Raw genomic sequence first — 72,089 nt, forward strand, 5'->3', positions numbered from 1 at the left:
TCTTTCATCGACCACTGGCGACCCAATGGAAGCAAGTGCATCCGCAATTTTCTTCACCTTCATGTGGTAGTCATTGATGCTCATATTTTCTCTCTGCACATTGTGTAGCTCCTGCTTGAGCTGCATTTTCCTGGCCTGCGTATTTGTGCTGTACATTTTAGCCAAAGTATCCCATGCCACCTTTGGTGTACTTGCATCCTGAATATGCACAATCATGGAGACCGAAATACTGATAGACAGCCAGTACATAACTTTCCTGGCTCTCTCATGCCATCCTTTGAATGCCTGCATTTTCTGTTGACTGGGAACATTAGGAAGAACAGGTTCTTCTTCATTTCCTGTAATGAACTCCCAATAGCCTTTTCCCATCAAGAAAACAAAGGCCATCACTATTATTTGCAAGGCACGACATAACCAACATCCCACCCATGTAGCTGATCATCCGATTGCACTAAGAAAAAGAAGTGTCAGAAGATGACAAGGCCTATCTCACTTCCAACTTCCCATATCTAACCACTCTTTCTGCCAACATCATAACCTCACTTACCCTTGCTGCTACCACCCTCTTAACCTTCCCCAAGCTCCATCCTAACATCTATTCCTTCCATCGTCTCTTTGCTCATGCCTCTCACCATTTTTAACTAACCCAGCAGTCACAAACTTACAAGCCCCTCACACCTAGCTTTTTCCCCTCCCTTGCTAATCCTACCCTTGAGGATTACCAAGCTGCTCAAACCATTTGCCCAGTTCTTCTCCCCCTCCCCTCTGCTCCCCCTTCTGCAACTAACACTCTGCCATATTTCTCTCCCATGTCCCTAGATTCTTTTCCTGCCCCGTCATCACCTCTGACACTACTTGTGCTTCCATCAGTAGAAAATGACACAATATTTGATTTCGAATATTAGGATCCGGATAATCCAATTCGTACTCCCATGCCAAGTTCCAATGATGGGTATGATTTTGATGAGATACCACTTCCTAGTAACCCCATCAAGGAATTTTGGAGCAAATATCCTGATATGAAAACTCGAGGTGGATGGACCCTGAACAACTTTCCTACCAACCTTCGTCAGTGTCAAATTAGTGAAGGTCGGATTAGCAAGTTGCATCCACAACCTGATTGGCGCTGCCCCAAGCTATTTGATGTAATCTTCTTGAAGGAGTACCTACGTGCACTTCCATGTCTCAGAACCCATCCCAAGTTCTATGCAGTTCCATGGTGTAAAAAATAGGAAGCCAACATACACACTTTGGGTGAAGATCGAACCATTAATTGGCCAATGATCGAACCATACTTTGGCATAAAATGGAATATCCAAGGCACAATTATCCAAGCACTTCAGTAGCATGAGCAAGTAATTCGTGGCAACATTAATCGCTTCCTTCACCTAAGTGCTATATTCTGTAAAACATTGGAATTCATTCTGGAGGTCCCATGTTACCTCGATTCCCATTTGCCTCCACTCAGTTTCAATCCCAATGATCGGGTCGATGCTCAGATTCTATCAAAGAGTGATCTTCTTAGAAGCATGCCACATATCTCTGTTCAAGCAAATGGTGGATATAGGCTACCTGGAACCTGAGCAAGAATTGTATGGTACCAAGGCTTTACAGCAAGACCCCGACTGGCATGACACAAGTTCCATAGCCACTGGACTAAAGGAATGGCAACCTAGGTACATGCTCGCAATAAGCCATAACCTGAGGACGGGTAATAAAATGGATCCGAGAATATGTTGACTTTGTGCCAACATGGACTTATGTAGAAAGAGAATGTGTTACAACTTCTACATACGACTGTTACAACTTTGTGTTACAACTTCTACATACGACTTCTACATGTAGAAAGAGAATGTGTTACAACTTTGTGTTATAACTTCTACATATGACTTCTACATGTAGAAGGAGAATGTGTTACAACTTCTTCATACAACTTTTACATGTAGAAAGAGAATGTGTTACAACTTCTACATACGACTTCTACATGTAGAGAGAGAATGTTACAATTCCTACATGCAAAGAGAGAAGCTCTCCAACTTGTATAAATACCCCATAATGGAATGAAGCCCACACTCTTTGGGGAATTGTGTTGAGTCTACTTTGGTATTCCAAGCATTTGTCTCAAGTGTCCATGCTTCCTTGCACTCCATGTCCAAAAGCATGTCCTAACCTTGCAACTCCTCCTCCCCTCTCCTCCAACCTTGCAACCCATCCTCTCCCTCTCCTCCTCCCTCCTCCTCCTCCCTCCTCCTCCTCCTCCTCCTCCTCCTCCTCCTTCCTCCTCCACCTCCTCTCTCCTCCTCCTCCCTCCTCCTCCTCCCTCCTCTCTCTTCTTTCCCCCATACTCTTACACCTTCTTTCTCTCCCACTCCTATGCTCCCCCTAAACCATTTGTTCCTCATCCCTTAAACTCCATTATCTACGAGGGAGACAAGTTCTCCACCATGTACTCTACCCTGAACCTTGGATCCTCCTTCTAACCTTGGAACCTCTTCTAAACTCTGGAACCTCTCTCTAAACTCTAAAACCTCCTTCTAAACTCTGGAACCTCTCTCTATACCTTGGAACCTCCTTCTAAACCTTGGAACCTCTTCTAAACTCTGGAACCTCTCTCTAAACCTTGGAACTCCTTCTAAACCCTAGAACCTCCTTCTAACCTTGGAACTCCTTCTAACCCTAGAACCTCCTTCTAAACCCTGCAACCTGTTAGAATCCAAGAGCATGTGCCTAGCGTGCCCCCCGACAAGACCGCTAGCACCTCACGGAAGTGCACAACCTTCATGGCCACTACGGAGGCTCTGGCATGTGTGTATGGCAGGTCCCCACCCCTGCCATAAGGCACCCTTGCCTAGCCAGCCCTCCAACCTCCACAAAAGGCAAGCTTGGGGGAATTGAAGATAGGAGGGGCAACTTGGACTATTTATGTCCCTTCATCTTCCACACACCTTTGTATGTGGGATAATTCAACCCTTTCTCCTTCTTCTTATCCCCTTTGTCCATGAGAGATTTGCACCTCCAACACCCCCCTCCAATCGATCATGGAGAGAGGTGGCCGGGATCAGACCCGGGCTCTGATACCATGTTAGAATCCAAGAGCATGTGCCTAGCGTGCCCCCCGACAAGACCGCTAGCACCTCACGGAAGTGCACAACCTTCATGGCCACTACGGAGGCTCTGGCATGTGTGTATGGCAGGTCCCCACCCCTGCCATAAGGCACCCTTGCCTAGCCAGCCCTCCAACCTCCACAAAAGGCAAGCTTGGGGGAATTGAAGATAGGAGGGGCAACTTGGACTATTTATGTCCCTTCATCTTCCACACACCTTTGTATGTGGGATAATTCAACCCTTTCTCCTTCTTCTTATCCCCTTTGTCCATGAGAGATTTGCACCTCCAACACAACCCCCAATGAAGGTGAAAGCTTCATTACCTCAATCATGATGATACATGCTCCTTTTACACATGCATGCACTTTGTTTGCTTACCACACTTAAGCCTACGTCTCTCATCGGAACACAACTCGAGGTCCTAGGCTACACATATACTACAACCGACAACCCCACTATATCTGTAGGTGACAAAAAGCCTCGAAACCCTGCATACTGAGAATACCTAGCTCTTCCTATGAAAGCAGTAGGAACGAGCCAACAGCTTGGTAGGGATCACCTAAAAAGTAGTCGTTTTTTATGTGATAAGGAGAGGTAGTACTAGAGTATTTTAAATCAGCATCTATCATGGTCTTCTCACTCATGACATTAATCGATGCACCTCCATCAATGTACACATTAGAAATCACTTGACCATCAATGATCACATCAACCATAGGTACATCATCACCAACATCTATATCTACCTTTTTAACAACAGGAATGGCACTTTTCTTCTTTGACACTCTTGTGCTTGCTAGCTTTCCCCATTCCTTCCGTCATTTTGGAGACAAAGCAAGTAATTGACCAAAGGTGATATGAACTTCTTTTCTTTAAGGCCGAACAACAAGTCATAGCTTCCAATGCCTTGTCCAAAAGGAAAGTCTGACTGGCTAATTCTCCTTCTAGATGCCCTCTTTTTCTTAATACGGCATTCCTCTTCTTGATGTTCCTCATCTTCTTCTTCCTTGCTCTCTTCTTCTTCTTTTGCTTTACCACGCCCCCGTTTAGCCATCATTACCTCTCTTTCCTCATCCCTTGAAGAAGCTTCTAACAAGGATACTCATTTTCCTTCTTTCTTTCTCAATCTAGGACACTCGGGGCGATAGTGACCTTTTTCATTACATTCATAGCAAGTGACCCGACTCTTATCTCAAGGCCTATCCTCACTCTTTGGTGCTCTAGGTTGTCGTGCATTAACCAAATGCAATTTCAAATCAGCAAACTGTGCCATCAATTGGGAGATATTATGATCTAACTCAGAGGACTTTGGTACCTGAAGAGTGCCCATTACCTCCACCTTAGGAGTTGAAGCTGTTAAAGACACAAAAGAGGATTCGATCTTTAGAGAAGCTTCTTTCTTAGTCGCAATGTGAAGTGCCTCCATGTATGTTGTTGGATCTTTACTCATTACTTTTGAGCAAAGACGAGGCTCCAAAGCCATAACAAATTTGCTCATCTTTAAGCGCTCCATCCCTGAGAGACTTTGAGGGGCCGATGATGCAGATGTCATAGCTCACAAAGCTGCCCTTTCATACTTTGTCCATAAAGTTTCATATTGGATTGCCAATGCAGAGACCATCTCACCCTCTCCTTGATAGAACCAGTCCAACTGCAACATCAAAGCATTTGGTGACTCCATTTCCGAAATCTCTGCTTCATTGCAGCCACCACTTGGTCCCAGTCCTCCTTGGTAGAGTCCGGCAAGGCCTCATGCCAACTCAAGGCTATACCTTCAAGAAAATCAGGCAAAATCTCTGCCTGATTCCTCATGGACCATCCAGACAGCCGGCATCCTTGAACAAAATCCCAAAGATAAGACTCTAGGTCTTCCCTTGGGTCCCTCAAAACACTAGAATATTCACCATGATGAAACACAAAAAGGAAACACCAAGATCCAAATAATATCCCAAACAAGATCCCACGGAGCCTTAGTATACCAAGACCAACTTATTATGCATAACCACTTGTTGAAAACCCTCCACAATGTGATCCTCAATAAAATCTTCAAAAATAAGTGACCAACCAGCACCATGAAAACATTGTGTATACATGCATTCAAGAATCACCCTTCTCACAATTGGAAGTGCACTTAACAGCTTCAAGATATTGTACTCTTCATCATTTGCATAGCAAAAGAAGTTGAAAGCATTGAGAATCACCACTCCATTGTTATAGTCAAAAACTACCCAAAGACTCAACTCTTCTTCACACCAAGCTGCCAGTGCATGAAACAATCCCCAATCTATTATTGTGCCTGCTGACGACATTGTCAATTCACCATCATATTCAATAGTGCAAACATAAAGGATATGATCGTGATGACCGTGCGAATAGCTTGAGCATCACCTTCACAATCTTCTTGTTCTCTTAAACGGGCTGCAATCTCTTCTAATGAACTTCTTCCAGGCATCTTCTTTATCACATAAAAAAACACATGCCTATACTAGGCATAACATGCAATCAAGTACACCCGAGACCGTTTAGTAAGGTGGGATGAATCCAATACCAAACGTACCCGGCTTCTCCACCAAAATATGTGATATGAAGTTGGGGGTAATAAGCTTCATGCACCTCAATAGGGAGCGAAAGCTCCAAGACTACTCATAGAGACAAAATGAACTAGAGAGAGATGGACTCAAGAGTCTACATAAGAGAATATCTACAAGAGGGAGAGAAGGCTCATGGAAGAGGCTTCAGGAGAGTAGAGCTATAGCAACATGAGGCCCAATAGTGGAAGAGATGATGAACAAGGGAGAGGAGGGCTCCTTTTATAGAGATTTTGTCGCCCTCCTTCACCCATTTACAATTGTTGCCTGTATATTCTTTTCCCCATCAATCACATAAGCCCGTATGTCACCATCCATGTCCTTTTTGGCTACTCTTCCCATGTGTCCCATCAAAAGATGCTCAAGACTTTTAAAATTATTGAGAAAGTCAAGAGTCTCCCCACATGGAGCCCATAGGGACCCTCTCTTTTCCATATGTCCACATCCTCCTTATTCCACATAGGAATTCTAGAAGGATTCCTCTTGACTCCACACTCCTCCACATGCCTTCCACATGCTTGGCATGTGGCCTCTCTTATATTATTGGAACACATGGACATGATCCCACCTCTTTATATGACTCACTCTTCCTATTTTCTAAAACCCCATAATATCCCATACACAAATAACTCTCACCCCATACCAAGGTATTTATAATTCATACCTATGGTATTTACAATAATCCATTCCACTCATTCTCTCAATCCCATACAATATCTTGGAAAATAGAAATAAGTGAGAGCCACTAGGCTATCACTTGGTACTCAAACTCTTATCAAAACATAGAAGAAAACAATACCAATGCCAAATAAAAATATCAATTTTTAGCGTCACACCACCCTTGATGAAATAGAAATAGTTGGCTACCTTAACGAGAGCAAATTAAAAAGATACTATGGACCACTCACATTGCCAATCCTTTAAGCCATCCATAGAGAAAAAGAACTCAAGGCCAAGGTAGCCAGGATGAAATGCTAGGCCATCGAAGAAGCTAGAGCACATAGCGCTAAGCTCAGACAAGTAAGCAAATTACACTACTTAAGGCAACACTTGAACAGTCGAGAGTAGCGTCGAGAGTAGTGGACGAGCTAACAATAGAACTAGCTAGGTTGCATGTTCAACTGCAAGGCCCACACATGCAAATCAAAGCACTCATGGATCCAGGAGCGAGCCACAACTTCATCTCCCGTGAGGTATGGGAAAAGCTACAGGTACCCCTAAACCTCACCATCGATTTAGTAAGGGCTATCAATGGCCAAGTCATAAACACCTTGGGTTTTGTGAATTTAAGTCTAACAATTGTCCGCCAAGCAGTAGAAATATGCTTTTATGTTCTCCCCAAATAAGCAACTGACAAACCGATCATATTGGGAAGGACCTAGTGCTACACCATGAACTGTCAAATTGACTGGTGCACCCGGACTGCTTCGCTCACAAAAGGTGGTAGAATTGCGGTAGTCCCATTGTGTGGACCAAGTCCTGCTCCTTCAGTTTCACCCTTGCCAGCCCATGACAAAGAAGTTCTATGGGAGGGCGGACTGGAAGCCCCATCCACCTCCAACCCCTTGAAAAGAGTCCAACCCCAAAGGGAGCAAAAGGCCAATCGCAGTGGCAACCCGGTGCCATTGCCCATTTCACTGCCATTGCCATCCTCCACTTAGGAAAGTCTTGAACATCAAGTATAAGAGGCCATCCTCTGTGCTCAAAGCTACTTCAACTGACTGAGATGACCATAGGGAGTCGCAGCACAGGAGTTCCTAATCGCTCAGAGACGTCTCTACCGAAGGCATCCGTGCCAAAAAGAAGGATACACCACCATCTAGTGCTTCAAACTCTAGGCTTCAATCCACCTCCTCAACCACAGCATTCCCCCAGAGGCAAGCAGGTCATCTGGGTGTCGAAGTTTAAGTTACAAACCGCGAAGGTTCCAAAGGTGGCAACACAAGAACCTATGTCGACCCGAGAGGCAGAACCACAAGAACCTACTAATGAACCGAACGTAGCAAACTAGCCACAGAATCTCGAACGTGCTCTATTACCATGAATCATCTAGCTCAACACGAAAATTGCCCAAGGCAGCGAAGGAGCAACACAAGAACCGACCCCTACAATGCGGGGTGTTCCACAAGAACCTCCCCCCAAATTCAAAGGCGGACCCTCGAGGGTAGTTGTGATCATACCATCTCCAATGGTGCCATTTGACTCACGAGAGCAAATGTCTGTGCCAAAGGCGGTCACACAAGAACCTGCTTCTCCCATGATAAAGGACCATTTCAATGCCAATGTACCTCTAGCATCCAAGGTAAAATACAAGCTGGGCACATGCTCTACATGGCTTTTAACACGCTATGTGGCAACACAGCCTCTGTCTACACCACATTCCTCATGATTGTCAAGTCCAGGTCTAGGTGAGTCAGTATGGTAGGCATATCACCCAACACACCCGCAGCCCACAAGTCACTACCTTACACCTACACACACACATCCACAGTCAGCACTAAGTGATTAGGGTCAGTATGTCCCTTTTACATTTTTTTGCAATCTTGCACACTGACCTCACAATCCATCCCACTCCTCACCAGTACACCCCACCCATTCCTTCCTCCCTCCCACCTTCCCACTCCTTCCCACTTTTCCCCTCTTTCCCTTTCCCTACTCTTCTTAGACAATATCATGTCGGTCGTTGCTATAGTGCTATCCCGCTGACCATCGCCATCCTTATATCCCATCGACTATCGCTATTCAAAGATCCCATTGAACGTCGCCACCCCCATATCACGTCGATCGTGGCCATAACTATATCCTGCCGACCATCACCATCTGAAGATCCCGCCGACCATCACCGTCCACAAATCCCATCCAACATCGCCCTCGGAAGATCCCACCAACTGTCATTCCGTTGACCCATTAGGAAAAAAGGGAGCTCATTTTGGGGCCCTGTAAGAAATTCACTATTTTCTCTTTTCTCTCTCTATAAAAGCAAGAAAATATGGATACTTGCGTGAGAAATGTCAGTGTGAAAAGGAATAAATATATTCTTTCACATGCTTTACATTCAATGTTCATATAAGAGCAACACTTTTCTGTGCAGAATTTGGTGATTCTGACACCGTAGACGCGTCCGGAACGACCCAAAACCCCAGAAACGGCACTAGAAATGCTGGAATCGGACATCCGGAGGCCCGGAAACGGCCAAGAAAGGTCGAAAAGTGGGATTTGCAGCAAAACGCGATCTGGCACCTTTTGAAATTTCCAAAGGTGCCAGATCGCGTTTTGCTGCAAATCCCACTTTTCGACCTTTCTTGGCCGTTTCCGGGCCTCCGGATGTCCGATTCCAGCGTTTCCAGTGCCGTTTCTGGGGTTTTGGGCCGTTCCGGACGCGACTGAGGTGTCAGAATCACCAAATTCTGCACAGAAAATAAATTTTTAAAAGATTCAAATTAGATCACCTCATTAATGTGACATGCTTCTACGAACATATAGTACTATTACTTTTTCTTATTTTCATCTTCTTTTGTTGAATTTTCAACGTTACGTTGGCCCACTCCTGATTGGTTGAGAGCCTATTTTCTCTTTCTTCTAAAAGGCCCCAAAATGAGCTCCCTTTTTTCCTAATGATCGCCATCCCCATATCCCACCGACTATCACCATCCGCATATCTCTCCTATCATCGCCCTCGAAAGATCTCATCAACCATCATCTCGCCAACCGTTGCCATCCCCATATCTCACCGACTATCACCATCTGAAGATCCCGCCAAGTGTCTGGATACAAAATTCTAGATAAAGGAGCCCTATCCCTCCAGGTCATCGCCATAGCAGTTTCCCCCAAACTCTGCCAAACTTTTATCAAAATTCTCATGGCCCCCTGCCCTCTTTCACACAGCCATCCAGCACAATCAGTTTATGTCCTCCAACTCGTCCGCTTCCCCCGATTCCCTCGTCACTCGGTTACCCTTATTCTTCCCACCATGGATCCGAAAAATGAATTCTTCGAATTTGAGACGGAGCTGGGACTCCACCCCCGATCTCCTATTCCACAGGCCACTGGTCCCTCATTAGACTCTCAAAGCATGCCCTCGGCCACAATCCGCATGCCCTTTGAATTCTCAATTGAGGATTTGCAAGGGGAGGAGGAAGTGTCTACGCGACAAGGTCCGACAACAACAGGCATGCCTCCCCTCAAGGACATCAAGAAAGTGCACCTCGGCTCCCATGTAAGGAGAATACAAGGGTCGTACGCTCACAAATGCATTCGCCACTCGGGGAGGCCTAGCTCCAAGAATTACATGCATGCACCATTCACTCTTGCTTCTCCTATGAGGGTCATGAATTACACCCTCCACTACCACACAGCAGCAGCTTATGCAGCACTAAGGGAGCCAGCGATGCAAGAGGCACTAACAGTTGCAGGCCTGAGTAGAGTGGTAGACCGTCTTCCCCACTACTACCACCTCAATCAAGATGTGGTACGAGCCGCCCTAAGTCTGCCGGTCGGCAGTGACAAGTATGCAATGAAGAAGAAGAAGATGGTCGCCACCCTAGGTCTACCGGTCGTCAACGATGACAAGAGATGGAGGCCCTCAGCAAAGTTTTCCACTATGACCGCAAGAGAAGCAAAGGGTGCATCCACTTCACCGAAATTATCAAGCCAAAGGTGGAAAGACTGGCAAGGGCCGTGGAATGGTTGACGCAAGTAAGGTACACCGACCACCACCAGTCCATAGTGCCAAATGAAGGTGCTATATGCTCAGGTTGGAGACTTTGGAGCACTGTACCATTGTAGATGTAGAACATACCGAGAGTAATTTCTTCAAGGTGGCTTCTTATTCAAGCAAAAGCATAAACCAAGAGGGTCAACGTGGGAGCAAACCATTATGGATCATTGCAGCTCATCAAAGCAACTAATTTTGGCCTAGAATGACCTTCCAAATTGGCAAGTTTGTGGACTTTATCATGGGATTACTAAGATCCATGAAGTGGAACAACGAGATCAGGTTATTGTGAGTAGATCTGGCAAGATGAACTAATTTATTATTTGCAAGAAGACTATTAATGTTCGAGAGGCTACTAAACTCTTTTTCAACAAAATATGGGAGGTCATGACTTGCCATCAAGTATCACCTCAGATAGGCATCCTAGCAACAAGGACACCCCATATTGGGGGGGCTGATTTTAGAACTTGGATTCAAATGGGTGTCTCTATCATATATTTTGGCTGCTGCCAAGTCAGCGAGGGCATCTCTCCTAAATAGCACTTTGTTTCTATGTGGAGAGTATCGTGAGAAAACTCCTCTTGTGGAGTTCACTCAACTCAAAAGGTTGATAATGAATTTCTTATAGATTGGGCTTGATGGTTTGGTAGATATCAGAAAGAGACTGGTTTGGTAGACTTAGATTTTCCGAACACAAGGAGGCCTCAATATTGTTCATCGAGATTTGCAACAGTGGAAGGCCTTGCTTTGCATTGGCTAGACCATTGATGAAATAATCATTCAACACCTCCACTGCCGGTCGTTGAGTCACTAGAACCCTTTTCAAAAGTTGGTAGTAATGAGCCGCATAGTCTTCCACGTCCTGATCACCTTGTCTCAATATCCTCAGCCCCTCTAATGTCTGTGAAATTGTTTTCTCCTTACAAAACCACCGCAAAAAAGTGACCTTGATTTCATCGTAATTCTAGAAATGGTCATAGGCATACTTTGCCAACCAACATGACGCTTTAGCCGCCAATGTGGACTCAAAGACTACCCCTTCTACACTGGATCCACCACACCAGGTATGTTGAGAGTGTAAATTTTATCAAACTGGTGAATGTCGGCATCCAAATCATCACGAGTTTTCCCTTGGAATTTTGTACACTTCACATTAGCCACCACCATTATGACTAGATTGGCAGAAATGATCTGGACAATCGATGCATGTAGCACTGGTCCTCTAGCTGATGTCGTCGCTTGCAGAGTGAAGAATAAACCACAAACCACCGACAAAATGATGCTCATCTGTTGTCAGTGAAAATGGCTCACTTAAAACACATCGTCCTCGTGGAAAGGGCTACACTGCATTGTCCGCACTGAGATTGCGGTTGGCGACGAACAGGGCTCCTGTGCATTCTTCTACGGGCTGCTCGGACTCAAACTGGGAACCACCATGTCCCAGTACACCACCACCAGCATCTTGCGGAGTTCACTGAACGTCTCGATCCCCATGGAAGTCTCCGTCTGCAAGAAAAACCATCTAGGCCAACGGGGCAACCTCGTTGTCACAGTACTAGCGGCGTACTAGCGGATCTGGAGGTCCAAACTTGACGAACCGATTTGCTCACAAAATGGTGATCCCCACAACGAGCGTGCTTGAGCCGTGTATTCACCACAAACAACAAGATCCTCTAGCACAGTGCTGAGTTGTTGTCATCTCCAGATGACGAGCGCTTGCAAGTCAGCCAATGAACCCTCCAATCATGGGCGCATCACATGCCATCCCTCCTTGCAATACTGACACGAATGGTGCACTATAAGGATTGATGTACCTCCCACATGTATGAAATATTCTGAGTTAATCGTGATCACCAATGTGTAACGCCCGAAGTTGCAGGCACTATGGAAAGTAGATAATGCGTATACTCACACACACACGACACAAAGTATGCGGGAAAAGAATGAAGACACTGTGTATCCAAATTTGTGACATACATAATGATCAAGAGACACTTGGTCCCAAGGATATACAACATATGCGGTTGCAACCGCTGTGATTGAAGAGTTGTGGCTACTTGCGCCCCTTGGGATCTATGCTAACCCCACATGCTGTTAATGCCTTAACAAGGAAGATCAATGAGTAAATCAATGATAGGATATCTGATGAGAAGACACAAGGCCCTGATTATACACACCAGACTCGTAGTAATACCCTAAATACCTAAGGGGTCCAAGGCCATTCCCTTTTATTAGAGAAGAACACTAAAGAGGAGTTGATGATCTTTGAAGGGGATCAACGTTTCATTTTAACCTGTAGTCTGGCCCAAAGAAGCTGTGCTGGATGTAGACGAGCCTGCTGGCCTCATCTCATCCCCACTAACAATATCCCACAAGCCCTTCCCAACCAAGATGTTCTTAAGCATGAATGACCACAAGGCATAGTTTGGTCCATCTAGCTTGTCACCCTCGCACAAATTGCCAAAACTATCTCAAAGAGTCGACATGATACAAAATGGGATACCCACAAGCTGCAAATGTATCTGCAAAAATAACTGCAAGTCCCAAAAGTACAACTGGCTGCAAATGCACCTGCAATTCCTAAACAAATGCTTGCTGCAAATGCAAAGTACGACTGGCTGCTCTAAAATGCCACTGACTGCACAATGCAATCACTGCAAAAATGGCATAAACCAATCACTGCACTCTGCTGCAATCTGAAGTGCAATCCCAAACTGAAATACACAACCCAAATCTGAAATAGCGCACCCACAAGTGTGCAACAAGAAAAGATGAGTGTGGCTGGGTAGAAATTAAAGAAGCAAGCCGGGTCCTTGATGTCTAAAAGGATGAGCTAGAGGAAGAGGCCAAACTACTCTTCTAGCACACTATGCCTTGCACACGGCAACATACTCTTTTGGTTACCCATTTCAATTGAGGAAGATAAAAGTGTAGCAAAGGGATTTGGTGTCCCATAGCCTTGAAGGCACCCATGTCATTAAAACAATCATGGTGCCAAGGAATAAAGCTATGAATTCAAAAAAGCAATACACATCAAGGATAGCACTAGACAATGCTCATGGATATAATCATAAAGCTAGAAATTCCACAAACTAGAAGGGCATGGAGCACACATTACAAAGTGGAAAAAGATCCATTATTTCAAGATGTATTGGGTCATGGAGGTGGGAGGCAAATTAGCTAATATGCCTAGGTGGAATGAAATTACCAAATGTAGAATCCTCTCTTAAATAAAGGAGATAGAAGCTATGTGGACATGGCTTCAACAAGGATTCGGGGTAATGTTGATCCCTTGATTGAGATGAACTCCATGGAACAATGTGCAAATCAAAGACTGAGGGAAAGATGTAGATGTGGCTAGTACTTTGAATGAAATGGACTGAGTCCCAATAGTTCTTGAGACCAAAGGAGCCAATGAAATAACAAGCCAAGTGCAACTGTAGAGGTGGGTGATAAAAGATAAGCAGTTATCTCAACCAATGGTTTCACCAAGAATTTCATCAGAGATCTTTGATGGCATTTCTTGGCAATAGTTTGGGGCATCATCTACAAAAAGCTCGTTAAGGAGAGACTCCTAGCAAGGAAACAGGTTGTAGCCAGATGGATGGAGAGTATTTAGGCTAGGAAGTGGTTTTTGAAAAACGTGAGAAGTGGTTATAGGAGAGTATATCTAATGAAAAACGTGGGAAGTGGTAAGTGGTAATAGGAGAGTAGTTTCTAATGAATGTGGGAAGGTTGCTGCAGTGTATGTCATTATGAAATCATTGTTGGCACAAAGGGTGATTAAAGACAGAAGTAGGTACTGTTGTTGACAAGTGTGTAGGAGTGTGTGTAGGAGCATGTGTAGATAGATTTCAAGTAAAAGGATAGCATAGGTGTGCATGGGAGGGAGATGAAATAAAGGTGTGTCAAGTGCAACGGTACCTATTAGTGCATTATGTAGAGGGTAAAGCAATGAATGAAGCTCTCTTTCTTTCTAAATTTAGTATATTTTAATTCTAAACCTGAATTGCATACATTGCTAATTCTAATTAATAGTGTATGCAATGTGTATCCCAATAAATGAATATATACTCCTCCTTGTTCTATCTTCTATGAGAAATTGCAATCTTTAAAGGTGTTGTAGGTATAGTTCCATATTTTGATGAGCACCCACTTTCATTAGTCCATTTGATAATGGGTATATTTGCTTCACAAAGCCTAGCATTAGTCCATTTGGTAATGGGTATATTTACTTCATTAGTAAATATATCCACTTTCATTAGTCCATTTGGTAATGGGTATATTTAATTCCCAAAGCCTAGCATATGGGTAGCTTGCATACATGTTGAGTGGTAAAAGAGATGCAATAGGTACTATCTAAGTGAAGTGAAGCCTACAACCCTTTGGCTACAGTGGTGGTGGTGCTTCAATCGCTATTTGCTTCAGATATAGTAGCTTGTATGCTTGTTGAGTGGAAAAAGAGAGAATTAGGTACTATCTAAGAAAAATGGATCCAATATTCATTTTTCTATAGTGGTGGTGGTGCTTCAAGTGCTATATGGATTTTTCATCTACATTGATAATAAAGCCTTGCTATAACTAGTTAATCAACTGCACACCTAGCTAAATGGCATTTTGTTATTACATGAGTTTGGGATACATGTGTCATAGTATTACAAGGCTTTCAATGTAACTTTGTGGTCTAGAAAGGATCAAAATATTATAATTCCAAATCATATATGATGACTGAATAATGGCGAGTAAGGACTTGTGAAGAAGCTATTGGAGTGGATATTTTTTTCATGGAGCTTAGAGCATGGGTAGATTTCATGCATTTTTAGAAATACAGAGATGCACTAGGAACTATCTAAGAAAAGTGAAGCCTACACCATTTTGCCATAGTGGTGGTGGTGCTTTGTGCACTACATGGCACTATCTACTGCCCAGAAAAAAAATATGGCACTACTTGCTAGCAATGAATTTGTCTTCTACATTGATAATCAACCCTTTCCATGCTAGTTGAATGGCTTCTACTATTACAAGAGTTTGAGTTAAATGGGTTCTATAATGACAAGAGTTTCAATTGAAATAGAGAAATGGAACATTATATTACAAATCATATGTCCTGAGTGAAGGCTAGTGAAGGAGCTACTAGAGTGGATGATCAAATAGTCTAACGCTCCACTATTCCAAATAACATGACTACAAATGAGTGTAAAAATCATTGGATATTTAATGACAAGTATACCACCCCTTGATCTAAGATCTCTTGAAGAAAGGGCATTGATCCAATCAACTTAGTGTAGGATAGTTATACAAAATAGGGGGGCTATGAGATGAAAAAATGTATTAGCCCATTGGATTCCGGTTTGGGGGTGTGGCCACGTGCATGGGTGGCGCTACATGGCCACGAGGTGCTTCATAATAGGTAGAGGGAGAGGACAGAGAGGCATGTCGAGAGGCTTCAAGTGAGTAAATACTGGTGATCATCACGGTGAGCTCCCTAGATGGCCTAGAGGCGGTTAAATCTTGTTCTCCTTTGGCGGGTGTCAATGTATTCGAGGGTGTCAACGAGTACGAAGGGCGATGCCATGAAGGGGAAGAGAAAGGCGAGAGCTCGTGGTTCTCTGTGGGAGGCGGTCTGTCAGGAGGAAGGTGCTAACGCGCGATATGGCAGAGCGATGGATGACGTTGTGGAGTGCGCAGAGTAAGCGTACAGTAATTTCTTCTTCAATTTGATGTTCTGTTTGATGTTCTAACGTGATGTTTTCTTGTGGTAGGATTAAGAGGAAGCAAGGGAGACCTCGCAAGACTCCGGTGAAGAGGAACCAGGGTCCAAGGCTGTTGGAGTTGAGCGTAAGGGTTGGTGTAGGAGGCGCGGACGTGGAAGTGGATAGACTGCTTCCTAAGCTCGAGCTGTTTCTTCAAGACGCTTGTGTATCCGGCTACTGTGGTGTGGACAGGGGAGGCGCACTGTATCACTTGCACTTTCAAATGGTTGTTCGCATAGTTGCATGCAGCATATAGAGTGTGAATCTGCTCATCTAGAAATACATCGGCTGGGATGTGGATGGGCCTCTCGAGGGAGTCATCATGTATCGCGTGTTGAAGCAAAAGAATCTGCATACTTACCAAGGTATAATTGGGTATTGCATGAAAGATTATGGTCAACCCCATTTCAAAAGCATGGCAAAAGGAGTCTCTCGTGAGGACATGCAAGCAGGGATTGAGCTTTATATTAGATACGGTGCAGATGAGATGAAGAATCGGAAATCACTGGCATTTTTGTGGCATTGTGTATCAAGGTACCTTGACGAATGCTCCAAAAGGCCTTTGATATGCCGTCGAGATGTGGACGGCTTACCTTTTCAGTAATATTGAAGAAAATCAGACTAACATCAGTAGGCATGATAGATGAAGGTGAGACCATCGCTTTCCAAAGGCACTCGGCTCTGGTGATCTCCATTCCCTTTCCTTGAAACGGGATGACCCATGTAGCGGAGGGGTAGTAGCTCCCAGTTTGCAGCATCTTCATAAGGCACTTGCTCAGGTGGCAGCGTATCTGCACTTGAGCTTAAACTTCCAAAACATAAAAGCACGATCAAAGATATTAGCACTCGTCTCTGTGGTGAAAGTTCTATGCTGAAAAGTGTGGAGAGTCAGCAGTCCAGCGGCAAATTCGTGTTTGACAAGGAGAATGTGGCCCCTGAAATGTCTGAAGCGCATGCAATGACCGTGAGCATGCAGAGCTCACACGCCAGCCAGCACATCGCCCTGGAAAGAACCAGTCAACACGTCTGAACGCAGTCCATCTACGAGTTCTAAGTTCTTGCCTCTTGTTGATGCAACGCGTAATCGAAATGCAATACACATTTTGTAAGTCGTTTGGGCTGATAGTATGTTAATACTTTTAGGCAGACTCAGTATACTACAAATGTTTTCCGTTTCTAGCCCTCGACGCGTATGTACTGGAATCTTCCAAGCACAATACATATTTTTTTAATGTGTTTTGCAAATCCTGTGTCGTCCCTGCTATTGTTCTTGAAATTAAACAATGTCGTCTTTTTTCTCGCAAAATTACAATCTATTTGCAAAAAATTATAAGTGAAACGGATGCTTCCAGACAAAGATACAGAATTTTTTAATTTTCCACATAAAGGTCTAAAACCAATGACTGGGCCTTGATTGCAATACCTAGTGTGCATATGACTTATCAAGGTAGACTTGTGGATCAAAGAAACCACTCAAAAGATAAGTAGTTCCAAAAGATTACATCCACATATCTGTGAAAAAACTTGTAATTTCATTATGACGTTTTCATCAAGTATCATGGCCTAAGAGTCAAGGTTCACCCCAAGGCCCAGTGTAAAGGTGTTAGATATTGATTGATGGATGTTAAAACTTGTGGGTAAGAAAACTATTTTATCTAAATCTCATACCACATGTTGACAATCTAAAGTGAAGTGGAGAGGGATCCAATAAATTGAATAATCCCTATGGGCTGAAATAATCCCACTTGGTGTGGAATCCACCTCATGCACTAGCTTGTTGATTGAACATTGTAAAAAAAGTCTCTATGGCTATCCTTGTAAAGGTATTTGGGTGGAGTACCCCAACATAAAAACCATGTAAAGAGCTATCCTTACATGGGTTACAAAGAGTTACAAAGAGCCATCTTTGTAACTGATAAGACAAATGGGTTGGATAACATAAAGTTAACTAACACATTGGATAATATAAAATTAACCATGTTGGCTCTTTCACTTTCAATACAATGAAAATAATAATATAAAGTTAACCAACCACGTGCGAATTCATGTAACAAGAATTATAAAAATTCACGTGTGATTAATAAGCATGTGCACAAATTAAAAAGGATAGAAGTGGATATCTGATGGAATAAAGTAAACCTATCACAAGGCTGCAAGAGCGGTAACATAGTTTAAGTAGTGGTTTATTGGTGCAAGTGGTCCACAAGACTTATGACATGCTCCAATCATAGATGTTTCATCTTCTCCTAAGCCATTCTTCATGAAGATATTGGTTAACTTGTGCTACGCTATTACAAAAGGATAGCCAATTGTGGTGAATGTATGGCATAATTAATACCTTTGAGGCAAATAGCAATGATTGATAGAACACGCTTGCTTGCTTAAGATATGGGAAAACATGTTTATTCCCAAATTCTAAAATTTATCAATGTTTTTATTACTTTGAATGTGATATCATTGTTGTATCCACTATCTATGTTTGAGAAAGGTATCTTATTTGTAGGACGTCTGTCTTTGTTGGATAAGATGAACAAGGTAGATTCTTTTTCGGTATTTTACTCTTGTAGGTTGCATCATTATTTTCTCTCTTTTTTCAAATTTTGTTTTTTGGAAGAACGTACCTAGCAATGATTCTATGTCCCTTAAAAGAGTTATCCAAATTTCACAATTTTAGGCCTGATAGTACCACTATATGCAAGAAGGAAATTGTGTTGACTACAACTCACGAAAAACTTTTAGAAATATTGCATATCGATACTTAAATGAAACTCGTTTTTCCTAGAGACCGTATGTTTTTTCGTAGGCTACAAAGTTCAACATTGGTTTTCTTATGTGGGTGCATAGCTCATGTTTTGTTCTACAATTGAGTTGCTAGTGGTATAAAGATGCATTTAACAAACCCAACATGAAAAAATCTTATTAATTTCCATGCCTATTTTCACACAGTTATTCCCCATGCCTATTGAGAAGCCTTTTAAAAGAGTAGAAACTCACATTTCTTCTCCTAGTGGGTTCTATGTTGTATCGTTCTTCAATGCCACATCGTTTCATAGACTCAAAAGAAAACATGTCTATTGAAAATATTCTTCAAAGTTGCTCTCTCTTTGCTCGTCAAATGACCCGTTTGTCCCACACTTGTGTTGGACTTCCTTCCGCCACCTTAACTACATAAACATAGTCAGATGGACTCGTTTTAAGTTTCAATTTTAAACCAATTTAGAACTAATAACATTGTGTGTTAACACTGAGCATAGTAACTCGAGCGACAAATATATCTACTCAAGAGATTTGGTACCTTTACATATAAACACTAAATTTTAATATTTTTCTCCAACATTCTAACAAAGGATTCTGGTTCCTTTTCTCTTTCCTCCCTAGAGCACCTGTCAATAAGTGCATGAATGACTTTACGTAACTCTTCTTGACCCTAATTGGCGTGAAGAGTTGTCGTGAGTTAGTAATTGTTGTAAGACATCCTTGAAATTTTCAATGCTAATGTTCAAGATCAAGTTTCACATGCCATGGGATGCAATACCTATTGTATTGGCCAGATTCTCGATCCTGAGACTCACACAAGAGATTTTGTTTGAAGTTATCAAAGTTTATTTCCATGTTTATAAGACTTTTTTTTTAACCCTACTATGTAGAGAAATATTTAACTCTTCCCAATACTTTAAAACTCAAATTGGACAAAGTACAAAGCAAACACGAATAACACGAGAAGAGAGCTCCCTTGAAATAAATGCTTCTCTCGTTAGATCTATGTCACCACCCAAGTCCCTTATAACTTTCATGATGCTCCTTTGACTATAAAAATCACTGCAAATCAGACAAACTAGAAAGCATACACAAAATAACACTAAAACAGTTAAGATAGAAGGAGAAGAGAGCTCCCTTGAAATAAACGCTCCTCTCTTTAGATCGTGTAGTCCACCCAAGTCCATTCTAAGGGTGTTTACACACTAGAGCCCCCCATGCCCATTGATCATTCAATGCATCTAGGCCGTGGTCTTGACGTGGGCAAGCAATCTTGCCCGTCCATGATCGGTGGGCAATGCCCATCGTGCACGAGTCTGTAAACACCCTAACTTTCATGATGCTCCTTTGACTTTAATATTACTTGAATTTCCAAACCCCGGACTCTAATTGTTATCCCTATTACTCCTAAGGCCTATATATGTATGAGGATTCAGGAAACTTGTCGCCCACGAACTAGTTTGAACAAAAGACATTGATTACATAGTGCCAATAGTAGATGATCATCCTCCGCTATGCAATCTTGGTAGACATCCACGCTCCACCGTGCAATCTTAGTGCAGCCATCAACAGATTCTTACCACCTTGCTCAATGCAAATATCAAGCAGGTTGTCACAAGATCTGCACCAAACATCAAGCAAGTAGTAGACAAGATGCAATTCATTGCAGTTCCATCCAATTTTCTGAGCTTCAGTGAAATATCACGGATGCACATGCAGATGTCAACTTGGTGCACGAGGGCAAGAAACCACCCAGCCTATATACCACGCACGAACAGTAAATCATGAACTCTTGTGCATATTCGTGATACCTACCTTCATGTGTGCTGATCCCTGTTACCCTAGAACCTCCTTTCTACACATAGCATCCCGTCAAGTGGCAACTCCTTATGCTTCTCCTCGTGCCCCTCTCAAGGGAATACCATTAACCAATACAGCCTATTAGTTATCCCTAGGCAATTATCAACTTATAACCAATACACATCCAAACATAAGGAAATCTTAGGAAGCCCTAGTCCCCTTGCACCCCTCATCAAGCACATGGACAGAACCTTGTCTTTGACCATTAGATTGACCCTGTAACTTGCAAACGAAACATAAACCACACCATGGTTTTATACATAAAATCAAACCGATATGAACATCAATTTACACACGAGTTCAGCAAACCATATTATGGTCTCTCTAAAGACTTCTGTCAACCGGTCCATCAGAGGTCATGCAAAATTCAAACTGGATTAACAGCAAAATGTGACATTCAAATGAGAATCTTGGTTCACCAAATGTGACTATTTGTTATGTGGTACCGCAATCCTAGGTCGTAACAGGCTCAATGATTTTTCAATGCCTTGCATAGCTCTTTGCAAAGAATCAAAAGAGGCAGCATACGAGATGCGAATACAGTTAGGATCACCGAATACATTGCCTGGGACAAGCGCCACCTGACAATATCCAGAAAGCTTATTGATCATCAAAAGCAGAAAAACTAAACACCAACTAATTATCGACAGCAGAAATGATTGTTATAGAAACTAAACATCAACATTGAAACATGCTCATATCATATAAAGATTTCAGAGCCATATATTTCTGTCCTTGACATCATTTCTTAAAGAGATGCCCCCAAAACATCACTTGATAAAACCACTAATCAGGAACAAACAAATATCTGAAACTTCATTGGGTTGACCAGAAACTGCAAAATAAGGCATTTTTCACTTACATGAGCTTTCTCCAATATGAATTGACAGAAAGTCTCAGCATCATGAACTACACCAAACCCATCAGCTTCTGTTCCATAGTAAGCACTGATATCTGGGAATAAATAGAAAGCACCCTGAAAATACAACAATCATCAGATGAGACACTTCACTAATGGTATTGAATTGAAACCTTCTGATCAGTCTGGAAAAACCAATCCTGACAACTAATAAGTATTTTTGGTTTGTTAGAAGTGCAATAAAGATACATGCAGTCAATTTCTGAGATTGTGTTCAGTAGGTCTGTAAAGTTATGTGACATATACATTGAAAGCAGTGAATCAGAAGAGATATTTAGACTCCATATCATAATGAGATTATTTCTTCATTGCACAAGCTGAAATTCTTCATTCTAGGGTCTTGAACATCTCAAAGACAGACCATCCAACCCAAACATGCATAGCTGAACAATCTTGATGCAACAAAATTACTAGTGGTAATGATGCAACTACTAATGCCAGAACAGCAAGTTGTGCAATTAGTTCTAGATTCACCATCTACCTACTCATCTTCAGAATGTGTGAACTTTACTGAGGCTTGAAGAGCCACCGCTGAACAGTTCACACAGTAAACTGGATTCATTGTAATATATATCTCTTTCTTATTAGGTGCTTCCTTAGCATTTTAGTGGCAAAGGCCACTAATTACATGCTCATGCAATCTCTTCAATTCTCTTATTGAACAAACATGAATGATATTAACTCTAAGGATGGTGTACTTAAGAAAATGTGTCAAGACTTGTAATCCTATACTGTCATCTTAACACTAAAAGATTATTGAATGCGCACATCCGCAACATTGTGGAAAGAACTGATAAAGGATTCAAATAAGCTTTTACTAAGGGTGCATTCTTTGAATGCAGTAATGCATGAGCTGCACAAGAATCATCCATGTGCCTTTGCATGCCCTATTCAAGATATCTTCGCATTCATAGCATTAACCCAACGACCTTAGCATAAATCACACCTTTGGAGATGGGCAAGCTCTTCTTTTAGAAGCTCTCCCGTGTGTGTCGCAGGTTTGTTACGTCAACCATAATTGTAGAATCCTATGGCTTAGTTATGGAAAGGCAGAAACCATCGGGGCTTGATGGTGTTGGCAGTGCCATCAGGCTAGAGCCTAGGGGCAATGTTAGGCCTAGGCAATAAGTTTTGGTATGGAATTACTAAGGTCCCAAGAGGGCATGGAATCACTGAGGTCCAAACTTAAGACACATGGCACTCAGCTAGGTTCCATGTGGCAACATTGGGTTCAGAGATAATTCTACATACTTTCAAAGAAAATTACCAAAGAAAAAAGACACACGAGAGCAAGGAGCCAACGCTTGGAGGCAGCTAAATTTCGAGGCTGGCTGGTGGTATTGAAATCAGAAGCCTTCTATGCTGTCCAGAGATGTGACATTGGTATTAAAAGCCAAGGCAATATGACACTCTCATGCTCTTAATAAATTCGACATTTGCAATTCCGCTAACATTCATAGTCAAAGTGACCCCATGCATAATGCTCCTTCTTCACCTCAAAACTACAGCTTTGGCCGGTAGCTGCACGCACGTCGTACGTCATAAGACCTTATCTTATTCCACGATCTGTGTATTTGCATTGAGCATGGTGAAAGAGCTTAGTTGTACAATCAAAGGGGCTCATAACCAAAGGAAAACAATATCTAATTAGGAGAAGCCACCATCAACCTGCTCCATGCTATCGTCGACTTGTATATAGAAGTGAAGGAACATGGTGGAGAGGGAGAGAGAGAGGGTAAGCTAGGGAGAGAGAAGATAATACTCAAATGGAAACATAATGAAATTGAAAGGAAACGGAAATGAGCAATAGACCAAAATGGAAAGACTCACATTGATAAGCTTGATGTAGACTCCTTGATGTGTGTTGATGTGACACACAAGTACAATCATATATATTTAGGATAGACACACACTAGAATACCAAAGTGTATATGGGATATCTCCCAATATGACACGTGGCACTCACACATAAGACTCTACTAGAACTCCTAGTAGAACACATTAAACACACTCAACTTGACTTCATGTTCTAACACACCCCCATAAAGGAAAGGTGAGGGACTACTTGAATGGAACCAAGAACAGAACATGACAATGACGGACTACTAATCTGTGCACCGCAAGTAACTCAAAGGCTAAAGTTTAAGCATGTTCAAAGGTTGATCCAAGCACTCTCATAGCTTGAGAGTCAACATGACTCAGAGGCTCATGTCTTAGCATGGCTACATGACCAGCTCATAGGTCTAGAAATACACTAACATCCTGGAACTCGGCCAGGCCTGATAAAGAGACCCTATCAAAACCAATACATGGCTCTTGCAATACATCCCCATCCTGGCTCCGAAATAGGGTGACATGGAGCCACACACCATAGATAGCAAAACATCATTTTAGGAGGACTATCCAAGGCTGAGAACCTTTAAAGAGATTATTAGATTCAATTTTTGGGGAACTACCCAGGCAGAGTTAACCCATATACATCAAGCTCGTGGACATATTTTAGAAGACATATTCATCATCCTTATCTACCTCCTGAGGGAAGGATAGATTTCGGAGATGAGCAGTGAGAGCAAAAGTTGGTGTCGGAGTGTCATCTTCTTCTTCTTCACTACTGGCAGTTGCATCCAAACTAGCATGCTCCTTGGATTGTTGTTTGGCAAGCTTCTAAAAACAACGGTTTTCTGTATGGCCAAGCTCAGTTATGTCTGATTCTGCAAATCCCGAGTTCACCATGGGAGAGCAGGATTTGGATTACACTCCTGTGGGAGAGGAGGATCAGGGTCTTTATGATGACCTGATAACAAAAAAGGCCTTCAGTGAATTTACGACTGCTCTAGATGGAAAATTCGAGCAGGTCAATGCAAATCAAACGGGGTTGACATAGCAACTCCAAGGGATTCAAGCAACTCTCACCCTTCTGGCTAGCACTGTGCAGGCACTCACGCATGTGGATGCCATGGCTTCAGTGCTAGGCCCGAATATAACTCCAGACCCTTTCCCGGGCGACCAAAAGTCTAGAACGAAGGAGGTAGTTGATACTTGGTTACACAAGTGGCAGGTACACTTCCAGTTCCACCCATACCCAGATGAGAAGAAGATCCAGCTCGCAGCGGGGTTCATGTCAGGTAAAGCACTGCTATGGTGGAAGGAACTCCAGCCTAAGCCCGATACATGGACAGATTTTGATTACGATATCGTTGGCAAGCTCAAAGCCCTCGATATGTCAAAATTAAACTTGACCTTTGAAGTTTATCTTCAAAGATTTCGGGATCTGCAAACCAGGGCCACTAAGATGGATCCAGTGACCTTGTTAGGTTTCTTCGTGGATGGTTTGCCAGATTCATACAAGTTGCAGATAAAGAATAACAAATGCACAACGTTGCAGGAGGCCATGAATTATGCGCGCATATATGATGATACCATGGCCGGTGCCAAAGCAACTACAGTTTCCGACACGAGTGGAAAGAACAAACGCAAGTTCTTTCAGCATACGACTGGTACTGGGGAGACGAAGTCTACGGACAACGCCTCCAAGAAAAACTTGACTCCAGCAAAGAATGGTAAAGCCCGTTTCCTTCGTACTTTGAGGCTCAAGAAAGAAGGACAATGCTTCTATTGCGAGGAGCGGGGCCACACAAAGAATGAGTGTCCCAAGCGCAAGAACCAAAAGTTGGTGCTTGGACCGAATCTCCAGGCGGGTACTGGTACCAAGGCCAAGGGAGCGAACCAAGTCTCGATGACAGGTATTTCAGTAAATGTCATTACCTGCCCACTCTCTTGTAATTGTACTTTCAATACTTCGTTGTTTGGTTCCCATGATCTTTTCCGAGTTTATGGAGAAGTTATGGACCAACAGGTTCACATTCTCTTTGATCCGGGCAGCTCTCACAATTTTGTTAATTACAAATTTGTGCAGAAGATGGGGCTGTCCACAGTACCTAGCGACCACACCTATGAGGTGCAGCTTCCAGCAGGGAAGCAGTTTTGGGATCGCAAGGTTGAAGCGCTTCCTATCCGGATTCAGGCCTACAAGGGAGCTCTTACATGTTATGTTATGCATCTGGAGCATGTAGACTTGTTGATCGGAATAGAGTGGTTTAAAACCCACAATATTCAGATCAGCTTTCACAGCGACAGTTGAATGTGTTTGGCTACGTCGTTTATTTGTTGATCTTCATCTTTCATTGGAGGGTCCTTCTCCGATTCTCACTGATAGTCAGAGTGCTATAGCAGTGGCAAAAAATCCTGTGTTTCATGCTCGCACGAAGCACATTGAGGTTCACTATCACTATGTCAGAGAGAAGTTGCATGCAGGAGAGATCAGTATGATCTATGTGTCAACACATGACAATGTTGCAGACATCTTCACCAAACCACTTCCACGTGAAAAGTTTGAGGCATTTCGTAGTGCCCTGAACTTATATCCTTTTGGTGATTGATCATTTCCTTGTACATGACATTGGCACTGCAGGGGGGTTCTAGAGTTATTCTTATAATTCAGCAGTGACCAATGTAATGTAATAAGTAGGTTAGGGGCACTTTTTCCTCATGACGGAGCATACGCTTTCTTTTGTAGATAAGGACACCCAATTTTGTATTCAGTGTGATAAAATTCCCTCTTCTCAGGGGCCTATTGTATTTGCGATGCAGCTTCGGAATATATTAAACAATTCTCATTATGATGTCTATCAGTGTGTTTTGATTCCACTTTCTTCATTTGTTGTTTCTGTAATTAACAAGAATGAATTAAGTGTGTTTGAACACCGTGAATTGAGAATGTTGTTAGATAGTTTTAAGGATGTATTCCCAGCTCAACTGCCGGAAGGTTTACCTCCAGAACGGGCAGTAGATCATCGCATAGACTTAGTCCCAGGGGCTCAACCTATCAGTGTACCACCTTATAGGATGAGTCAGGTAGAGGAGGATGAGTTAGCTTTACAGCTTTAGGATGACCTGAATATGGGCTATATCCGCCCAAGCAAATCACCTTCTTGGGGTGCACCTGTCCTCTTAAGAAAGAAGAAAGATTCTTCCTGGAGAATGTTTATAGATTATAAACGATTAAATAAAGTGACAATTAAGAATCGATACCCTCTCCCTCGTTCCGATGATTTGATAGACCGTTTGGCCGGAGCGAAGTATTTCACTAAGATTGATTTGCGTACGGGTTATCACCAAATCCGTATCTATGCTAAACACATAGATAGAACCGCATTCCGAACCAGGTATGGTCATTACAAGTTTCTTGTATTACCTTTTGGTTTGACCAATGCTCCTGCTACTTTTCAGCAGATGATGAACAATTTGTTCAGGGATTTTCTGGGCAAATTTGTTGTAGTGTTCTTAGATGACATCTTGGTATATAGTCGAACACTTGAGGATCACATAGGATACCTCCGGATTGTCTTAGTTATTCTAAGACAGCATAAGCTCTATGCCAAGATGAGTAAATGTGACTTCTTTATGAAGGAGATCATTTACTTAGGACACAAGATTTCTTCTAAAGGTATTAGCATTGATCTGGATCGTATCCAGAAGGTTTTACAATGGCCTATCCCTCAGACTGTGAAACAACTTCGTTCTTTCCTAGGATTTACGGTATTTCTTCGGAAGTCTGTGCGTGATTATTCACATATCACGGCACCCCTAACAAACATATTGAAAGGTCGTGGACGCAGGTCTACTCAGTCGATCCCTTGGAATGATGCAATGAACAAGGCTTTTGAAACCTTGAAACTTTCTATCAAGGAAGCACCCGTTCTTGCATTACCCGATCCTACCCGGCCTTATGTTTTAGAGGCCGATGCGAGTGATTATGCGATTGGGGCAGCTCTATTCCAAGAGGGCAGACCTGTAGCTTTCGAGAGTAAGAAGCCAGACGACACCCAATATCGTTGGCCCACATTAGAAAAGGAACTTTATGCTGTAGTGTATGCTCTTAAGGTTTGGAGACACTACTTGTATGGTTCGAAGTTCCTTGTATTGACTGATCATCAGTCAATTAAGTATGTGTGTGATGGATCAGAATTGAGGGGAAGGAAAGCTAGATGGGCAGAATTAATGCAAGATTTTGATTTCGAAATACGTTATCGTAAAGGTTCCCTGAATAGTGTGGCGGATGCCTTAAGTCGAGTTAAGTTTGTAAATGCTTTGTCATTTACGGAAATATCCTCAGACCTATTTCAATCCTTGAGAGGGCTATACGCAACTGATAGTCATTTCAGTTCTTATTGGCAGAGAGTCCAGGATGGGAGCTCCATGGTTGACCAGGACTCACGGATTGTGCCACCTACGGTACAGGCGGCGGGAGGTCAGTGGATGATTAGGAACGGCTTGCTGTTCCGGAATGAAAAGATTTGTGTGCCTGATGTTCTGAACCTTAAATCCAAGATTCTCTGGGAGTGTCATGATGCTCCTAGTGCTGGACATCCGGGTATACATAGGACTCTGTCTCTTGTGAAGCATACCTTTTATTGGCCTAAGATGCGTGCATTTATTGAGAACTATGTAGTAGGTTGCCGAGTTTGTCAGGTTACTAAGGCCGAACACCTTAGAAGCGCGGGTTTGTTACAGCCATTACAGATTCCAGGTAATAAATGGGAAAGTATTTCCATGGATTTTTTTACTGGTTTGCCTCGAACGCGCAAGGGTCATGACTCCATTTGGGTCATCGTCAACCGTTTGACAAAAATGGCTAGATTCTTACCTACTAGAACAACTATTTCAGCTGTTCAGCTGGCTCACGAGTTTGTGGACCACTTGTTTAAGCTGTATGGTTTGCCATCTGACATAGTCAGTGACAGGGACTCAAAGTTTACAAGTACCTTTTGGACACTTGTATTTGAGAAGTTGGAAACTACTCTGAGTATGAGTTCCTCGGATCATGCACAATCCGATGGCAGTACAGAGAAGGTCAACCAGTTGGTTGAAGACATGCTTCGGGCATATGTATCTAAGAGACAGTCTTCATGGGAAGATTATCTACCTATGATTGAATTTGCTTACAACAGTGCAGAGCATTCTAGTACTGGTTACAGTCCTTTTATGCTTATGTACGGGTTTCAACCTAAGTCACCAGTTATGGTTGGGTTAAAAGGAATTCAAAATGGTGCTACTAAGAACTTCTTACTAGATATGCAAGAAATGTTGCAGTTTGCCAAGGAGTCTATTAGAAGTGCCCAAGATCGGGATAAATTTTATGCTGATAGACATCGTCCACCTAGAGAGTTCTCTGAAGGAACGATGGTATATTTGCGAATTCCTAAGGGATCCAAGAGCCTAAGTACTGGTTTGGTTCCGAAATTATCCCCCAGATACTGTGGCCCATTCAAGGTCATTATTGGACCAGTTGCATATCGACTAGACTTGCCTCCTGATGTTAAAGTACATCCAGTCTTTCATGTCAGTAGACTGAAAGAAGTCTTGGGTGCAGATGATCAACTTGTTTCTCCTCATGAGATTATAGAAGTTATTTGACTTTTATTCCTCACGAACCTGAGTGTATTCTTGAATTTCGTGAAAGATAGATTCGTAATCGTACTATCACGGAATACAAGATTAAGTGGAAGGATCGTGTTGAGCAGGATGCAACATGGGAGACATTACAAAACCTCCAAAGAACATTTCCAGATTTTTTAGCGAACTCAGGAGTGAGTTCTTAGAGGAGGGGGAGTATGTCATGTGCACGGATTGGTATCTGACGTGTACTAGGTACACAGGACTAGCTCAGGTTAGCATGGGGAGGCTTAGAGCTAGGCAGGCTTGATTCTCGGGTTGAGTGGCAAGGGTACGGACTATTTATAGGTCTTCGCTATTTTTGGCGCTCGAGGCCCGAGTCTATAAAAGGGGCCCAGGGGGTTCAATTCTCAGTGGTGCAGTTGGGAGCAAGTCTCGTTCCCAGGTGCCAGGTCTGATCCTGGATTGAGTCGCGGACGCGTGCCTGCATCTTAGCGTAGCCCAAGGCCCAGTGGCAGATCCAGGGCTTCACAGCGCCACCTGGTGGTATGGGACACCAGGCTGGTTTGGATCTGATTGGGAGTTCGTGCTAGTAGCCCAGCTCGTGGCTCGGAGGAGACATCTTCTGATTCGGGATCACATCCCGTAGATGTCATGGTTGGGTGGTGAGCAGCCTGCTCAGATCTGACGTGGTGTGTGGTTGTTTTGCGGATCATGGGTTTCAGGAGTGCTGGGATGTGTCACAAGGGGTCGGGAATTTTGGCCCCTTCAGGGTGGTGCAGCTTGCTGAAACTGACTGGCCAAGTCGGCCAGTCTGTGAGCTTCCTGCCCACCTATATAAACCCCCCTTCCCCCACTTCATTCTCCATCACCTGCACTGAAAAGCCTTGCACCGGCAAAAGTGCTGGGGGAGGAGAACTCTCAGCTTTTGTTGACAGCAACCTAGCTGTCTTCTCTGTTCATCTTTGAGCTTTTGTCAGCCCACATCTGGGAAGAATATATCTGAGTTTTATCTCTATCTCTCTCTATGTCTTTGAGTATTGTTTGAGCTGCGATCGGGAGTGAGAGGAGTGAGTGATTATGTTCTCTACTTCATAACAGCACGGTCCACACTGTTAGTTACGAGTAGGAATAGAAGACAGTGAGCTTGTCTCTGGGTGAGGCAGTGAGCTCCTGCTTGAGGTAGAGATTGAGATTAGATAGGGAGGATGACAAGCTATGTGTGTAAGGCAGAGTGTAGCACAGAACTAGAGATTCCAATGAGGCTGCTGGCTCATAGAGCTTCAAGCCAAGTCGAGGCAAGTGACGGTGAGCCTTAGTGGAAGTGGAACTGTCACAAGGTGTGCAGCTACGAGCTGTTATAACAGAGATATTCCTTTTATAATACAAACAGTGACTACATTTTTGTGTTGTTGCATTGTTGTATCTCTTCTACTCAAGTGCTTCTTATACCTGTCTTCATACGGTTCGCTCACGCAACATGTCGCCCTGTGTTAGTTTTACGTTGACATCTAATTCCACTAGCCCCCGTGTTAAGTAGGGAACCTTGCACAAGAACCCATGGATTAGAAGAGGAAGAATCTCCCTTACGAGCACACGCACGCTCACACCGACCTCAATCACTAGGTAGCTGACTAGTCAACTCGGGAGATAGGGAAAAAGACAGTCAACAAAGGTATCCTATTCTAAAGAATAGAGGATTATGAAAAAGCTAATCAAGAAATCTTTTCTTTAAATATGTAGGCAAAGATCATTTTGCTTGGAAACAGAAAAATGTAAGCATAATCCTCACATTCTAAAATATGAAATGTAATTATTGAGAGAGATCTAGCAAATCAAGGAGCTTTCATTGAGGAGTCACATGGTAATGGTGACACACCACAGATTGGTGATAAAGGGCTCAAGTGGAATAAATATAGTATTAAAAAATGGCTACCTAGTTTATAAAGGTAGGGCAGGTGTCCCATATAATAATGACATAAGACACCAAATTCTTTTTTAGTGTCATGATAGTTCTAGTGCAGGACATCCGAGAATTCAAAAGACATATGCACTTCTTAAAAGATAATGGTTTTGACCTTGAATAAATAGGGGAGGCATCCAAAATTATGTCCTTAAGTACCAAACAAGCCAAGTTATTAAAGTTAAACGTCTTAAGGTAAGCGGTCCGCTACATCCTTTGAAGATCTCTTCATACTAAGGTCTAAAGAGAGCATGGAATTACCAAGGTCCAAACTTAACCAATGGCACTCACCTAGGTCCAATGTGGAAACACTGGGTTCAAGGGAGAACTCCACAGAATTTCAAAGAAGGTTACCAAAAAAAAACATGCACAGCTGATGAGGAAAGGCTTGGGAGAAGGGTGGAATTCAAGCCTTCCATGTTGCTGGAAGACGTAACACATTTGAACCAGCATGATGGTCAACTCTGAAAAAAAATATGAAAGTGTTGCTTCTTGAAGGCTGAGGAATTGGAATAAGCTGAAAGGACGTTCAATCAGACACAACATATGCTCGTTTACAACTATAAGATGAACTACAGGATACATGTTCATGCATACCGTCCATGAACATTTTGTTTGATGCTTCGGCACATACCACTCCATGTCACTACTCAATAAGCATGCCTCAAGGTCTACGTTTATTTTTGTTCAATGAACCTCAAGATCTACATTGATTTGCTGAAGATGAGAACAACATTCCATGGTTAAACCTGCAAACCCAGAAGTCATGGAAGTTGCCCCACACTTGGTTCCTAATTATCAGATTTAGGTTCAGCCTCAACCTCTGCTGATATCTCCCTAAATCCATGTAACACATGTGAGCAAGCATTTACTTGAAATACCAATAAAATTGAATTTCCGTACAATGGTTTAGCCCCCTTAACCTGTTCAGATGCTGGATTTAAAAGTCCCCTCTTTGTATTCACATTGGTTCAAGTAAGAGAATTATCAGCCTGATGAAAACCCAGAGAATAAAACAAGCAAGAAAATAGTCTACTGCACATGCAAGATTTGTCGTTAATTTTGCTTTATCCTTGCCATACTACAGCCCACCCCGTTCATTTTCAGGAGTTTTCCGTCAGTTGTGTTTTCCAGATAAAGGTTATGCATTACCTCTGGAATAGAAAATCGAACACCATTCAATTTCTGGAATTTTTCCACTAAAAAATCCCTCCTTTCTTTATATGCTTTGACCATTGCAGCAACAATATCACCGCCTGCATGACCAAGTTCTAGGGCTGCGATCCCTCCTTTCTGAGAAATGCTGCTTGGTGCTGTCGTTGACTGCAAACAAAATTTAGGGCAAAAGAATCACAAATGCCTGACTGATTGGAAAGCAGGCCTAAATGAAGTCTTTACAATGGCACCAACCTGGCTCTGAATTTTGCTACAGGCAGCAATAAAATGCTTGGGAGCAGCCAAATATCCGAGACGCCAGCCAGTCATTGCAAAGGCCTGTTTTGATGACCAACAGATCTTTAAAAGTGTATCCACCCTCGGCCATTCAAGAAGAATGCCCTTGCCAAGGCAGCAACATTTCTTAATGGAAACCGATTTCAACCATCTTGGTAGTTTTAGTGTACCCAATAAGTGTCATATGAATGTGTGTAAAGATAATAAACTGAGTGTGGGAGCAGTGAGTATCCTGTAGTCACAGCAAACTAGCATCCCATACCTTTGAAAAACCATTGACAGTGAGGGTGCGATCTCTCATCTCTGGCAAAGAAGCAAAAGATGTGTGACTGCCTGGCGTGAATATGATGTGCTCATAAATTTCATCTGACAGTACCTGCATGCAGTATCTTCAATGGGTAAGACCGGGTGTAGAAGAAATTGTATAAAGGCTGTGAGAACATTGGAATAAGGAACGTATACATGGTTCAGAAAGACTGACCAATAGCCTCGAGTGCTTTGCAACAATCCTTGCAATTGTCTCTAGAGCTTCACGAGGATAAACAGATCCAGTTGGATTTGAAGGAGTGCATAGTATCAACAGCCTAGATTTTTCACTTAGTACAGCTTCTAATGCTTCAGGCTTTAACAAGAACCTATCAGTCAAGACTGTTGGTACAATGATGGGTGTGGCATCTGCCAACTTCACTATCTCTAGATAAGATTCCCAAAAAGGAGCTGGGATAATGACCTGCAGCATTCGAATGGATTGTTGTTTTGTTAACTCAGGAAATCAACTTCAGTTAGTAGAAGAATTTTCCACATAGCTTTGAATTGACACATCGTTATAAACCACTCTGCTCAAAGGTAGCTACCACAATAGGTGGAGTGTGCCAGAAGAGTTTTACAGTTGAAGTACACTTCAAGAACGAGGTTGCAATGGCTTTCCGCAAAATTAAAACTATGTTGAAAACCATAACGCCTATGTTCGGACACCAAAAAAGGTTAACCAGCCAGAAGCAGCTCAACTCCGACATTGATAACCAATGATAAAAATCATGATTCTAACATGAAGAAGAGAATGTCTGCTCAAAGTCAAGTGTAGAAGAAAAAATGCAACAAAGACCTCCTGCTATTCTCTCCAGTTGCAAGTTCTAGCCCGTCTGGCTCTGATTTATACTCTTTCCTGGGAATAGATCAGTATATTTTCAGATCAAAATTAGCCCATGACAGCAAACAGTTGGCCACAGCAGATCAGCATCCAGGCAGGCTGCCACCTGGCCTGTGCAGACAGTAGCAGCAGTGCAGTGCAGCAGCAGGAAGAGGAGATGATGTCAGCAGTACAGCACTGACATCAGCCTATGTCAGGTCAGCAATGCTGATGTTGCCCGTCAGTGATGTGGCAGCAATCAGGCTAGTCTGTGGCAGTCTGCAGCCCATAACCCCCGTCAGCCCGGTCTGCCCTAAAACCTATAAAAAGGGCCATGTCCCCTCATTCTGGCATCAGCATCTACAGCGTTCACAGCCTCCAGCAGATCCAGGATGACTAGCAGGCCCCATGAGCATCAAATAGGGAGAGGAAGAAGAGGAGCAGCCCGCCTCTCTCCATCTCCACCTAAGCCCTTCATCTACAATTGTATTCTCGGTCTTTTGGGCAATTATTGTATCTCAACCTATTAATAAACAGTAAATACTCTCCCTAGAGGGGCAAAGGGAGAAAAGGAGCAGCCTGCAGCTCTCCAGCTCCACCTACAGGAAGGGACAGCCCTTCATCTACCGTTGTATCTCAGCATTTCGGTAAAATACTAATAAACAGTAAATACTCTCTATGGAAGGGGGGAAATTCTGTGAGCTTTCTTCTCAAGACTTCTAGTGAAAAGAAGACTGTTGGCCCTCTTTGAAGGAATGGTGCACTGCCAAGTAACTCAGCATGTTGGGAGTTGGCTTGGCCCAAGAGGCCTCAAGAACTTGTTTTCCATTGTCCATTTGAGCTCATATCTGACAAAGGACATTAGAGATCCAAGGAGGGCGACTCCTTTACAGTGAGGAATAACTAGCAATAGCCCCTCCCATGGAGGTATTACCAAACTTCTCAAGTTTTTTTTTTCCAAAAAGGTTACTTCATTAAGTATGAATGAAAACCGCAAGAGCAAGCTCTAATGTGGGAGTACATCATGCCATGCATGAGAAAAAACCATCTCAAAAAGAGCTAACAAAAATCCATGGTGGAGGCTGAAAATTCCACCGCAACCCTGAAGGAGACTCAGAGAAGAAAGGAGATCCGCTCCAAACTCTAAAGAAAGTATCTCTCCTGGCTGTAGCTACTCTGGAGGATCCCTGCATGGTCACCCAGATGGCCATCGGTGTGTGTGTAGTATCTGTCCATATACTAGCCATAGATTGGGAAGGGTGAACCTGGGAACCCTCCATTGCCTCTGTACATCTGGCCCTCCAAATATGCCAAGATGCAATGCTAGCCAAAATCTCCCATGATGTGTCTACCGAGGCATGAGCAGCTCTGAAAGGAGTGAAGGGAACATCCTGGAGAGAACATGACTCCACAGAGTGTCGTCGTATAATGAAGGCTGAGTCTGACTCATGTCTCTTGAAAACAACATAGTTGCTTATTACTAGGGCAATGTGGAAGTAATTGCCAAATTTTCAAGGCATTGAGACAGTAGACTTGGAGACATCATAGTTGCCTATTACTGTTCAAGGTTTCAGACAGCATAGTTGCTTATTACTTGGGCACTGCAGAAGTAATTGCCGAATTTTCAAGGCATTGAGACGGCGGATTTTGGGATTATTGTGGTCACCGCCCCGCTGTCTGTTCCATGACAAATCTGCCCTAAAGGGTGGGTCATAAGTACACTAAGAAGTGGCACAATGAATGACGAATACCATGGCTGTATGTTCCGTCCTAAAGGGTGGGTCATAAGTACACTAAGAAGTGGGATTATTCGTCCTAAAGGGTGGGTCATAAGTACACTAAGAAGTGGGATTATTGTGGTTACCTCCCCCACTGTGAGCCCATGTGAGAGGTGTTCCAGCAGCAAAGATCGCATCTAAGAGAGCCATGTGGGATCAGAGTAGGCAGTCTGCCACATAGGCAACAAGCAGATCTGCTATAGCAAGGTCTACAAAGGACAAAGTGGTATGAAATCTGTATGGCTGAAATATAGGACTAGCGGGACCATTCAAATACCTCATTGTATCATCAGGTAAAATTGTCTAGAGACGATGTAGGGCTACAGCATTAGTTACTTTTTGTGACTGGAACAGTCTAGGACTATACTGGTCGTCAATACAGCAACAAAGTCAAGGTCTAGTAGACTAGTGCAGTTTCTTAAGACTGCAAGTGGTCAGTTGGAAGCCCTGAAGGTGTTGAGGATGGTGTAAATTGCACCATCATAGGGGCAAACCCTAACCCTAACCTAAGGGGTTCACATGTGTATCTTCATGTTCATGTTCAATACAACTTAGTGTACAGGTAGCTATATCGTGTGCACTCCTCTCTCTCTCCCTCTCTCACTTCCGCTGTCATGGTATCAGAGCGATGGTGCTCCCACTCCCTTAATGAGTGTCAAGCCCTCCTTCCGTGAGGCATCTTCCATTGAGAGTTTTTCCCTTGAAAGAGAGTGCAAGCCCTTGCTTCCGTCAAGGCATAAGCCCTCTCTGTGAGGCACCTTCATTGTCTCTCTACCTCTTCTTGTAGAGCACTTCTTACTCTTCATTTCGCTTCAGAAAGCTCCTCATTGAGACCTATGGATATTGAGTTATGTGTATTTCAGTTTCTCACTTTGTGCCTCTCCCGGGTGTGTTCTAGCAGCTCCAGGCTCTTCTCTACACGTGTGTTGTGTTCAAAAGTACTCCCGACAGCTTCATTTAGATCCAAACAACTCACTTCAGCTCCTTTGTCATCTCCGGCTTGCCCACACAGTCAGTGGACTGTTTTGCAGGTGGTTCGGGCCAAGTTGCACTTCCAGTAAGTGTTTTGAGCTGTGTATTTCGCTTCGGGACTCTCAGGTGCATTTGCAGATACTCTGCATTGTTGGGTGCATTTGCAGTTACTTTACAGTTGTGGATGCTTTTAACCTCCGTTGGATGCATTTGAGCACTCGTGGGTGTGCTCTTTCAGATTTGGGTTGTGCATTTTCAGTTTGGGATTGCACTTCAGATTGCAGCAGAGTGCAGTGATTGGTTGATGCCATTTTTGCAGTGATTGCATTGTGCAATCAGTGGGATTTCAGAGCAGCCAGTCGTACTTTGCATTTGCACCCGGTATTAGTTTGGGATTTGCATGCACATTTGCAGCCAGTTGCACTTTTGGGACTTGCAATTCTTTTTGCAGGTACATTTGCAGCTTGTGGGTATCCCATTTTGCATCATGTCGACTCTTTCAGACGGTTTTGGCAACTTGTCCGAGGGTGACAATCTGGATGGACCAAACTATGCCTTGTGGTTATTCATGCTTAAGAACATCTTGGTTGGTAAGGGCTTGTGGGATATTGTTAGTGGGGATGAGGTGAGGCCAGCAGGCTCATCTAAATCCAGCACAGCTTCTTTGGGTCAGACTACAAACAGATAGCAGACTGCTACAGCCCCTCCTGCTAGTCCCATAGCATCGACGGAGGAGCAGAAGAAGTTTGACCGCCGCAGTGCCCAAGCGATGTTTTTGATTGCCACAAATGTGAAGAATCATATTATGACGACTATCAAGTCGTGCAAGGATGCAAAGGCAGCATGGGAAAGATTAGCAAACATGTATCATGTTAAGAATGAGGCAAGGGCCATTTCCTTGACAAATCAGCTCAAGGATCTCGAGATGCGGGAACGCCAGGCCATCACTGATCATATTGCCAGGATCACTGATCTACGTGATCAGCTCGCAAGTATTGATGAGAAAATAGAAGACAAGAAGCTCGTCTCTATTACTCTCAATAGCTTAGCGCCCTCATATGGCACATTCATCACTTCATTGACCATTGTTCTCAGGGCAGGTTAGTTGGGCTTTTGTTGCAAGAAGAGGAGAGATGCTCAAATTTTGCCAAAGCCTCTCATCAGGGTGAGCAAGCGCTTGCCATGGGTGGAAAGGACAAATTTTAGAAAAAGTTTGAGCCAAAACACAGCCATACAACTCAGCCCAAGGAGGGGAATGCAAGCAGTTCAAGCAAAAATCAGAAAAATGGCAAATGCAATTATTGCAAGAAGCCAGGGCATTACATCGTAGAGTGTCATAAAAGGATTGCCAATGAAAAGAAGAGGCAAAGGGACAGCTCTAGCAGTAATTTTGTTGCCCCCACTTAAACTCGTGCTTCAGATGCACATGGTGAAGCTCATCTTGCCCAAGGTGATAGAGATTTTGTGTTTGCTGCATTTAATAAGAAGATGGATACCAAGGGGAATTTGAATATTGAAAATCAATCAAGGGACGCTTCCCTTGTTGCAAGTGATACATGGTATATCGACAGTGGTGCTACTAAGCACATGACTCCTCGCCAGGAGTGGTTTGAGAGCATCACACCTGTTCATGGCAGACAGGTTACATGTGCCAATGATGCTTCTCAAGACATCATCGGAGTTGGGCACATTCCCATTCAGCTTGACAATGAGAAAGTTAAGTATATCCGAGATGTTTGGTATGTTCCAGATTTGAGGCAAAATCTGATTTCAGTTTCAAACTTTGCCCATGATCAAGTTGGTCGAATTTCAGGATAACTAATGCAGGATCAAGGATCCAAAGAAATGGTATGAGGTTATAGCAACAGGCACATATGACAAAGGCTTATACAAGCTTGATGCTGAGCCTTATGATCAGAAGGTATTGGCTGTAGCAAACACTTCCCAGGCTGATTTATGGCATGCCAGGTTTGGACGTGTCCATCACAGGGCATTGTCCTACTTGTACAACAATAATATGACTCAGGGAATGCCAAAATTACAGCAACCAGCACATGAAGTGTGTGAGGGGTGTGCACTTCGCAAATTGCATCGCTTGCCATTCAGTAAACAAGGCAAGAGTTGGGTCAAGGCAACCAGAGTGTTGCAGATAGTGCACAGTGATGTATGTGGCCCCGTGACTATTCCCACGCATAGAGGAGCAAGGTACTTTGTGACCTTTATAGATGACTTCTCCAGGTTCACATGGCTTTTTCTCATGAAGGAAAAATCTAAGGTGTTCTATTGGTTTCAAGAGTTCAAAGCTATGGCTCAGAACCAAACCAATTTTAGAATTGGAACACTCAACTCAGATAGAGGGAAAGAGTACATGTCACATGCATTCCAGGGATATTTGAAGCAACATGGGATTAAACATCACTTGACATGCCCTTAGACACCACAGCATAATCCAATCTCTAAGAGAAAGAATCGTACTCTCATGGAAATGACGAGATGCATGCTGAAATTCAAGAGAGTCTCAAAGGCTTTTTGGGGAGAAGCGGTTGTGACAGCCACTTATATTCAGAACAGATGCCCTACCAAAGCTTTGGTTAATGTGACTCCATTTGAGGCTTTGTATGGCTTTAAGCCATAGGTTAGTCATTTCAGAGTTTTTGGCTCAGTGGCATATGCTTTAGTTCCAGATGCACATCGGACAAAGCTTAATGACAAACTCGACTTCTGTTGGTGCAAGCATGGAAGCATGATGACAAGTTAGAAGAGGTAGAGACAATGGCACAAGTATGAAGGCAATGGCAACTCATTCATTCATAGAATGGAGTACATATAGGCAACTGGCCATGAGTAGGTGGAATTTAGATCGACAATTATCTCAATCAGGAAGACCGCCAATGTCTCCTAGAATCTCTCAATCACACACCACACTCCTATATTCACTCAATCACACCTACTGACTGACACATCATCAGTCACACCTAATCAGGCACACCTACACACACGTGTTCACACACTCACTCATGTGATCACACTCACAATCATAGACCTTATAACCCTTGGTGTGATCCCATTACATCGATTTGTCCTTCATACCCCCCCACAAATTGATGACCTCACCCCTGGCAGTAGTCCATGGCTTGCCCACCCTTAGTGGCAACACACATGATCCACAACCTGGACTCACTCTGGTTGCATCGGCAGTAGACTCATTTGGACGCCCTTGCTCCAACATGATCTCACTCCGAATTTGGCTATTGGTTTACAATTAAGAGAATGGACAATGACAGTACATGGGAATACCAAAACATAAGACTCACAATCATTTAAGGGGGACTACCTAGGGCTGAGAACCCTTATTGACCACACACACAATCAACTAAGTTGAAGATGTGGGGAAATTCCTTCCCTTGATGGCAATCTTTGTCTGGCGTCGTTTCCAAGCCACCATTGTATCAAACTCATTAACTTGCTTGTCCATTGCATTGTACTTGGTGTTGATGAAGCAAAGTTTTCCTTCTTTGTGTATCTTCTTGGTATACCAAAGCATAATCTTTTTGTCCATGTGAAGCAAAGTATGCAATTCTAGGCAAGGTCTTACCACATGGGCAGTGTCTAATGCCTTACAAGGTTTGACAAATAGACTCAAGCAAGTGGAACTTGAGAACTTATTCTTCGAGAGCACAATCATCATGTCATCCCCATATAGATGCAAAGAAGTTGCATACATAAGATATATTGCATAGACCACTAAGTCATCTCCAAACATCATGTATGCTACATCCTTGTTGTCAATGTAGCACTTCATCCAAACATATGACTCAAAGACCATGGTTTTCATATAATCAAATTTTTTACGATAAAATACTTCATCCATCCACTTATATGACAAACAGCCATCAATGCAAAGTGAAAGTAGCAAAGTAACCAAAGTTTTGAGCACATAACCATCAGCATTGCATGTAACATGAGGAAGTAATGCAGAAAACCCCCAAATTGAATAGTCAAGAACTGGAGGATCAAATTTGCACTGCTGGAGTTGGCTTTCATAGGGCTTTTAGCATGGAAAGGAAGCTCTATTACCAAAGAGGATCCCCTAGAGAAGAATTGCGCAATGCTGCGTCAGAACGTCTGTAAGAGCAGCGTCTTTCTCGATTGGTTTTTCTGTCTGTTCTTGTATACTAGACCATTGTTGCTCAAACTTCTACAGCATGCTCCTTGTAGCGTTGCTCAACAGTAGCTAGAGCCATTTGATGAATGGCGGCGCCTACAGGGAGAATTGCACGTTTCTTTGGCGGCTGGAAAACGTGTCGGCACAAGCGACAGAGGAAACTATTCCCTAATTCCACCTAGCCAGAATTCGCTCGAGGACAAGGATGCTTCAGCTCAAAGGGTTCGGGAAATGGTCGCCTAGATTGGGAGAACAAGCTTAAGGAAAATCGGGAAAGAAGGTGGAAGAAAACATGAAGAAGGAGAGAGATGGGGAAGATGATGACATGGCAGTTTTGGAAGCTTTAGAGGCTCATGGAGGTCGGAGTGGCTCTGATACCACATGTTGGTGCAAGCATGGAAGCATGATGACAAGTTAGAAGAGATAGAGACAATGGCACAAGTATGAAGGCAATGGCAACTGATTCATTCATAGAATGGAGTACATATAGGCAATTGGCCATGAGTAGATGGAATCTAGATCCACAATCATCTCAATCAGGAAGACCACCAATGTCTCCTAGAATCTCTCAATCACACACCACACTCCTATATTCACTCAATCACACCTACTGACTGACACATCATCAATCACACCTAATTAAGCACACCTACACACACATGTGTGTTCACACACTCACTCATGTGATCACACTCACAACCATAGACCTTATAACCCTTGGTATGATCCCATTACATCGATTTGTCCTTCAACTTCATGTTCTAACACCTCCCCATGAAGGAAAGGTGAGGGACTACTGGAATGGAACCAAGAACAGAACATAACAATGTCGGACTACAATCTGTCCACCCCAAGTAACTTAGAGGCTAAAGTTTGAGCATGTTTAGAGGTTGATCCAAGCACTCTCATGGCTTGAGACTCAATATGACTCAGAGGCTCATGTCTTAGCATGGCTACATGACCAGCTCATAGGTCTAGGAATACACCAACATCCTGGAACTTGGCCAGGCCTGATAAAGAGACCCAACCAAAGCCAATACATGGCTCCCACAATACATCCCCCTCCTGGCTCCAAAATAGGGTGACATGGAGCCACACACCATAGATAGCAAAACATCATTTTAGAAAGATTATCCAAGGTTGAGAACCTTTATTGACTCCATATACAAAATAGAAAATATTTTGTATATGGAGTCAATAAAAATATTCATTTTATGCATAGCAAGGGCAGAGAACCAATAAAAGATCCCCAAGTAGCTGCCTACATAAATGTGCACATCTCCCAGTCAATGAAGTTCATGGCGAGAATGCCCCTGAAGATATGGTGATGTCGGCCATGGAAGAACCTACCAAGGGCTATTACTCCATGACTCTCAAAATGGCGGGTGGAGAGTCTCCTAAGATCCTCAAATGTGAGAGATTATGCTTTAGGAAGGTCTTAACACTGATATGGATCAGTGACAATATCTAATCCTTTACACTAAACTGGTAGAAGTAAAATTAGAGTTTCTGCACTTTTAGGGTTTCTCACAAAAATTAGGTTTAAAAAATTTCAGGGCATTTCAAAATTTGTTGCAGGAAAGTGTCCTAGCAACATGCAAGAGCCCTCTGATCATGAAAGCCCCAAAAAATACCGAGTATCCAAGCTGAAATTGCAAAACTCGACTTTTAGGTTAAAAAACACAGTTTTGATTGTTTTTCTCAGATTTCAGCTCTGAATTTTCTGTTCAGTGTTGTCCGGCTGCAATAGAGGTGGGCGGATGTAGAGATAAAGGTGACAGCTGAAAAACGACCTCGACCAAACCCTAAATCGTTAAAAACAGTATGGCGGCTGGTAAAGAAGCCATGAACTGCAGATTCGAGCTGTTAAATAGTTGTTGTCGCCCAGCTTGTAGGAGCTACTTGAAGCTGATTTTCAGTGATGAAGTGCCTCCAAACTTCCTGCAACAACAGCTCACGAACGTGCTAAAAAAGGGGTCTGCTGTCGATTGTGGATGTTTGAGGATAACTGGCTTAGAACTGTGTGGACAGGGTGTGGAGAGGACGGTTGCGGAGGCGGAGGGTGGAGGCAGAGCAGTCGCCCTAGCTGAAACAGCAGCTTAGAGTGAAGTTTTTGCAACAAAGAGCTCCAAGACCAGCAGCTTCACCAATGGAAATAGGTCCAATCTTGACTTTGTTGAAGAAGAGCAGGTCATGTGTAGGAACAAAGTGGAGACAGGTTGTGAACACAAGTGAGCAAGAGTGCACACACAAGAAAGCTCCAATAGAAATGTTCAAATGAAACAATACAAGTACTTGGTATATATAGTACCCAAGTACTACTGGTCAACCATAGGGTTGACTTTTATGCCTACAACACCATATCTTTGTAATCTCTTACAAATCCCCCCTCAAAGATATGGCTGAAAGTACCCTGGAAACATCTCAGGTGTACCCTGCAGTACCTAAAGTACCATGGTTACACAAATTCATCCAGATGGATATGCAACCTATGGGAGTACATAAAAACAATGTCATTGTGAATCACTTCACAACCCCCCTTGACATTGTGAGAATGTCTTTGATCCCTAAGCCATGTTGATGTCGTAAGAAAAGATCTGTTGACAGGGCTTTGGTGAAGATATCTGCCACATTGTTCTCAGATGGACAATAGATGAGATCAATGAAGCCATCAGAAATACAATCCCGTACATAATGATAATGATTTTCAATGTGTTTCATGCGAGCATGAAAGACAAGATTGTTGGCTATGGCAATGCAACTCTGGCTATCACAGAAGATAGAGTTTGCTTCGCCATCTTGTGCATGATGCAAGTCATGCAAAAGCTTCCTTAACCACATTAACTCCGTAGTGGCTGAATTTGCAGCTTTGTACTATGCTTCACTAGAGGAGAGAGAGACTCGCTCTTGCTTCTTACTGAGCCATGAGATACAGGCCGAACCCAATGAGAAGCAATAGCCAGTAGTGGACCGTCTGTCGTCAATGTCCCCTGACCAATCTGAGTCGGTGAAACCACTCAGCTTTAGATCACAATCTGAAGCATAATGCAAGCCAAGAGAGAGAGTGCCATGGACATATCTGAGAACCCTCTTTGCTGCATTCCAATGTGTGATCGTGGGACAATGCATGAACTGGCTCAAAAGCCCTGTGGCGTAGACAATATCAAGCCGTGTGGAGCATAGATATATCAAACTGCCAACCAACTGCCTGGACAAAGTGCCATCAAACTTTTCAGCAGTTTCATGCTTACTCAGCTTGAGTCCCTTTTCCAATGGGGTAGCCACAGGCTTACAGTTCTCTATTTTAAATTTCTGCAACAACCCCTTTGAATACTTTGTCTGTGACATAGAGATCCCATCATGGGTTTGCCAAAACTCAATGCCAAGACAATAATGCAATAGGCCCAAATCTGTCATGTCAAAGTTGTGACATAAAGCGGACTGCACTGCTGTAATTTGCTTCAAATCATTGCCAGTGAGTATGATGTCATCCACATATAGTACCAATATGACCAATTCTGATTTTTGTTGCAGAACATATAGATTTGGCTATGTATGAGTGTTTACGGAGCCCTAGGACAGCAAAAAGTGATGTATCTTCTGATACCACGCATGAAGTGCTTGCTTCAGCTTGAGTCCCTTTTCCAATGGAGTAGCCATAGGCTTACAGTTCTCCATTTGAAATTTTTGAGACAACCCCTTAGAATACTTTGTCTGTGACATAGAGATCCCATCATGGAGATTCCATCATGGGTCTGCCAAAACTCAATGCCAAGACAATAATGCAATAGGCCCAAATCTGTCATGTCAAAGTTGTGGCATAAAGCGGACTGCACTGCTGTAATTTGCTGCAAATCACTGCCAGTGAGTATGATGTCATCCACATATAGTGCCAACATGACCAATTCTGATTGTTGTTGCAAAACATATGGATTTGGCTCTGTATGAGTGTTTACGAAGCCCTGGGACAGCAAAAAGTGATGTATCTTCTGATACCACGCACGAGGTGCTTGCTTCAGCCCATATAGAGCCTTCCGGACTTGCATACCTTGTGCTCTTGTCCCTTCGCCTCAAAACCTTGGGGCTGATGTACATAGACCTCCTCTTTAACATCTCCATTGAGGAAAGCAGTCTTGACATCCATCTGGTACACTGACCAACCATAAAATGCAGCAAGAGAGATGACAGAACGAATGGTGGCCACTGGAGCAAATGTCTCCTTATAATTTATCCCCTCCTCTTGTGCATACCCCTTGGCAACCAAACGGGCTTTGTATTTCTTAACTATGCCATTTGAATGGTATTTCACCTTATAAATTCATTTCGTGCCAACCACATTTTTCCCAATGGGCGCATCAACCAAGTCCCATGTGGCATTCATGGATTTAATCTCAGCTTCCATAGCTTTCTGCCATGCCGGATTATGCTGAGCATCCTTGAAGCTCTGAGGCTCATTTTCAACTTCCATCACTGAGGTCATTAAAGCAAAATTGACCTTTTGCTGATTTTTCTGAGTGCTGGCCGTGGTTTTTCTTAAAGTAGGCTGATCCTTAGCATCTTGAATGGTCAACCTTGCCCAATGTGGAATAGATTTCTCTGCTATACCACTCAGGGCTGCATCAACATCTTTAGTGCCTGAACACTCGCCATAGCCTGGGAAGTCATGCATCGTCCACATCAACACTGCTTTGCAGTTGAAGTCTCGTGACGAGGGAGGCCATCATGCACCTCAATACCTCTCCAAAGTATCTCTAGCTCATCAATCAAAGGCTCCAAATAAACATCAGGATTTTTGATTTTATGTTTCCATGGAATTAGAAGGGATAACATAACATGTCCTTTCTTAATCGCCATAGAGGGTGGAAGATTATAATTCACCAATATATCACTAGCCATACACTGTAAGAGGTGCTTTTGAGACCAAATGGGTTCACACCCTCCATACCCAATCCAAGTCTCAAGTTCCTACGTTCTTCCTTGAAGCTTGGCCATGTGTCTTCAATATGCTTCCACGCAGGAGTTCTCCACTTGCCATCGGTTGATCGATGGGAGGAATGCCATGACATGAGCTCTACGATGGATTTGCACTTGAACATATGTTGGATGCGAGGGATTGTGGGATAATGTCGCAAAACCTTATGAGGAACATCCAAATTTTTGAGATCTGCTCTATATCTTGCCTCTCCACAAGTAGGACACTCTCTTGCATCCTTATGTGGTCCACGAAACAGAACACAATCGTTGACGCATGCATGGATGCGCTTGTAATCTAATCCTCCAAGAGAGGTCACATGTTGCCTCGCCATATCTCTTGAGGTCAGTAATTTTAAAAAGCATTCGAGTAATCAACCCACTAGCATAATTCATCACGTTTGCAAAATAGACTTTAAAGCTTACTTGAGTAATGCATTCAAACTTGCATTGCTCCATCCATAGATGGTTTGTAAGTTTAATAACTCAAGGGAGGCACGTAGAACAGAGAATGTGCACCCCTCAAATAGTGGAATCGATGCTGCAGTAAAAAGATCGTCCTACTCCATGCTATCATCCCTACCTGAGGATTGATGGACATATAAATCCTGCACCATATCATCAAACACTCCTCCTCCACGGCCTCATGAGGTAATGGTGGAGGGCTACTATCACCATCACTCCATGCATCCGTAACGGTACCTCTTGAAGATCCCACTTCATATCACCAACGCTTTGCCTCCTCACGACGAGCATAGGGCAACATATGTGGGTGTGACACTGCATCCTGTATAAAATTAAAAAAGGATCATATATCAAACACATGAACACCCATAGGTATCTCAATCAACCTTAACTCTTTAACACTTACCATGTTTACGGTCACATCCCATTCTCCAAACTTTGAGACATGATTGAGTGTAGTTCTGCATGCACGATACATGTTTCCTCGACATCGATCACACATACATTTGATTTTTTGCTCCAACCACATTTTCCGGTGGTGAATATGGCCTCACGACGTTGCCTCCAAACATGAGGCTGTCTATTCTCATTAATTGGCTGCAAATCTGAAACATTTGAGGGAGAGCCATCCTCAACATGTGGCAAGCCATATGAACTATGAGAAGTAGAAGGGGAAGCATCAAGAGACTCCATCTCATCATCCTCAAACTGGATGATGTCCAAAGAGGTGTCATCGTATGGTGGCAAGTCTGCAAGAGCGGCTGCATGCACTCATTCTTAGCAAAGAGAGCATCTTTGCTGATTATTACCTTCCTAGTAGCGGGATAGCCTAAATCCCCTGCTTTCAGTGCTATACCCCACGAAAATGCATTTGTTAGTGTATTCTACTAGGAGTTCTAGTAGAGTCTTACATGTGAGTGCCACGTGTCTTATTGGGAGCCCTCCCATATACATTTGTACACTCTAGTGTGTATGCCTATCCTATAAAGGCTTGTACTTGTCACTTATCAGATCATTCAATCTAATCAAGCCTACAAGCACTTAGGTCTCCATGTGAGTACTTTCTTTTGTTTCATGCTCTTTCATTATGTTCTTCATATTTTCTAGTTGTTTCCTTTGCTTCCGTCCTCCATAGCTCTCTTCCCTTCCTACCCTACCTCCTCTTCCTACTCCACTATGTTCCTTCAATTTACCTATCTTTAGAAATTTCGAAGATTCATGTACCCTAAGGTAGACTTTCTCATTTACTTCAAACTCCAACCTTCTACGGTGAGGGTTTGCATAAGTACGTGCTTTATTCTAAGCTCTTCTGATGCTATCTTTATCTAACTTAAGCATTTGATTCATATTCTCAAGAAAGTCCATTAGGGGAGATTTGGGGTCTCAAAAGGGCCTCCAATTAGTGTTTTCTAATTGCAAGGGATTATAGAGGGATTTGAGGAGTACCAATGAGAGTGCTTCTTTGTGTGGGGCAATGGTGCATTGAGGTGTACAACAGGACATGTTGAGCATTTATGGATGGGAAGACCTCTCATCCATGGTTTAGACCCGTGATCTTCACTCCCAGCCATTGATCTGCCCTTCATTTGATCCTTTAATCTCCACCATTAAATCTATCCAAAATATAATGGTTCACAACAAATCGCGACCTCTCCCTCTTTATTAGACCTCTACTTTGTCAACCTTTGCCAGTTTAGAGCCCACCAAAGGTACCTCCTACCAATTTGAGCATCCTAGGCCTTTGATTCATCCACCATCCACCTCCATCCAAGGGCCAAGGTTGATCAATTTCAAAATAAAGATATCCATTCCAGTTGAGTAAATGCTAGGAGACCCTTAGCCCATGGGTTACCATAGTGGGTTCACTTGATCTTAGGTTAATCCATTTCTTATGAGGCCTTTTTGAGACCCCAATTCTCCCCTAATATTTGGCCGCTTGAACCTTCTCTTTTTCGAGTCCCACTGCAATTGGGGCTCTAGGTTGAAATCCATACATCATCATGAATGGACTAAAACCTGTAGTTGAATGTTTGGCATTGTTATATGCAAATTCTAATATGGGCAAATATTGTTCCCAATTAGTTATCGTTTACTTACATATGCTCGAAGCACATCCTCAATGACCTGGTTGACCCTTTCATTTTGACCATCGCTCTGTGGATGATCCACGGTGCTCATATTCAAAGAAGTTTCCAACCTCATAAACATAGCCCTCCAAAAATTGCTTTTAAATTTGCTATCCTAGTCACTAACAATTCCGGCTCATAGTCCATACAATTTATAAATATGCTCCACAAACAGCCTAGCTAATTCTGGAGTTTTAACATTTTCATTGGTTGGAATAAAGTGAGCCATCTTGGTCAATCGAATCACAATTACCCGCACTAAGTCGTGCCTCCTCTGTGTCCTAGGTAATCCAACAATAAAATCCATGGAGATGCTTTCCCATTTGCCAAATGGGATCTCCAATGGGTGTAGGAGACCTCCTATCTTAAGGCGTTCAACCTTATTGACCTAGCATTTTTGGCACTTCAATTCATAGTCTTGGCTGTCTTTATCTATTCCACGCCAAAAGAATTGCATCTTCAGAAGCACGTCTTCTGAATTCCCAAATGTCCAGCACTCGGACTATCATGACACTCGAATTTATGACCAACCTGTGGTGTGTCACCGTTTCCATGTGACTCCTCAATGAAAGCTCCTCCATTAGTTGGATCCCTATTCTTAATTGCTTTCCATATTTCAGAAAAGTGAGGATCACACTCGCATTTTCCTTTTAAGGACTCTAGGAAATTATTCTAGAATTGAGTAAAACTCAATTCATTAACAATTGGCATTCGGCTAAGGGCCACATTGAACTTCCCCTTCCAATATGTCAATTGGATATTGAACTCTTACATTATTTCAGCCCATCTTGCTTTTCTTGATGTTCAGTCTAGAGGAAGGCTACATGTCTTCTTCTGATATCCTTCAGGGGGTTCTCTTCTAGCCGGTCAAGATTGCAAGTTTTATGGAGCAAGGTACAGATTCACAGTGGTACCTAGATCTCAACCCTCTTCTTCTAGCTCTCGGTTCATGGAAACTTTGGCTCTATGGAGGTGTCTCTATCCGATCTTTGCAGTGGGACCTTGGAGAGTGGGAGTGGATTGATGAAGGGCACCAAGAGAAGAGCATCCCCTTCTTTTGTTACATGGTTAGAAATGCCAGGAGATTTCAGCTTAGTTGTAGAGGTTGGAGGCCCTCTAGATCTCCTCATTGGGACAGCTTTCACGTTTCTGCAGATGTGCAGAAAAACTTTTGGAGGAGACTCAAGAACTGAAAAATCACTCTCTTCTTTTAGCTTTCTATTCACGGAGGGATTACAGTGAGCCTGTGGAGGTCCCAGTTCGAGGCTAACCCTACATGTCCTTGTTGTCATTCTGCAATTGAGACAGTTCAGCGTTGTCTTTGGGAGTGCAAATAGGCAAGGACGATCTGAAAGGGCGTTGCGAGGATATTATGTACTTTCCATAATTCACCCTTCTTCATGACCTGGGGTTTAGTGGCTTGGCTTTCTCTTACAAGGCCTTAGGTCTTTTTCGAGGGACATGATTCAGATGGGGCTTTTTTTGTTCGTCAACACTTAGTAGAATCATGTCTCCTACAGAATGTTGCTTTTACTCTTTTTAGAGCTGCACATGCTTCGGTAGACACATCATGGGAGATTTTAGCTAGTATTACAGCTTGGCATATTTGGAAAGCCAGATGTACAGAGACATTGGATTGATCCCAAGTTCACCCATATTGGACATTGGTTAGTATTTGGACGGATACTACACATACCTTGATGGCCATCTGAACGAGCATGCAGGGGTCATTGACAGTAGCCTCTACTAGGAGGAACAATTTCTTCAAAGTTTGGAGGGGATCTCCTTTCTTCTCTAATTCTGTCTCAAGGTTGACTTGGCATTTTCAGCCTCATCCCTAGTTATTTGCTAGCACTTAATATAAGTATTTTTTTACAAAAAATAAAAAAATCAATTTTATGCTTTCTTGATTAAAAATGATCTCGAATTTGGAACCATACAACTAGTGCCTCCATTTCTTCAAAGCATAGACTATAGCATACTGTTCCTTCTCATATGCCAAGTGATTCCATTAGGCACGGTCTAACTTTTTACTTTCAAAAGCCACTGGTTGACCCTTTTGTACTAGTACCACCCCAATAGCAAAATGACTAGCATCTGTTTCAACCATGAATGGTTCATTGGGATCCACTACCTTTAAGACAGGAGCAAATGCTATATCCACTTTTAACTTCTCAAAACTATACTTTTGAGATTCGTCCCATATGAAGGTACTTCCCTTCCCCTTAAGCTGGTCCGTCATCGGAACAGCAATCTTAGCATAGTCTTGGATGAATCAAGCACAAGAATGTTTGCAATTCTTGAAGGTTTGTAGGATGTGGCCATTCCAATAAGGCCCTAACCTTCTCAGGATCCATACGATCCCTTCTTGGGATTTAATATGTCCCAAGTACTTCACTTCTTTTACAAAGAATTCACATTTGGATTCTTTTGCAAAAAGAGAATTATCTCTAAGCAATTGAAACACATTCCTCAAATGTTCCAAATGCTTTTTTCTCATTTTACTATAGATTAGGATATCATCTAAAAATACTACAGCAAATTTTCCTAAATATGGCCTCAAGAAATTGTCCATAGGTGGCAAAAAGTTGTTGGAGCATTTGTTAAACCAAATGGCATAACTTTAAACTGATAATGCCCGTACCTAGTACAAAATGATGTCTTAGGGACATCCTCTTCTCTAATTCGTACTTGGTGATATCCTGATCTTAAGTCAATTTTAGTAAAATATTTTACCCCTTGCACTTGATCAAAGAGCTCATTAATGCGAGGCATAGGATACTTATTTTGTTATTGTGATTTTATTTAAGGTTGTATAATCTATGCATAAACGCATAGTGCCGTCTTTTTTCTTTACCAGTAAAACTGGTGATGACCATTGTGAATTACTAGGTTGAATTTGGTCCTTCCTAAGGTATTCAACTAGTTGTCTTTCCACCTCACATTCTTCCGTTTGACTAATTTTATAGGGTGGTTTACAAACAGGGGTAGATCCTAGAATTATGTCTATTTTATGATATACATCTAGCTCGGGAGATAAACCATCAAGTAAGTCATTCGAAAAAACATCTTTAAATTCAACCATTAAATCCTTAAACAAAGAATCATACTTTTTAATCACATCAAGAGAAAATTTATTCCTTTTAGATGTAGCAAAAAAATCACCAATAAAAGAAAGTTCACTAAGATATACCTTGCATTATTGTTGTTGTAGAAGTCGTTCCAATTCCATCGAACAAATAAGGGGAGAGTTGGCACATCATGTTCTCCTTGAATCTAGAAGACTCTACAATCTTTTTCAAACATAATGGAGTTATTTAGATAACTTTGCTATAAGCTATGCCCAAGACTATGCAACCATTCTCAACCAAGAACATCATCGGTTCAATTGAGATGCATGATTTGAAAATCCAAGGCACCCTGATAACCTTGAAATTCCACCTCTACGTCGTGAATCATGGTGTCCCAAACTTTTGTAACACTGCCCTTTGCTAGAGAGACCACATATTTATGGGCACTTGGACTTTCTGACTTCTTCAATTTCTTAACTAGCAAGTAGTTTAAGAAATTATGTGTTGCGCTATCATCAACCATAATTCTTACCCTGTTCCCCTTCATTTTTCCATGCATCATCATTAAATCATGGGGACCAAAGGTGGGCTGCCACATTGCCGATGATAGACATCACATGTGGGTGTTGTCCTTATGATAAACCTCTACCTCAGTGTACTTTTCAGTACCATTAAGCAGCAACACCTACACCTCGTATACTTGTTTTTGTGGAGGTTTATTTGGGCTTTAGCTCCCGCATGTTTATTTAGGGCAGTTCCAAGCAGCTGGTCTTTGTCCAAACATTTGAAGCAAAGATTTTCTTGCTTGGCCATTTTATAATCCTCTTTCTTCAGGAGATGATATTTTGTGTTTGAGGTTTCTTAGGTGGTGCCTGAGAAACCTACTTCTTGAAATGCCCCTTTCTTTTCAAATTGGGAAATTTGTTGAACTTAGGAACAAAGCGTGTTTGTTCTGAAGTTCCAGATTTGGACTTCCCCGTTGCGTCATCATAGATTTGGGGCATATTTAATTGCTTCTTCAAAGGTCTTGTGAGAATTTCTTCTCACCTCAACCTTATAGGTGTCTTGCAGACCTCTCACGAAACCCCTTATCTTCTAGAATTCATTGATAAGGATTGCCTCCCTATAGTTCGCTATGTGCTGAACTCAAGTGTTCTTACTCATAGTACGATTATCCCAAGCCTTCCAAGATCTTTCTAACTCCTTTTTAGGTCAAAACTCTTTTAAGAAGGCTAGTTCAAATTCAGCCCAATACCTAGGGATCCTATCATTTTCCCTGAGGCGCATCCACCATTTATAGGCCTTATTTATGAGGGAAAGACTCGCTTCCACAACTTGATTTTTAAAAGGGGTATTCCTGAGTCGATGGAAGTCTTGCCATGTTTGCAAGAATGTATTAAATGTGTCCTTGTTGCATTCTTTTTCTTCCCCATTGAAAATTGGGGGTTTCAAGTCCTTAAGTATATTGGAGGTTTCTTTAAGTCGAGAGATGGCCCTCTCAATTTGCCCAAGAGGAGTCGGTGATTGCACCATAGGAGTTACCAATTGAGAATCGGATGGACTGGCAACAAAGAGAGATCCCTCTTGATGTTATTTTAGGTAGCCAATAAGGTCACCCTATTCAAGCTGACATTAAACCCAATATGTGGGGGCTGTGTATAGCCCGGCCAAGTGTCTATTGGGCTGGGGCAAGATAGCAGCACCGGGGCTATTGGATTGTGGAATTGCGCAGCAGATCCAGTGGGCAAGGGCCCACATCAAGACAAGCTGATGTTAAAGTCATCTACTAATGCAAGTAGTATAGGAGACGTAGGGCATCTGTACCACCAAATCGGAGCATCCTACCCTAGATGGTGAGAACCACTCACTCCGATCCCACTGCACCAGGTCTGTCTTCCATCAACCAAAGGTGCTAGCTAGAGGAACCCTACTCTCATACTCATATCGTTGGGTTCAATAGTCCAACTCTGCCTCAACCGACCAACTAGTCTAATCCTCTACCCTATCACACTAAGTGGGTGACTGAGAAGGCCTCCGCTATGTGCCAAATCAGTTGGAACAGCCTGCATAAAGGGCAAAAATCCCCCACACCCACTAGTCAAAATAGCTAGCCTCCGCAAGATGCCTTCCAAGAAAGCCCAATCCACCTTGTCATAGGTCTTCTTGAAATCCAACAAGAGGATAGTAAGAGGATGGGCCTCCTCCCATGCTCAATCTGTTGCCTACCAAAATGTAAAGATGTTTTCCGGAATACACCTCTGTTGTACAAAACGTGTTTGGGTATCATGCATGATGTCAGAGAGGTGTGGATGGAGCCTCAAGCCCAAGGCCTTGGCTAAGATCTTGTAGGCAATGTCCAAAAATGTGATTGTAACTGTTAGTCTAGTTCCCCGTTTTATCGGGATTAGGCAAATCCAACCTCAAGCAAACGACTCAGGGAGAAGCCCCAAACCAAAGATCTGCTAAAACCCAAACATTAGGGAATGTGGATTTGCTCGCAAATGCAATGAAAGAATATTTGGGAAAGACATCCTTGCTCAATCATCTCTACGCTATGAGAGCCTTGAGGGCTTCAAAGAGCTCCTCATTTATGTGGGGGGGGCCTCTAACTACACCCTAATGCCTAGGGTGACCACAGAGGGGATGTGGGCCTAGACCTCCTCCTGGGCTGCCGGCACCTCCCTTGCCTAAAAGAGCTGTCTGCAGAACGAGTCAGTCATATCATGTGGGTCTAAATGCATCTGGCCTCCTTCGTGTCTCAACCATTGTAACTAGGACCCTACTTACCTCGAGCCTATGGTTTGGAAGAATTTCGCATCATCCGATTGTCCAGGGTATTGCCTCCAACTGCAAGTGGCATCCTATGCATGTAGTATGAGAGAAGAAGGGCACCTCCTCCACTCTGACCACGGAGGTGTTTGATCAGAGTGATCTCATGGCAAGATGAGCAATGTGGATATGTCTGAGGATAGGGATACCCGTGTAGGGTGGCTCAACATTTATGCTCCCACATGCCGGCAACAAAGAGCACCCTTTTGGTGCCAGCTCATAAAGAGTCTTCTAGACATGGATTCTTATCGGAGGTGACTTCAATAATTTTGAGTTCAAGGAAGACGAGCATTCCTTCGCGGCCATGCCTGCCTCCTCAGAGTGAGACATATGGAAACAGTTTATCTTCATTGTCAGGTGTTGGGATCCTTAGACAGCATGAAGTCTGAATTTCTCCTTTACGCAGTGCCTGCATGATGAGTTCTTGGACAGATTGGGCAGATTTTTACATCGGCGATCGGGCCTTGCATATAGGGGGAATTCATCAGCATTCTACTCGGCATGACGATGTCGGACCATTCACCCACTGTACTACATCTAGAACAGCCACATCAAGGGCTTCCCTAAAAAGGGGCGTGAATATTAGACATGTTTACAGAGGTATCAGCGAATGGCCCAAATCTGATATTTTGAACACATACCAGACCTCCCAGGACGTCAACATCATCGGCCTAGGCTGACCAAGTTTTGGAGTCTTCACACAAGGTGGTATAAGGAGTACCTTCCCAAGCAAGGCACCATGGTCTCCCAAACGGCATACCGGAGAAGTTGATTCATACTGGACAATCTGTTGTAAGGAACTCATCCAGTGAGAGAAAAGAGGTCAATGGAAGGGCCAAAATCATGGATCCTTTGAACATGAGAGATCGCCTGACCACCCGATCCTTCCAACAAAACGGCAAAACTCAACGTCACATGGAGCACCGATGTCCATAGCCATCCATTTTCCAACTCCGAAAAGGAAGGACGCTTCCTCGTGTATACTCAATATTCTGCTTGATCTGCTCCAAACTTCAGCATCCCATATCCACTTAGTGACTGTATTTCGCACCACCTCTGCATGTGAAACATTATCGTCCTTGCATGTTGCTCTTTGTGATACCTGCACCTTCCTCTCGCGACATTCGAGAACGCGTCGTTCAAACCTTCTCGGATTCGCCCCAACTCTACCTACGTTCTTCATCACCTTGTACAGTGAGCCGAAACGTTTACATGGACGCCTCTCGTGGCAGGCACATGCGTTCAGGTGAGCTTTAATGGCAGTTGGATGATTGGTAGAGATGGGAAGCACTGGGTAACAATTACGCATACTTGGAAGGGCCACCTCCTACCAAAGCACGGCTACTATGATTATGCGTACCTTTGTACGGCCTGATTCCAAAGTGGCACGAGTGACAAATCCTTGAAAACTGCAGAACTCACTTCAAGAGTCTTATACGGGCAAGCATTAATCATCTTACTTGATACATGCGCCATTTTATGAAAACGACACGTCGCATGCACCATATGCAAGTATTAATCATCTTACCTCTGCAAAAACGTCGATGGAAAACAATAAACAGATGCATGACTCATGAGCTCACCTGCGGTAGTCCCGTTAAAGGACAGAAAGATGGAGATTTACCTCATCCCCAGGAGCGCAAACCGCAAGAACTGCTTGCATAATACTCTGCTTGGCTCCATTGCTGACCAAAATCTCGTCTATCGCATAACTAAGTCCATTTTCATCTGATACAAGATACAAAACTGGCGGACATGAGCATTTGCTTACATGCACTAGTTTCTTCGTGCCAAATGTCGAACGTTACTGGAATGGTGTAATGGGATATAACCGAGGAGCTTGGAACAAATGGCAGTACGAAGCTCAAAAGTTCCTTCATTAGAGGTGTAGCGTGTGCAACCATTACGAAGGGCGGTGACACCAGACTGCAAAGCAAAGAAAATCCTCAATTTCAGAATTCACCAAGCGTGAGCGACAACAGGTCGAATGAAGGTGGAAGATGACCTCAACGATGGGAGAGGGGGTGTCGAAGTCAGGTTCACCGGGCACCAAACTGATAACAGGGACACCGGATTGAATCAAAGAATTGGCAAGATCAAAGATGGCCATGATGCGGGAAGAATTGAGAGCTGCGAGTCGGGGGTTTAGGCACTGCATGATTTTTGTTTTTGGCCAAGCTTCGCTCAGCCTTTTGCAATTTGAAGCCTTGCATTTGATTAGTTTCAATTTATTTTTTCTTAACTAAATAAATAAATTTCAATAGTTGCCCACCATAAACTTTTAATCGTTCATTTGTTTTCACATTCGCACTTCATTAATTAGCTTGTCCCGGAGTCCTATCAAGGGACACAAGGGCTTTAATTCATTTGAAGCAACTTTTGCCTTACTTTGAAATATTAGTTGCCCACCATGACTTTTAATCATTCATCTGTATTCGTATCCTTGCCTGTCGAAAAGATTAGTATTGCCGTAATTTGAATAGGTGCCCACCATCACTTAATTTGAATACCCTCTCATTCAATTTGGGCACAATTAATTAATTAGTTTGTGGGGGAGTGGGATAAAGGGGGGAGGGCTTGAATGCCCACAGTATCCGTGCCCATCGAAAAGATTACCCCCACATTCAATTTGGGCGCAATTAATTACTTAGTTTGTCGGGAGTGGAATAAATGGGGGAGGGATTTAATTAAATAAAGGGGGGAAAGGGAGGGGCAATAATTAGAGAGGGAAGAGGGAGGGACAATCTCACTCATGGGGAGAGGAGAGTTTGAATTAAATAAGGAGGGGCACTAGAGAAGGGGGATCACTTATCAAGGGTATGTATAGGGGAAGGAGACTTTATAATACTTAGTCTATCAATATAATATTACTTTGTAACTTGATGATAGGGCTCACCAGTTGGACAAATGAAGGTTTTGAGTTCAAATCTTTTCTTGAAGGTTTGGGGAAGCCACCTTGCACATAGTCCATGCATAAAGTAAATTTAGACATGCATAAATAAATTAAACCATAGGGAAACATAGCTTAATTAAAGTATAAATAAATTAAACCATAGAGAAACATAGCTTAATTAAAGTGTAAATAAATTAAGCCATGGATAAACATAGGTTAATTAAGCCTCCGTGCACTAAAACTAATTAAAATTGATAGCATAGGTGAATAGGGGGAAAAGGTGGCAAGTTCTCATGTGTGCGTGTATATATTGATATAGGGGAAAAAGGTGGCAAGTTCTCGTGTGCGCGTGTATATATTGATTTATTTATTTATTTGTTCCCCTTTTTATCAAATTTATCACGAGAAATTCTCTTTGTTTTTAGTACTTCTCTCTCTTTTGCTTGGAGAGCGACATACCTCCTATACTTTTTTAAAAAATTGATTATTGCAATCAAAAGCAAGTGATATTGAGTACTCCTCTCTTTTTGTTGAGAGGGACATAGTACTTTACTGATAGCACCATACCAAGGGGGGCATATTTGGGGGGGATGGACATTCCTACTCTACTCAGATTCCCCTCGATCATTTGTTTTCACTCCAATTCACAAGCCTTCCCCAATCAACCCTATGTAAGGCCTTTGCCTATGTCCTTAATATAATTGAGGTTGTTCTCTCTCTAGAACTTAATGCTCTCTCTCTCTACAGATGTCACCTTTAGAAAGCTCCTAAAAAAGAGCATTTTTAAAAAATGAAGAAGTTGTGAGTTGTGTGCCAAGTGGGAGGAACACGCGGGTACCATGTGATAATTCAAGGATCAAAGACTAGAGCAAAGAAGGGGAGCACGCGTGCCCACCACATTGTTTCACCCACCAAATTTTGAATCGTCACACACCTTCAAAGATTAAACCCAAGACCTCTCCTATATCGTTTTAATTAGGGGACTTACGGTCCATGTACAGATGGGTGGGGATTCAGAAAATCCTTACCTAATGTAATTAAGTTATGTGCACATACAGAGGGAACTTTTAAATTTCATATTTGAACATGTATATAGGCGAAAGAGGGGTAAACAATTATGCAAAAAGTGTAACTTTCTAAATATAGGGATATCTGCTCACACATGTTTTTAGAGCATAACAGCACCCCGGGTTTTCCACTAGGCTAACAGTGATACTCTTCCTTGCCACATCTAAAACTATTCCTTCATTTTGTATATCCTTTACCACTTGCCACCAGGTACAATCATGTTTTGTTGCAATAACGCACAGGTTCCCTACTAGTTTAAAGTGACCTATAGTCGCCATGCACATTTGGATGTCTAATTTTTATGCGCCAGCGTTGCACTCAAAGCCGTTGATCACAACCTTCACTAGCCATCCATTACAGTCTTTTAAAGATCTAGCTATGTACAGGTAAGGTTTGAACCTAGGACCACGCTATGCCTTGGTAACCCAATCACCACCACATGTATAGGCTTATCATGTACCCTATAGTCTTTTGCCTATAATTAGCGCTATAGAAGCCTCCTTTCACAACCCGCTCCTCTTATAAATGTGGACATCCCCACTTCCCCTTCTAACTCCCTTTAATTAATTAATGTGCTCTTCCCACAAATCCCCTCCTTCATCCATGTTCCCCTTAGTTCAAATCTACCCCCACAAAAACTATTGTCACTTGGAACTATTAATCGTGCACTTGCCCTCTTCCTTTTCAACCCTCTTCTCTTCTCCTCTATTAATAGTTCCCCAACTAAGGATTTCATTAAAACATATTCACATTTGTGTTAATGTATCATTTACAAACATCATTTTTAGTTGCAAATAGCATGAGAATAGCATCATAATATTGATAATCGAAAAAAATATCCGTAAGTCAGCTAGAATATTGTTCCTGCGGTACTTACTACCATCGATAAAATAACTAGCCTCCATGGTAGTAGGATCTTAATCAACGATGCTATTTTATGTTTCCCACTAGCTTTTTACGATTAGAATCCTTTTCATTAGCAATATTATATCCATAGCTATGTTGAGGTAACGGTGGCCCATAATTGAGATGCGCCTCGTGTCTTAGAAGAGCTTTGAGAGTGGAAAAGGATGAACATTGTCCAAGACTCATTATAGTTGTGAAAGTGGTCAACCATTCCAATATCTTGCATATTGGGATAAGGGTTTACTACAGCAGGAAGCCAATAAATGTGATTAAGTTTATAAAATAGAGTGAAGTAATGGTGTTGTCGATAGATTTGTTTTCTTCATTTTAGCATGGAGGCAAGAAATAGATGTGTAGGTATTGAAAGTGCAATGAGAGAATCATTAATAGCTAGAAGAAATATTCTTCAATCAATGTAACGAGCTAGAGGTTAATTACAAATGCACCTAAAAATAAAGAAGCCTTGTCTATTCAAACCATGATCAATGTGGTTGGTGAGCGTATGATTGGATGTGTTAATGCCAACATAAATCAAAACGAAGCTCCTGAATGACAAGTTTCTCATATTCTGCTCATTAGAGTTCTAGCCAAGGTATAGCTAGAGCATTTCTTGAGACTTCCCGAGCATCACAAAGAAGAGCAAAAAATAGTAGGTGTGAAAGACGTGTCTTTGGGACCCAAATGGGAGTTTTGCAAGCCACTTGCTTGGTTCCATAAAAGAAATTTTGCACTTTGCCATGCTCCAAGGCAGCTCTATAGCTACTCGACAATTGAAAGATAAACTAGAAGCAAATGGAAAAAGTGAAATGGAAAATTTTGGGAATTTATGAGTGAGATTGAGTGATAGTTCCAACTTCCCACTTTCCATCACTCTAGCACAATCTCCAAGCATATAGCATCACACCAAGTAGTGAGGCTACCCAAGCCCATTTCAAATAGTATTGTTGCAAGCACCCCTCAATCAAAGAATCAAGGAGCACATGTATCTACATTGCATAGGATCAAAGCAACTACTATGAATGGAAGTCAAAGCAAGAAGCAACCATCACTTACAAAGAGTAACTAGATGGAGGACTTTGAGATTGCTGAATATATATTTTGTCATTCGATTTGGTGTTCTAGTTATCCATCAAGTCTAGTGGACAACACGGAGATGCAAGATGCATGGAAGTGCATTACACGATATAAAGCAAGTTTCAAGCCTCCTAGTTATAATGCATGCAGATAGATATTGTGGACAAAGCATAAGCCAAATAAACATATCACATCAAAAATAGCATTTTCTAACTCTTTCTTGGTGAACAAAATATAAAAAGGCTCCCATTATTGAATATGATGATTTTATCACCAAGAGCGAGGCCTTTGTAAGTTTATTGATTTAAAAATGAAAGAATTGCATTTACATAGTAAGTATATTGACAAAAGCCATTAGGGAGATATGCCTAAATAAATTTTGTGCAAACACCATGGACAATGCGAAGAGTTGTAAAAAGCTTGGTAAACTTTTACAAAGACAGTTTGGGCATTTGTAAGCATTGCTAGCATGCTGCCCTCACACCTTGAACTTGGTGTTGAATGATTGGTACATGCAGGTGCCATGGTTTAAGAAGATTGTCTCAAGATTGTGCATGATATTCGGGATATTATTAAAATTTTAAAATTGCATCAACAACTCGAAATGATATGAGGAAGATATACAATTTGATGGTTGGCTCAACAATGTCACAATTGCCTATAGCAAGAAGGTTTTACATGCACTCTTACACATTACAATCATTCACAAAAAAAATAAGACCTCTTTATTGAGAAGTTTCATTGTGATGTATTTTTAGATATGTGCAAGATCTAAATTGGCTAGTGTAAGTAGTTAACGTAACTTTTGAGGGAAAAATGATCAAAAAATCAACCTAGGCATGCAATTTAAATTAACAAGTTATTACAACCAAATAGCACATAGTAAAATGAATTAGTACATGGTAATTTTCAATACATCGTGTGGCATTTGTATTTACCATGCAATACCTGTTTTACCACGTAGTAATTAGTAGTTATTACACCATAAATAAGAGTTATCACATAGTGAAGTATAGGATATGATATCAAGCATCTGAAGGAGACACAATGAAAGCATAATGGAAAGGAGAGGTTTATTCATGAATAGAGGTCACCTTAAGTAGGCAAGTGACACAATGCATGTGCCCAAGAGAGAGCATCTCCAGATCCACTAATCACTCCACTGATTTCTGAATAGGTCCATGATTATCTCAATCACACAACCTAGTCACACCAACCACACACACACCAGGTGGTCACACACAAGCACACATACACTCTCATAAGAGGTGTTCACACACTAACACATAGACTTTGTAACCCTTGGTATTACATCAGTTTGTCCCAATAATACCCCCCACAAATTGATGACCTCACCCCAACAGTAGTACATGGGAAGCTTCATGGCTTGCTCACATCTAGTAACAACACTCATGACCCCAACCTATGACTCACTCTAGTTATATCTCTTGGATTACAATTGGGAGAATGAACAATGACTATGGATGGGAAGTTCTCATATGTCTGACAAGGTAAAACTCATACAGGAGACTAACAATCATTTAAGGGTGCAATGAACCCTACCTGTAGGAGCCGCTCCGATTAGGTTTTTACCTGCTTTGCAACATGCAAATTCATACGGTACCATTGCATTTTAGTTGGTGTTGGATCCTTCTTCAAATTTAGGCAGTGCTGGTAGGACCTTGGATCTAGCCCCTGCATGTTAGAGTAATCCCAAGCGAACACATCCACAAACTCTATCAATAATACCACCAACTCCGATCTGAAATCCTCCTCCAGCAGTATACCAATCTTAATTGGCTTAGAACTCCCATTTGCTCCCAAGAACACCATCTCTGGTGCATCTTTATGAACACACATATGGGCTCCTCAAACTCCCACTCTTTCTCTAGAACATCCTTTTTGTCCATACCCACAACTAGTAGGTCCTCTGTCAATTCCTTTTGCGGGCTGCGGTAACACTAGACCGGCCCACGGTCTTGAAAAGAGCTATAGTGAAGAGATCTCCATTACATCTACAGTGAACAATGGCACCAGGTCTAAGTTGCCTCGGATAAATTTCTCTTCTTCATCATCTTCTAGTCCATCTACCATATTGACTATTTCCATCATCATTGGCCTCACCGCTCCCTCAAGCACACTCACCGTGCCCATTGGCACACAAACTTTCTATTTACCCCATTGCACCGACATAAAGTGTAGCTCCTAGTTCTGTTTAATTATAGCTTGCCACAACTAAGGGCCTCCCAACAGAAAACTATACTCCAGGATAGGTGCTTCCATGTTGAGCACAATGAATGACATGATGAAGTCAATACCGACAACCTCCATGCACACTACTTTCACGATGCCCAGTAGGCAAATTTGTCGCTAATCCACCATTCGAACTAGAAACGGTGCAGGATCCCATTGTATCTAGCCCATTTCCTTGCACATACGGAGTGTCACAATATTTGCCCCAGATCCTCTGTTAGCAAGCACGTGTGAAAAATTTCAATCGTGTGCTTTTGCAGAAATGACTAGTATCTGCACATCTGTGAGAGGAACTGTTATGATGGGCACTAACGCTGCATGGAACGCTTCCACCTTGGGTACTGGTGCCACTCTAATCAATGATTGTATCAGTGTTTTATGGAATTGTGGCACCAGCTAACAAAAATCATCCCAAGGAGATTTGAATCGATGCCTTCAAAAGATCCTCCATTCCTGCTTCATCTATCTTGGGAGTGATTTGTTTCGGCTATGCATCTGCCATCATCGTTCTGGATGGCCCTAGTTCCAAAATTGTTTTGAAAATCCAAGGTTAATCTCTTGTTTGGGATGGCTCTTGCATCGCCGCCGCGAGACGCGACACTGCCTCGAACTTCACTTTTCGAACTTTCTTCGATCTCGGGATAGGTACTAGCAATTCGTCCTTTGGAACCACCTCTTGAACTTAGTCGATCACTTGTCATCTCACCGTGTCTTGAATAGGCCACTAGAGTAGTGTTGGTTTCTTCTCGAATTTGCCCCGCACCACTCTTCCCGAACAAGTGATGACGTTGACATCTGACAAGATGACTGGGTCATCTTCCACAATGTACACCATTGACGTACTGGGCATCTTGCCCGCAATATTTTGTCATTCCAATTTCTACCGATCCCATTCCTGAGCCTTTGGACATTCATTCCGCTAGTGGCCTTCCTCTAGGCAGAAAAAATAGGCCTTTGCCCAAGCACCATCCCGTCCTCCGCCTCCCCATTCGTGATCGTGGCCTCCTCCAACGTCACCACCTCTGGTGAGAGGTTGTTCCTAGGCTTTCGTAGTTCTTGCTATTTCACATAAACAGCTCCGAGCTCCGTGGCTAGAAGTGTTGGCCATTGAGTTTGACCCTATGCTCGTGGGCAGCATCCTTTGTAGTGACATTGCTCTGTTGTGTGCATATTGGTGTGATAGATAACACACCATTTCTCATTCGAGGCACACTCCATTGTGGAATGTCTCAAATTTTTGCAGTGAACACACCAGAGGTCCGCATTTGGATGCCCTGTTGAGTAACTTCCGGATGCTGCAAAACTTTGTTTTCCTCCTTTCGAGGTCTTCTTAGGTTTTTTATCCTCTTGTGTCTCCAATTGTCACTACTGTCTTATTAGATGAACTTGCTTATGAGCTATCTTCATTGGACTCCTCATTACTATCCCGGTGCTTCTTCTTCGAAGACTCTTTTTTTGCTTTACCCTTGCCCTTGGTTGACCGATGATGTTTAGCCGTTCCACCCTATAGTGCTTCTCTTGAATAGATCACCTGACTGATCAAATCATTTAGGGGTAAAGTTACTTTGTCCACTATTGCCACTACTGTCCACACATCCTTGGTCAATCTGTTGATGAAATACTCATTCATCACCTCAACCGCCAGTCGCTAATAAACTGGAACCCATTGTTGCAGAAGTTGCTAGTGCTGAATCACATAGTCCTCCACATCATAATCACCCTGCTTCAAGATCCACAATCCTTCCAACGTTTACAAAATCATATTTTCATTACAAAACTGCCTCAAGAAGGCGACCTTGATCTCATTTTAATTCCAAAAGTGGTCTGAGGCATACTCCACCAACCACTGTGACACTTTAGCCTCCAAAGTGGAATCAAACACTGCTTCCTTTTGCATCGGATCCACCACACGGGGCACATTGAGTGCATAGATTTTATCAAATTGTCAGACATGTGCATCCGGATCATCACGAACTCTCCCTTGAAACTTGGTGTACTTCACATTTGCTAATGCCATTGCGATTGGATTAACTGGAGCAACCAAACCATCTAATGCTCTACAGCACCATGAATGACTTGCCTCTCTCATTTTGAGTGCATCACGTTTTGAGATGGGCGATCTTTGAATCAATTTGGATTTTGTGGACACAAGTCATCACCCAATGACTCCTTTGCTTTGCTTTTATTGTACACCATGGTTTGGAAGCCTTCTCAGCTCAATGAAGACAACATCAAACCACTTAGCCTACAAAATTGAAAAGGGACTAAATTATTGAGGATACATAAAATGAACCTCATTCACATAACAATTACCATAAATAGACTTACAGTGCACACCAATCTAACATCAATGTAATCAAAAGGGAAAATTTGTAATGATGACATCGTATTCTTGGACCAAGATAGCAACTTAGATGATAATGATAGAGAAAGTTCAAGCTTGTAAATGTTTTCCAATTAAAAATCGTCACCAAGTCAAAGAAAAGCTTTGAAGCTCCTGTAATGAGCTTGAATGCACCCTTAACAATGGATTAAGCTAAAGAGCTTAGTGAATAAGAAGCACATTAGGATGAAGGAGATCACTCAACAATCAACCTCATCGGTTTCAATGTCAAGGACACAATCATTCGAATGATTAGAGAAAACACATGTATTGTGAATGCATGGAAAGCATTAAGAACGATCACACTCGAAAGTTAGTTGAGCAATCAAATATTTTACGGTCCAAGATAGGTCTTGAGTACGTGGTCCAATCTAAGTATTCTACAATTCAATTAGCAGTCATTGGAGAAAGAAAGAAAGTATATTAAAGTCTATGGAAGACCGAAAGGTCTATGAGACTCAAGAAACTAGATCGGTTAAGGACCGAGAGTCCATCAAAACCAAAATGTCAATTAAGGACTGAGAGTCCATCCTAGTGTCTTAGAAAATTTATGTATCACATCAGCTATGGATTGAGTGTCTCCACATCTATGTTGGTGCCTTAGCCGATTTGAAATCTTGAATGATTGCAATGCCTTCACGATATACTTCCCACTTGCCATTCTTTTGAGCTTCTCATACTTTCTAAAGTTCATTAGCCTTCATCTTAAGGTGTTGAGGAGTAAGATCTACTACTATCCATATTTAGATGCCTTTTAGGGCTTTTGTTTGGTGAAGGATTGCCAACCTATCCTCTCGTGTCTTGAATGTGACAATGGCTTTGCGTTGGAATGCCTCAACTACTACAGTGTCCCACGTGATCATGGGCATGGAATTCGCTATATTCTCAAGGTATTGTTCAAATGGTAAAAGAACTTTGAAGTCCTCGCTTTGCCAATTCTTTGGCAAACCCCCAATCTGCACATAAAGTGCAAGTTTTTCCTTAGCTTTCTCTTCCTTGAATGCACTAAATCCACATGTTTATCGAGTTTCAATTGAACCTTATGCACAATCATATTATCAAGCTTAGAAATAACATGTGAAGGGGGATCACTCACACACTAGTGTACGGTTTCCTAAATACATTCTTGGCTAGATTGCTTCTCTACTTGGGTCTCTAGTGTGGCTAGCTACTTGACTACAATAACTGTATGCACTTTCAGTTCTCGATTCTCCCTTTGGAGGTTCTTGATTTATTATTCTGTACTCGAAATGTGCTTGCACTCACCCAACCTTTTTCTAGCAATGACTAGAGAAACCCCTACAGAGGAACTCGTAGCTTGTACAAAAGACTTTACCTTGATTTTGGTCATATTGAATCAATGTTGTGTATATTCATTGACTATCTTTTTTCATCAAAAGAGCAGCATCCGATTCCATCAACTATCTCATCGGGCTCCATCAATAGCTCCTGGGGCACCAACTCAATATGTAATATGTTACTACCCTCATCCAAAATCTAGGGTATGGGGGGGGACAAGGTCCATATATAATATGCATGGATTTCCTTTAAAAATTTTAAATATTCAAGGGAAAAATATTAAATTTAGATAATTGGTGCTTTTATTTCAGAGCACATAACGACATGTCACACAAGGAAGAATGGTTCTTAGAATTGCATTCGAACAAAAGTGTAAGAGAGAATGTAGCTGTGGGCGATAATACCCTCCACAAAAGAGTAGGAATCATAGACATTCTTCTATAGTTTTTTATAAAGCATAGGAGACGTTTCTCTATTCTAACTATGAGACACAACCTCTTGTTAGCTAGTGAGATGACTAAAATAGACATGGATTTAGTCTTCAACAAGTTTGGTTGCACAATACAAGAGTTGTAAAGTCCAAACAAAAAATAGCAAGAGGTGCCAACAAGCCATTCTATATATGAAATTTCCATTATTGGTGTAGAAAGAAAGAAAAAGCATTGTGGTTACAAGTATGTTTAAGCTTCTTCATCAATGCATGCTCTAAGAGACTTCATAATGTCTCTCACAAGCCCCAAGATACTTGATTAATCATAGTATGGCACAAGAGGTTTACATAGCCCAAATTCAAAATCTTGGTCTCACTGAAGCAAAGACACATGGTTCTTGGCTTTTCGTAGGACTACTTAGGACATTTGTGAATCATATTGCATGGGGAAACAACATCATCATCCTTTTCCCACTTCATGGGCTAGGGGCACTCATATACCGCAAATTGTATGTGCTTCTTCATCAATGCATGCTCAAAGAGACTTTGCAACATCTCTCACAAGCCCCAAGATGCTTGATTAATCATAGTATGGCACCAGAGGTTTATGTAGCCCAAATTCAAAATCTTAGTCTCACTCAAGCAAAGACACATGGTTCTTCGCTTTTCATAGGACTACTTAGGACATTTGTGAATCATGTTGCATGGGGAAACAACGTCATCATCCTTTTCCCACTTCATGGGCTAGGGGCACTCATATACTACAAATTTTATGTTAAGATATAGTTCAACCATTGATCAAAGTTGTATATTTCATCACCTTGATTGATGATTATATAGAAAGACTCGGATCCATTTTCATAGGCAAAAATCATGAATATAAGTGAGATGAGTTCAATTAATTATTTAGACAACATGGCATAAAGACATAGTTTACAAGGAGATATACATCTTAGTAGAATGGAGATGCAAAAAGGAAGAACAGAGTCATAGCAAAGTTGGCTAGATGCATGTTAGATGAGTAGAATGTTCCCATCCTTAGTGGGCTGAAGCATGTGAAACTATAGTCTATCTCATGAGTATATAAGCCTGACAACCATCTTGTAGAATGTATCTTTCACACGTGTAATACCTTATGTCAGTCATTTGAGAGTTTTTGTCTCTCTTGCATATGCATGCATTCTAGATGAGCTTCATAACAAGTTGGACATGAAATTCATCAAAGATGTCTTTAATCTACTACAAGTGCAAAATCAAGACATACTGCTTCTTTTATCTAGTCAAAAGGGAACTCATCATTTCCATAGATGTTGTTATTAATGAAACAACATCATGTTTTGATCAGCTTATAATAGTTTTGGTATGTTGTCTATGACTCTCACTATTTAAACAATTATCTTTGGTAATTTTCCAACTTATTCGAAAAGTGTCCATGTTGATGACCCCAGAGCAAAGAAAAACAAAATATTAGTTTGATCAACTTATAATATCATATTTTTATCAACTTATAATAGTTTTGATACGTTGTCTATGGCTCTCACTATTTAGACAATTATATTTGGTAATTTCCAACTTACTCAAAAAGTGTTCAGTCCATGCTAGAGCAAAGGCAAACAAAATATCATAGATATATTTGATACATTGACCACAATGGTTTTCACTCATGTACCGAAGAGTTCCAATGTCAATGCTAGAAGATCTACTCTACTCATGATCATTAGGAACCTAAAAGATTGGCGTACAAGAATAATTTTGCATTAGAAGAACCACATTCATTTCAAGGAACTGTGGAAGTTGCAAAATGGCAACAAGAAATGGATGAAGATTTTGATGCTCTTATAAATTTGGATCTCCTTGTAGAAAAAAAACCCATTTGTTATATATGGTTACACAAAGTCAAGCTCCGATCAAATGGAGCAATTGACAAGTATACCAGATTGGTTGCCAAAGCATATGCTTAGGAATATGGAATAGATTATGAAGAGACCTTTGTACCCGTTGCAAATATTACAACAATTAGAACTATCGTAGCTCTTGATTTACACCTTCATTGGCATATCCAAGATGGATGTTAAAATTGATTTCCCTAATGGATACATGGTCCTATGGAAAAGAAGTAGGAAAACTATAAAATTCTCTTTATGGTTTGAAACAAGCACCAATGCATGGAATGAAATAATTCACAATCACATTCTTGCTCTAGGTTTGTAGCCTTTAGAATCAGAGTTGCCTCTTCACCTAAAAAACACTACTAAAGATATTATTATAGTTCTTAATTTTAATGAATTGATATCACATGTTCCAATGGACACCTCATTTCAAAAGTCAAAATTCATCTCATATCAAAGGTTCTTTTTTGCGGTAAAGTTTCATATATTAAAGAATCTCATATCAAAGTTAGACATGAATGGATATGAGAGAACTCCACTATTTTCTTGGGATAGAAATATGGAGGAATAATAACACAACATTATGCTCACTCATGGCAAATACATTTAAAAGTTCTAAAATAGTCTCATGTAAAGCTGCTCTCAACTCCTATGGAATGCAATATCAAATTGCTAGCTCACTATAACTCTCTTGCTTCAAATCCTCATCAAGAAAAGTACACAACTTTCAATTTTCATAGATATATTGAGGTTGGTTGGATAGGTTGTGTAAGTGACAAAAGATCCATGAGTGGTTATTACTTCAGTCTTGGATTAGCAACTTTATTATGGCAAATCAAGAAACAACCAATGTTGGACATATCATCAATAGAAGCAAAATATAAAGATCTACTAATGTTGAATGCCAATTAATTTGCTTCTAAGATTTAATATTTTTAGGAAAACCTACAATGCTCTACTTGGACAATATGAGCATCATACAATAATTTGGCAAAGAACCCACTATTTCATGTCAAAACTCTTAGCACTTCATTTAAGAAATAGACCTTGTTCATGTTACAATGCAAGAACAAGTTATAGATAACCTCACAAATCCACTTTCTCATATATTTAACAACTTGGTCCTCTCTAGCTACAACTCAAGCGAGGGATGTGAAGGTTAAATTGTACAAGATGTACTCAATCTAAGGCTTATGCTTCCTCAATACATACTACTCAGATATTTGGATGCCATCCTATGCACGAAAAATCTAAAAGATATCTTGTGCATATAGCCTCTACTTACTTAGTGCAATTTAAGAGGGAGTTTTAGGAATAGTGTAAATTGCATTGTTCTAGAGAGCATTGGGATATGTGTGATCAAGGGCTTGATAGGTGCATGTGTGCATTCACTAGCAGTCATATGGTTGTATGTGTGTGTAGAAGAGGCACACTTAGTGCCATAGGCAATGACACAGGTGATGATGTAATGCAAAGGTCCCCATATGGAGTGGTACCTATGATTGTGGAGTTACTATGATTTAGGAGCTACCTCCTTTGATGTGGGAGAGGTGCCATTGATTTAGGACAAAGAGGGACTTCCCTCTCAAATCAATAGAACACCCATTTGAATATCTCATGTGTTCTCACTCCCCTTCATGATGAAGCTCTCCTTTCTCCCCAAGTTCCAACATTTGGTATCAGAGCCTCCTTGAGTCCCTAGCCCATTGTAGTTTCAATATGCCACCTCATCATCTTCTTCTCCACCCTCTACCTTCTTCTTCATTTCTGCCCTCTTTCCCATTAAGCGACCATTCCCAGAGCCCTCTGAGCTAAAGTTTCCTCTACCTGGGGTGCACCTTTGACACCAAGCAATTAGAGAGAGATGCCCTCTATATCCCATGCCGACACTCCCTCTATTCAGGGACTTTTCATTCAATATGACTTGTGCAGAGCAAATCAACTTAATCCCTCTGAGCACAAGCTGGGCGACTGCTAGAGGAGTGATGTGTCCAAATCTCAGCCCATTTGGTCATTGGATGTAGATGAATGCACTTACCATTTGGAACAGTAATTCCCTTTTTAAAAGAGATGCAAATCCATGTCGATCCTTGCCAAAAACAAGCAAATTCCTACTTGCAAAAGGTTGAATTGCTTTCTGCAAAGATTAGACACAACATCAAGCTATCAAATGAGGCGGAGAAATGCTGCATGTGTGTGAGGAGGATGAAGCTGGGGGAAGGGAGAGGATTATGGAAACTGGTGCGACAATCATCGTGATGCAGTAAATCAAATCGGATTGGAGGATCAAGCAGAGTGGAAACTGGTGCGACGATCATCGTGATGTAGTAAAGCAAAAGAAAGGTGCAATTCTTAGATTAGAGGATCAAGCAGAGTGAAAAGGTAGCAGAAAACTACAATTCGGATCAAAGGATCCTTCTTAGCTTCTTTCGTCCACAGCGCGCCACTAGCATCGCAAACGACCTTATCCTTCACTCTCTCCTAAGGTTCCCCATAATTTGACACGTGGTAGTTATAACCAAGGTTAGTTAGAAGTACCCTTGGTTTAGTCTCTGGTCTTACTAAGGTTAGTTTAACCTTATCATGGTCAATGGTCAAATAAATAACCATGGTTAGGGGTAGGATTAGTTAAGTGCCACCTAAGCACATAGCCCCTGCCAAGCATAATTTGTAAGCTGCATGTGAATAGCCTCTGCCATTTAGCAAAAAACCAATCGGAATTGACAAGCTTCCCATAAACAATGACACGCGCAATTGTGCCTCTGCTTCATGTTGGAGACTCTCCATAGTAGGGGCTTCCATTCCACCAAAAATCCCTTTGTTTGTTGCTCTTGAAGTCTTCAATTGAGGCCTCCAACTTCAAACGATTCAATTTGGGGGTAACCGTGATCTTTGCTTCTACTGTGAACCATTGAACATGTTAAGTGCTAGAAAGTTTCATTATTATATCGAGAATGTTTGGGCTTTTGGATGCTTGCTCATTTGAAGTGATCTAAAGCATTTTTCAGCTTCACCTTTGGAGCACTGTGAATTTGACAGTTTTTTGAAAGCTCATGATGCATTTATGATATATTTGTGAAGTGAATATGCCTTTATCTTATTGTTCTTCAAATGAAGCTCATGTGAAGAAAGACAAGCCCAAGAAGAAGTCAAAGCTTCAGGTCAAGAAGACTCCATTTAAGAGGCTTTGGGAAAAGCCAATTGGTTATACTTATGCTAAACAACTACGCTTTTCTAAGTTTCTCTCTAGCAATAAACATTTATATGGTGAGGGAGATTTCTTTGTTCAGCAAGATTAGTCATTTTGTAAGAGAGTAGACACTACCTGATAAAGGTAAAACCCTCTCATGGCTACCTTTAAGATAGACAAGTTCAATGGCCAAGGTTTTCACACTTGGCAAATGAAAATCAAATTTGTGCTTATGAAAGAGAATTTGTGGGACTTGGTCAAGTCAAGGAATCAATCATCTCAAGAAGGTGAATCCACCCACAACCAAAGGTAAAGGGAAGGCAAGTGACTCTTCTTCAACTACACCTACACATTGGGCTTTCTAGAGTCCAATATTTTGAACTGTGGTCATCACTTGGTCATGTACTAAAATTTTGAGGTTCTCTACCTAGAATAGTACTCCAAAAAGAATGTTATGGTTTTGCTTTAGTCCATATAGTCTTTGTAAATCACCTCTGATCACCATGTGATATGTGTTTGCTCCCATGTGCTAAAATTTTGAGGTTCTCTACCTGGAATAGTACTCCAAAAAGAATGTTATGGTTTTGCTTTAGTCCATATAGTCTTTGTAAATCACCTCTGGTCACCATGTG

The 72,089-nt window shown here is 42.1% G+C and overlaps 2 protein-coding genes across 3 annotated transcripts; one reads left to right on the forward strand and one right to left on the reverse strand.

Annotated features, from left to right (window-relative positions):
- Window positions 1–15,848: 15,848 nt before the first annotated feature.
- On the forward strand, window positions 15,849–17,251 carry LOC147899603 (uncharacterized). The gene is made up of 2 exons (XM_087378687.1): window positions 15,849–16,096; window positions 16,170–17,251. The coding sequence occupies exons 1-2, from the start codon at window positions 15,942–15,944 to the stop codon at window positions 16,414–16,416; spliced, it is 402 nt and encodes a 133-aa protein (XP_087234813.1). The 5' UTR covers window positions 15,849–15,941; the 3' UTR covers window positions 16,417–17,251.
- A 3,858-nt stretch (window positions 17,252–21,109) lies between these two features.
- Window positions 21,110–56,251, reverse strand: LOC147899604 (aspartate aminotransferase-like). 2 transcript variants are annotated; one of them, XM_087378311.1, is made up of 9 exons: window positions 56,078–56,251; window positions 55,905–55,998; window positions 55,697–55,800; window positions 33,048–33,296; window positions 32,829–32,942; window positions 32,525–32,608; window positions 32,267–32,437; window positions 21,640–21,753; window positions 21,110–21,358 (listed from the first exon to the last, which is right to left on the reverse strand). In XM_087378311.1, the coding sequence occupies exons 1-9, from the start codon at window positions 56,228–56,230 to the stop codon at window positions 21,206–21,208; spliced, it is 1,236 nt and encodes a 411-aa protein (XP_087234437.1). In that variant the 5' UTR covers window positions 56,231–56,251; the 3' UTR covers window positions 21,110–21,205. The 2 variants fall into 2 exon arrangements, with proteins under 2 accessions (XP_087234437.1, XP_087234438.1); XM_087378312.1 differs by lacking the exon at window positions 33,048–33,296.
- Between the last annotated feature and the right edge of the window lie 15,838 nt (window positions 56,252–72,089).

Source organism: Dipteris shenzhenensis, chromosome 8, assembly GCF_047967505.1.
Source record: "Dipteris shenzhenensis isolate YYH24624 ecotype China chromosome 8, Dip_SZ_1.0, whole genome shotgun sequence".
NCBI classification, from domain to species: Eukaryota; Viridiplantae; Streptophyta; class Polypodiopsida; order Gleicheniales; family Dipteridaceae; genus Dipteris; species Dipteris shenzhenensis.

Coding starts and splice junctions, on each gene's coding strand:
- LOC147899604 (XM_087378311.1), bottom strand. CDS start 56,230: ATGCAGTGCCTAAACCCCCGACTCGCAGCTCTCAATTCTTCCCGCATC. Junction 55,999..56,077: donor CCCCCTCTCCCATCGTTGAG/GTCATCTTCCAC, acceptor TTTGCTTTGCAG/TCTGGTGTCACCGCCCTTCG. Junction 21,754..32,266: donor TTCGATTTTCTATTCCAGAG/GTAATGCATAAC, acceptor TTGTATTTTCAG/GGTGCTTTCTATTTATTCCC.
- LOC147899603 (XM_087378687.1), top strand. CDS start 15,942: ATGTATTCGAGGGTGTCAACGAGTACGAAGGGCGATGCCATGAAGGGG. Junction 16,097..16,169: donor GACGTTGTGGAGTGCGCAGA/GTAAGCGTACAG, acceptor TTCTTGTGGTAG/GATTAAGAGGAAGCAAGGGA.